At 40.1% G+C, this 57,810-nt stretch overlaps 3 protein-coding genes across 5 annotated transcripts; 2 read left to right on the top strand and 1 right to left on the bottom strand.

The window, feature by feature from the left end:
* Positions 1-2,898: 2,898 nt before the first annotated feature.
* Positions 2,899-16,568, top strand: LOC139727883 (uncharacterized). The gene is made up of 4 exons (XM_071638854.1): positions 2,899-3,117; positions 8,918-9,081; positions 13,898-14,027; positions 16,164-16,568. Exons 2-4 carry the CDS (start codon positions 8,932-8,934, stop codon positions 16,328-16,330), a joined length of 447 nt encoding a protein of 148 aa, XP_071494955.1. The 5' UTR covers positions 2,899-3,117; positions 8,918-8,931; the 3' UTR covers positions 16,331-16,568.
* A 4,353-nt stretch (positions 16,569-20,921) lies between these two features.
* On the bottom strand, positions 20,922-21,804 carry LOC139727882 (uncharacterized). The gene is made up of 2 exons (XM_071638853.1): positions 21,327-21,804; positions 20,922-21,256 (listed from the first exon to the last, which is right to left on the bottom strand). The coding sequence occupies exons 1-2, from the start codon at positions 21,802-21,804 to the stop codon at positions 20,922-20,924; spliced, it is 813 nt and encodes a 270-aa protein (XP_071494954.1).
* A 13,720-nt stretch (positions 21,805-35,524) lies between these two features.
* LOC139727884 (uncharacterized) lies at positions 35,525-44,020 on the top strand. Of its 3 annotated transcripts, none has more exons than XM_071638855.1 (5): positions 35,525-35,623; positions 35,794-35,865; positions 39,715-39,886; positions 40,724-40,892; positions 43,610-44,020. In XM_071638855.1, exons 3-5 carry the CDS (start codon positions 39,737-39,739, stop codon positions 43,834-43,836), a joined length of 546 nt encoding a protein of 181 aa, XP_071494956.1. In that variant the 5' UTR covers positions 35,525-35,623; positions 35,794-35,865; positions 39,715-39,736; the 3' UTR covers positions 43,837-44,020. The 3 variants fall into 3 exon arrangements, with proteins under 3 accessions (XP_071494956.1, XP_071494958.1, XP_071494957.1); XM_071638857.1 differs by having other exon boundaries at positions 43,613-44,020; XM_071638856.1 differs by lacking the exon at positions 35,525-35,623 and having other exon boundaries at positions 35,743-35,865.
* The last annotated feature ends 13,790 nt before the right edge of the window (positions 44,021-57,810 follow it).

Raw genomic sequence — 57,810 nt, forward strand, 5'->3', positions numbered from 1 at the left:
TTAAAGGTAGTGGATCTCTTTGCAGCCCAAATTCGAAAATGCCTAGAGACAGCTAGTAACCAAATATGCTACTATAATTTAATAAATAAGAAATAACCATTCCAGTATGTATCTTAGTGTGCACAGTAAGACAGATCAAATCAAATAGGAAAACTGAGCACTAAGCCTGAGGTCTGAATTTGCACTCAACTTCTTCCAATGGCTAACGGATGTTTAATTTTTGAATTTCACTGACCTCCAAATTTCACAAAGAAAACCTTCTTAGCATGATGGTTAATATGACATTTGACTGATATTGGAGATGAACTTGCGAATCGGATCTACTACCTTTAATATTATTAAATCTAAAATGATTATTTGAAAGTTCGGAAATGCTGGAAATATCCTACCACAAGGAGGCAAAATATAAATGGTTCACATTTACAATTCATTTTGTTTTAAAAATTTTCTTATTTATTTTCGTTTTTGACAAACTCGCATACCAGGCTTCAGGCCTGCTAACGCGGGTATACAATAGAAAAAATAAAAGTTAAAACAACACCAGGAAAATCACTATTCTCAATTTTGCGGCGCGCTACGCGCGCAGAGTCTCGAACACAATTAAACTTTGCAACTTCCTGGCAAAATGAGTTTTTACTATTTCCTAGATGAAATACCGTAACGCGATTGCATGCAACAGACAAAAATACAAATTTCCTCGAGACTTTAAAACGTCATTAAAACAGTCAAAATTCACAATTTGCGGCGCGCTTCGCGCGCAAATTCTTATACAACTTTTGTAGTTCGGTCGTCCAAAGAATATATAGATATATATATACATATATATATATATATATATATATATATAATTGTGTGTGTGTGTGTGTGTGTGTGTGTGTGTGTCATCATTGGTATTGGTACTGAAGGTCCGTTTTTTTAGTGACCGCACCCCCCCCCCCCCTTGAAAAATCCTGGCTACGGGCCTGTAGGGGTGACGATGGTAAGTGATGAGAAGGACTTTAGGGTTGGCAATGATAAAGTGAACATCAAAAAATTATTGATAGAGCAATTCAAATCGTGATACTAGAGCAATTTGCACATGTATGGACTAGGAAAATGAATTGATTTTGATGGAAATAGCACATCTTTTGATTTTTAAATGCCGATCCAAAATGCCTTTTTAAAGCTGATTAAATTAAAATATTTATAGAGAGATTTCATCGATCAAAATCGATGATTACTAGCTGCCCCCCCCCCCCTCCCGCAGTTTCTCTTCCCTCCCCCATCTTCATCATGGATGTTATTGCATGAGAATGTAATCATATACGTTGATATATAATGAACCTGAACTAAAAAGGAGCCTATACTACGCCTTTCTGAAGCATTGTGAAGTTGGAGGATAAACCCAAATTAAGTCAGGAGTTCATCCATGTTACCCAAGACCAAATGCCCTCTTCGAATCTGATTTTGTGGGGCTTAATAAACATGATCAATGTTAACAATAGCAATCGCTGCCGACCTAAATATTTGTGAATTTTGTGAATTCTATTGACTCTTTCAACCTCCTCTCAGGGTATGCGAGTAGCAAACAGAGAGTATAAATAACAATATAACAAACCAGTTAATACAATACTCAAAGATTACACATGACACAAAAGATATACAAGATTATAGTGTATATGGGAATACAAATAAAATGAAAAGATATATAGACGTTAATCTACATGTAAATAGCAGATTACAAATTTGACAAAGAAGGTTGCTTCACTAACCTATATACCGCTACGTGTCGCTATGATACGTATATATAATACTTTGATTATGATTTATTCCAAGCTTCAATTAGATTTCCAATTTACTTTTTGCAAGATATTGATGACGACGTCGAGTTTGCATGGATCCTAGCAGGGAGGTGTCCCTGATCCTAGTAACGCAAGTCTCGCGAGACACTAGCAGGAAAAGTGTCAGCAGGCGGCGAACAAAACTACAGAAATACCACCTAAGGGAAAGCCGAGCGCGATGGCGATGACATGTGAAGTGGAAACACACAGAAACACTCACACACGCGCATACACATACCCATACACACAAACCCGTTGTTATGTTTCTGCTTGAAGGACGGCGTCCCATTCTCACATTGTAATCTGATTCTGTGGTTAGCAGACGACCATGCCAACAGTACGAACCCAACGCCTAAATAACTGCGTTAGTCCACGCACATGCGTACAAAAACCGTTGTTGTTGTTGTTGTTGTTTTTGTATTTGAGGCGCGTCATTCAAATATGAATATTTACGCGTTTATCTTTATAATATAATTATTTTACATATAATAAATCAATAAAAATTATAACTTTTTACTATCATTTTTATGCGCGCTATGTGTCTGCTGTTATACGGTTGGGACAAATAAGTTCTGGTGCATGCTGATGGCAAACTCTGATCAGCCCGGCTCGTTACATTGAGCAGGCTTCTCGGTCGCGCACACAGACCTAGATCCCTCATTTGCCGCACTCAGGACCCTCTGCCCAACGCATATGGTGGACGAGCAAACTCCCGAATACGATATATAAACATCAAAATTATAATATTATTTCATCAACCAACCAACTTGTACACTGATAGTCTTTGCTCAAGTGACACTATTGGCAATTTCGACGCGTTAGGGTTACGGAAAAAAAAATCGCTTCCGGGTTTACATCAAGAAAACATGGTGCATGTTGAGGCGCAGGCAGCGCATGCACGACACGCACGTGTGTGTACAGTGTGCATAACGACGCGCGGAAATTAGTGCTCGTGTGTGTATGCATGCACGGTGTACGATGCGACGTATCGTGCGCTCCTCTCTCTCCATGCAATTAAACACGGCAACACCGGCCTAGCTATGAGCTAGCAGCAGTCCTAGCACTCTCTCTGCCGAAGCTGCCGAAGCTTCCGGCAGCGGTGTCAAGCTCAACTGAGCTCCGTGTGTGACGAGGGCAGCAGGGCCAGTAGGGGCGGCCGGGTACAGCTGTGTTCGACTTGGTTCACCTAATCTCACGGCTCAAGTGACCTTGGTCGCTGTTGCGTTGGTGGTGTCGTACTTGCGTGAATTGTGTTACTTCTTGAAATTTCAGTGTCCTGGGACCTGAGATGAGAAGGGTGAGCAGATATGTACATGTACTATACCTAGATAATGATCATGATCGTCGAGCAAAGGCTATTAGTCTAGATCTAAGTATAATTAAACTACAAAAGGAAGAATTCACATTTTGTCCTTTCTGTTTTATTGTCAATATTGTATTGTAGACATTGTTACTAAGAAAATAGAGGTCTAGATTCTATAGACGCTATCTAACGTTAGTAGTTGTTCTATTGGTATTGTAGTTTTGAATAAATTCAGGTGAACTAGTTTATAAAATACTAACTGCGACAGCCGCCACACGCAGTGTGGCGGCTGCGCCGTGCTCCCATAAAAGATCTTCATGTTGAACAAACGGGTGCCTTTGCGGCGCTATATTTCCTTAATTTTTCAACAGAAACTACTAGGAATACTTACATGGGTCGATGAAACCTAAATGACTATCATCGGCGACTGTTTGATGCATTTCATTGCTTGTGATGCACAAAATGATGTCTTATAAGCAGCTCACCGATGTTCACAGAATTCACAATCACTTGCACAAGCGCACAGAATACTTGAACTATAACATAAGCGAAACTGCGGGGAAGCCGCCAGGACCGCGCCTGGCGGCGCGGTCTCCGGGGCTAATAAAATACCAGCCTGGACTAGGTTTTCTGTATAACAGTGTAACCGGTAGCGGTACTGCACTGGTGTTTGTGTAGAACCTAGACCTAGACCTGCAAAATTGGAGACTACTGGAGAAATGGAGTTCTATTAAAGCCAAGGATTTAGCTCGAGAACGTTACACCTACTACATTGTAGTTCTGTATTACCCCCTTATTAAAGCAGGTGGATCGACAGAACACTTTCAAGATCCACCTCCATTATTGAGCTCATATGATTGGCAATGCACAACTCATTTTTCGTACAGGTGAGGTGTAGAACTCTACTTATAGCTCAGCATGTCTTGGACCCCGTTTACTGTGAGTTAAAGGGCCGGGCTCGGCTGCAGCCGAGCCCGGCCTTCTTGCAGCCGAGCCTGGCCCTCTTGTCACTGTAAACACGCAAAAGGCCAAATGCGGTACCAAAATCGGCTGCGCATTTGGCCAAGCTCTGGACTAGTCTCGGCCGCGGCCTTTTCTCACTGTAAACGCAAACTGGGCCAAATGCAGTACCAAATTGTGACCGACGCCCTCCCAATAATAGTGTTTGTTTACATGCAGAGCGCTGCGCCACTACGACAAACCTCATTTTGAAAGGTTTGAAGTAAAAGCCCGGCCGAGCCCGGCACTGTAAAAGGACAGAATTGCGGGGCCGAGTACCGCAATTGAGGCTGCACTGTAAACGGGGTCTTTGACTCATTTACAGCTCTCCTCTGTAAGACAAAGGAGGGGATTCCATGAAGCCAGATGGGACAGTGTAGTCTCCGCGGAACATCCCCATCGACAAGATACAGATCGTTCTTTCGGTCAAGCACTAAAGTGGCAATATCAAATGATCCAAATACCGGCATTGCATTTAACAGCACTGGTGACCCCATCACTTTCACTGGTTACAGCGCCCTCGGGTTGATTTACATCTTGAACAGAAAAGGATCATAGCTAATTTACTGTTATTTTTTGGGCCTCAAGGTCTAAATGAATGACAAGTAAATAGTTTGATATGTCAGCATTAGCCAATTACATGTACAAGTCCATAATAAAGATCCATAAAGAAGGGCAATATCTTGAAATATATGCTCATGACATTATCCCCCACCCCCTCTTATCTGGCAATGATATGATACTTTAACTAGTGGTAAGTTAGACTTTGTCTGACAACATACAAATTGTATATACAGTCAACCTCGCCTAAGTCGACCTCGCATAAGTCGAAAACTCGGCCAAGTCGAAGCTCCAGAAAAGTCCAGATTTTCTCTTTACTTATTTCTTTAAAATAATCTTGCACAAGTCGAAGTTTTACAAGTCGAATTTCGCCTATGTCGAAGATAATTTCGAGTCCAGATTTGTGTAAATACATGTAATTTTCATCGCACAAGTCGAAGTTTTTTTTTCCCCGTACGTCATTCAAACATTGAGTGAAGCATTCTTTCATTCTTCGATAAATAAGCGAAGGAAAAAAAACCCACTACTTTTGTAATAAAATACTCCCAAGGGTCGAAAACAAGTTAACCCTAATATCCCTTGTATTCTTGATGTCCAGCTGAGAAGAACATAAAAACCAAAATTTCAGAAATGAAGATTTTGGTGGCCCGCGAAAAAGGTCGGATGTTTGCCATTACTTTTGGAAATGAACAGCGGTAACAATCGGCTCCGTAAGAAGCTAAAATAAATGTCAGATGTTTGCTTTTAATTTTGGAAATGAATAACGGTAATATTCGACTCCGTATGATACTAAAATGAATGTCGGATCTTTGCTCATACTTTTGGAAATGAATAACGGTAAGATTAAGCTCCGTACGGTGCTGAAGTTAATGTCAGATATTTGAATTTGCGTTTGGAAATGAATAAGGATAACAATCGGCTCCGGAAGATGCTGAAATGAACGTCAAATGTTTGCTTTGACGATCGGAAATGAATAATAATAGTACGCTGTATTCAAGTCCGTACGATGATAAAATTACTGCCGGATGTTTGCTTTTACGTTCGAAAGTAAATAACAATAACATTCAGCCCGGGAAGATGCTAAAGTATAAATGTCGAATGGTCACTTTGACGTTCGGAGATGAATAACAGTAATATTCAACTCCGTATTTGTACCATGATTGAATAAATGTCGGATGCTTGTTTTTAATTTCGAAAGTAAATATAGCAATAACATTCGGCTCCGGAAGACGCTGAAATAAATGTCAGATGATTGCTTTTACGTTCGGAAATGAATAGCAGTAATATTCTGCTCCATACGATGCTAAAATAACTGTCAGATGTTTGCTGTCAAATTTTGAAATGAATAACAGTAACATTTAGATACGTTCGATGGTGAAATTAACGTTTGATGTTTGCTTTGACGTTCGGAAATGAATAACAATAGTATTCAACTCCGTACGATGATAAAATAAATGCCGGATGTTTGCTTTTATGTTCGAAAATATATAGCAATAACATTCAGCTCCGGAAGATGCTAAAATAAATGTCGAATGGTCACTTATACGTCCGGAGATGAATAACAATAATATTCAACACCGTATTTGTACCATGATTAAATAGAATAGATGTCGGATGCTTGTTTTTACTTTCGAAAGTAAATAGCAATTACATTCGGGTGCAGAAGATGCTGAAATAAATATCAGATGATTGATTTTACGTCCGGAAGTGAATAGCAGTAATATTCTGCTCCATACGATGCTAAAATAACTGTCGGAAGTTTGCTTTTAAATTTCGAAATGATGCGTTCGATGGTGCAGCGGAAATTAACGTTTGATGTTTGCTTTGACGTTCGGAAATGAATAACAATAGTATTCAACTCCGTGCGATGACAAAATAAATGCCGGATGTTTGCTTTTACGTTCGAAAATAAATAGCAATAACATTCAGCTAGGGAAGATGCTAAAATAAATGTCGAATGATCCCTTTGACGTACATGAAACGCATTTCGATTATTACAGTCCAATAACTTAAGTTTCTCGATTTTTTAAAACTCAAAACAAAACAAAAAACACTATACGTATTGCTATACCGTCTTCTGCATTTCAACTACCAATAAAGACATAAAGAGACACCGCATTATAAAAATTTATCGGAGAATATCGGGAAACATGCACGAGACATTCTCCGAAGAAGCTTCGGGGTCTGTTCGATGTTTCACGAAGATTTTGCGAACATCGCGCACGTCTAGCACTGGCGAAGGTCAAGCGCTTTGTCGAGACAGTAAAGACATTTTCAAAAGCAAATCACGACCTGATCATGACGCATTGTAAGGAAAAGTTCATTGGAAAAAAAAAAATAATAATAATTTAAATTCTTACCGAAGTAAAAACATCCCCGAACAAATAACGGCGCCCCGAACTCCCGCGTTCGTTTCGCGATCTTTTGCAGAAATTACGTGCAACGCATTTCGATTATCACAGTCCAATAATTGAGCTCCAGGATTCTTTTTTAAAACGTAAACAAAACAAAAATACTAATTACAACATAATACTACCGTCTACTGTAATTTCACGGCCACTAAAAACATGATAAGACACTGCATTATGAAAATTCGTCTGGAAATACAAGTCGAAGAAAAATTCGACTTCCGCGGAAGTCGAATTTCGCGTAAGTCGAAGTGTTTTCGCCGGTCCCAATAGATTCGACTTAGGCGAGGTTGACTGTACCTCATTCTATTTAGTGAGCTCTCTCTGTGATACAGTGTATCAGCTTCTTAGTGAAATAGACATTCATTTCTTTTAATGATATCATTGACTCATTGCACTTATTAACTAGAAATCGGTGCTCGGCGGGTCGCGCAGCCGAGCACATGTATCCCCCGAACCCACAGCATCATACAGTACATCATCGCAATAGAGCTCACACAGAAATTCCATAAATAAATATAGTTAGGTCCTATCATGGCAACAATGATCCTGTCCACATTTTGCCTCTGGGTACCAAATTTGATGACAATAATATGATGCAGTGGTGTAACTCTGCAGAACTCTGCCAAATTTGAAGATGATCATAGCAGAAATGCAGCCAGTAGAGTGCTCACAAGGAAATCTCTGCTATATCCACAAAAAAATTCTTATTACCATGGCAACAATGTCTCCGCCCACAACAAAAACAATAGGCGGCCTTGCTTTACCATAATGGACCTTTATGCCAAATTTGAAGATGATTGGAGAAGAAATGCAGCCGATAGAGCGCTCACAAGGAAATTTCTGCTATTTCCACAAAAATTCTTGTTACCATGGCAATGATGTCTCCGTCCACATCAAAAACAATAGGCGGCTTCGCTTTACCATAATGGACCTTCATGCCAAATTTGAAGATGATTGGAGAAGAAACACAGCCGGTAGAGCGCTCACAAGGAAATCTCTGCTTTTTCCTCAAAAATTCTTGTTACCATGGCAACGATGTCTCTGCCCACACCAAAGACAATATACACCTTCATGCCAAATTTGAAGATGATCGAAGAAGACCTGCAGCTTGTAGAGCGCTCACAAGCAGACCCTATTGGATTTACCTTTTCATGTATAAAGACGGAACAAGCAAGGGCGCCATCACCAAAAACCATAGGCAGCTTTGTCTTATCATAATACACCTTCATGCCTAATTTGAAGATGATCGAAGAAGAACTGCAGCCAGTAGAGTGCTCACAAGCAGACCCTATTGAATTTACCTTTTCATGTATAATGACGGAACAAGCGAGGGTGCCATCACCAAAAACAAAAGGCCTCTTCATCTTACCATAATACACCTTCATGCCAAATTTGAAGGTGATCAAAGAAGAACTGCAGCCAGTAGAGCACTCACAAGCAGACCCTATTGAATTTACCTTTTCATGTATAATGACAGAATAAGCGAGGGCGCCATCACCAAAAACAATAGGCGTCTTCGTCTAACCATAGTACACCTTCATGCCAAATCTGAAGATGATAGGAAGAGAAACGCAGCTGGTAGAGCGCTCACAAGGAAATCTCTGCGGCGGCGGACGCGGCGCGACGAGGCCAAATCCATAGTATCCTCCGAACTCTGTTTGGGGGATACAATAATAGGCATGCATTTCATTTCTTAGAGTGATAGTTGGTAAAATGAATGTCTTAAAGCAGGTGACACAAACACTGCTCTCTATGAAAGTGAATTCTGCGTGCACTCTGTAAAATAAATACTTCTGACAATAATTATCTTCTCTTCCATACAGACAGTTGTCCAGGCATGAATGACCGTGAGAAGATGTGCCTGTGCTCGATTCAGAGTGCCATCATGCGTGATGTTTGCGTCAGAGACGTACAGGATTACCTGTTTGAGGTGGAGGTCCTTACTCTGGATGATCTAATCTCCTTGGATGTTGAGAAGAATCCAAAGGTATTAGTAGGGCAGACATGTAACAAAAATTGGTCGAGATGCTCACATCCGGCGGAAAGTATGAAATTTTGCATGTAGGGGTATTTTGGGGCGCTGATTTCAAATATTGCCGGATCCAAGAGATCTGACCCCTGGGTCGGCCGCCATTTTGAATTCCAATATGGCCGCCATCACAAAACAAATTTAAAGATCCCTATCTTCAGTTCTGAATGACGTGTGGTACCAAAACTTGGTACACAAGAGCGTTTTGACATATTGAATTTGATGACAGATTAATTTGAAATGTCTGACAAACATCGAATAGCCGCCATTTTGAATTCCAATATGGCCGCCTCGATGAAATGTTCAAAATCATTATCTCGAGTTCTAAGTGGTGAGTGGCGCTGAAATTAGGTGCAAACAAGTATATCAACATACTGAGTTTAAGAATTGACTAATGTGATGTGTCTGACAAACGCAGTGCCCGCTATTTTGAATTCCAATATGGTTGCGAAGACAAACATCACGACTAACATTCACGGGCATGCCAAAAGGTGCAGCAAAAATGAAGCAGAATGCACCTTTCGCTGACGTCACAATGTAAATACAGCAGCACGCACTCAATCAGTTACAAACGCGTGCTCAATCAGGTAGCATAATTTACAAACCCAAGATAGAGATTTTCAACATTCCAACATGGTAACTATGTAGGAAAATTCAAATTAGCTGCCGTGCAGATTGTCAGACATGTCAAATAAGTCTGTTATTGAAGTTACCATATCACCATGCGTTTACGTATCAAATTCAAATGGCTTATGTCACTCAGAACTGAAGATAGGGATCTTTGACGGGGGCCATATTGGAATTCAAAATGGCGGCCGACCCCGAGGCCAGATCTCTTGGATCCGGTAATTTTTGAAATCAGCGCCCCAAAATACCCCTATGTGCAAAATTTCATACTTTCCGCCGGATGTGAGCATTTTTTTCACATATCTGCCCCACTATATGGTTTGCTTTCTATCATTGCTTTTACTGTGTCCTAATTTTGTATTTCATATTTTCAGGGAAAGGAAACTTGTTCAAAGTATGAATGCACAGGTAAAGACAAAAATATTTACAGTGTATATGTGCACTCCTCACAGAACTTTTCAGGTGGAGGTACCTCCATTGATTCTTCAGGCAGGGACTAAAATCTCTCCAGCTTGAATATGGTAGTGAGGGAAAGATGAGTTTAGCTGGTGTATAGTAGGTGTATACTCATTACATGCCATTTGTTTTTATTACCTCCGCCAAGGAAGAAAGAGGTTAAGTGATCATCGGCGTTGGTTTGTCTGTTTGCAAAATAACTCAAAAAGTTGTGAACGGATTTGAATAAAACTTGCAGGAAAAGTTGACAATGACACAAGGAACAGATGACTTGATTTTGGAAGTGATGTGGGAAGTTTTATGGATTTTGAAGTTCTTTTTAAATCTTTTTGCAGATAGGGTCAATGAACATGGGAGTTCAAGCTGCTTATAGGCCCTATTTTAGGTTAATGCTCTAAAGCGCATGCTCTGCTCGGGCGAGGCACTGCATAGCTGGAAGCAAATGTCTTAAGCAAAAGGCTTCCATATTGGGGAAATTGGGCGATTTTCAGCATGCATGTACAAATGTATAATAATGGGTGGAAATGAGCTGCTTGGCAGAGGTCTGCGCTCTACAGGTGCTCTTCTAGTTTGTGTGTTTGTTATTTGTAGAGTAGTACAGTGCACTCCCATTATAACGAAGTGCTCGGGACCGGCAGTTTTCTTTCGTTATAACGAAATTTCGTTATAACCGAACAAATACAATATATAACCAGGGAGGTGTTACAGAGATGGATTGGCAACTCTTCGTAATTCATGCAAACACATGTTTGGGTTCAAGGCGTTACAATGGGATGTCTAGCATTCCACTACGCTTTGAAGTCATGCTCGGCACCGCTCTAATTGCAAGACGAAGTTCGGAGACGAAGAACACATTTCACCTTTCGTTGAATTACAAGCTTTATTTTCACCGTAACATTTTAAATGAAATACTCAAATTGATTTAGAATAGTTTAGGAAAGAATTCAATGTTATAAACATGTATATTCTAGTTTCTTCGTAATGCGCAAATCAAAATGAAATGAAAATTAGGCCCTCTTAAAAACCTAATATTTTTCTATAATGCGCACATTTCCGCATGTTAGTTTTCTATATATACCCCCGCCAAACGAAGTTTGAAGGGGGTATATAGGAATCAGCGGACGGTCGGGCGGTCGGGCGGTCGGGCGGTCGGTCCGTTGCAAATCTTGCGTCGCGAACTACTTCCTCAGTTTTCAACCGATTCCCATAAAACTTGGCACAGATGTGTGTCTTGGGTTGTAGATGTGCAAGATGTATTTTTTGACAGTACCCAAAAGTACGTTGCCATGGTAACGGCATATTATGGGCAAAAATGGGTACAAATCTTGCGTCGCGAATTCCTCCCACAGTTTTAGATCAATTTTTATGAAATTAGGTACAGATGTTCATCTGAATATGTTAATGTGCAAGACACATATTTCCGCAGTGGCAAAAAGTGCGTTGTCATGGTAACGGCATGTTATTGGTAAAATATAGGGCAAAATGCTTCATGGCAAAACTGCTTCATCAGTGTTCTTCCAATTCTCATGGAATTCATATTGAATGTTTGTCTTAGGATATAGGTCAGCATGACACATTTCTTGACAGTGACAAAAAGTATGTTGCCATGGTAACAGCTCACATATTATGAGCCAAAATGATGGAAAATTTTGTGTTGCAAACTACTTCCTCAATTTTTGCCCAATTTCCATGAAACTTGGTACAGATGTGTGCCTTTGGTTGTAGATGTGCAAGACGCATTTTTCGACAGTACCCGAAAGTACGTTGCCATGGTAACGGCATATTAATGGCAGAAGATCAAGGAAAGATCTTGCGGATTTAACTACTTCCTCAGTTTTTTGACCAAAGCTTATGAAATGTTGTTTTGACCAAAGCTTATGAAATGTTGTTTGGTGGGGGTATAACCAGTCGCTGTAGCGACATTTCTAGTTTAATCTGGTATATTTTGATCTTTCAAATAAAGTACTCCGCTTAAGCGTGTTCCAGCGTGCTTTTAAACTATTTGTTGTTAAAATTGTAAGTTTTACACTGCATTTTGAATCGCTGCTCCAATTCAAGGTACACAAATTCATTGTTGCCGTCACATTGAAAGAGAGAGCGAATTGCAGATGGGGCAAGTATTTCTAGATGTGAGAGCGCTAGTCCCGATTATTGATGCTCTCTTTTGTCAAAGCACATGGGTAACACCTGTAGTTGAACTTGCCTGATATAACGAAAACAAGGAAGCCACGCATACATGATATTCTGTTTGTTGAATACTCGTCATACACTGGAAAGCTATGTGAACAATTAAACAAATAGTTCATTAATTTCAGATTATTGTATTACAATAACGCAAGTTTTCCTCGGAAACTGTGCGTGACACACCAAGCGAACACACAGTGATGTAACGCGTTCGCCCATGCAGAGACGCTGTAAATGCCTTGTTCCGCTGCATATTTTTGAAAGCGATTAGCATTTCGCTATTATATAACGGGGCACATCTCTTTTGCTTTTCTTTGTCAGTGGTGCTCGGAAAAGACTTTGTTATAACGAAAATTTCGCTGTAACCGTGTTCGTTATAACCAAATTTTGTACCATAGACTTTAATGGCGATAATTTTAGGACCAGAAGTTTTACTTTGTTGTAACGAAATTCTTTTATAACCGTGTTCGTTGTAACGGGAGTGCACTGTATTTAACTATACATGCTTAAAGGACAAGTTCACCTTCATAAACATAAGGATTGAGAGAATGTAGCAATATTAGTAGAACACATCATTGAAAGTTTGAGGAAAATCAGACAATCCGTTCAAAAGTTATGATTTTTTGAAGTTTTTGTGCAGTACCCGCTGGATGAGAAGACTACTGCAGTGTATGAATAACTTAGATGTCACATGCGTACAACAATATAAGGAAAATATAAAGAGAATTTCACAAAATTCCATCTTTTGAAAAAAAGTACACATTCCCCTGACTCGTTACCGATACATGTTATGGGTAATATTATTCCCCCTGCCCTTAGAAAGAGGCAAGTCAATTGCTCTTTTATTATGCGAAAAAAGTGAAAATATGTTGAATTTTCTTTTATATTTTCTTTATACTGTTGTACGCATATGACTCACAAGCTGTAGTAGTCTCCTCATCCAGCGGTTCCAACACAAAAATTTAAAAAATTCATAACTTTTGCATCGATTGTCCAATTTTCCTCAAACTTTCACTGATGTGTTCTACTAATATTGTTGCATTTTCTCAATCCTTATGTTTATGAAGGTGAACTTGTCCTTTAAGGTATCAAAATCAGACAGTGGACTGCACTTTTCAAGAAAGACAGGAAAGTGCATTGTCAAAGACATCATTCACCTAAACCATAAAGGAAACAGAGTTCTTTTAATTCACTACAGGCTGAAATTAATGTGAGAAATATATGAGATTCTGAAGCACCCATGGGCCTCATATTGCACCAGCTAGGTTCCTATTGACAAGGTATTAAGATAAGACAATGTACTGTACATGAGTACAGGGGCTAGGCTAGGAATAAATGGTGTTCAGTGAGTTGTATACGAAAACATGAAAACAACAACTAGAAAACCCCACTTTTTAAGTAATTTGTTGATTCATTGATAGATGAATATGGTAAGCCTCATGTACATGTACATATACAGTGAGGTGTCAATGTACACATGTTTGACTCGGACTGGTTTCCTTCGCAGAAACAGACAGAGATGTTGTTGTCATGGCTACGAGATAGACCTGCATCCTTCCATCATTTCCGTGACTCTCTGAGAACCAAACACCCATACATTGTTCAGGAAATGGACAATTTTCTGGCTGCCAATCATGGTAAGCATTTTCCTCATTGCATAACAATCCCAAAGTGCACATGCCATCAATCACAATCTTGTGATAATGTATGTGATATAGCATGGTCTTATTCATCCAGAGTACCCGGTAGTGTCTTCAGTACATGTTGCTATTGCTCTACCAGAAGGCGTTGTCATTCTTCTTACCGTGGAACATTGTTGGATACTCCTGTATACACCTGAGTCAAGAGGGACATTTTGGATGAAACATCTTCTCCTATGCTAATTTCATAAGGCAAAATTCAAACTCGGGACCATCCAAGATGTTACGAAGTATAAAATGAATAAGATGGAGTCAAAAGGGGCCTGAGCTTTCGATCCTAGCAAAATCTTCGTCAGAGGCAAAGTGACAAACAGGCAGGGAAAGCAATCACATATAAGGACTTCACACAACAAGAACAGTCAGGGGAGTGCTAGGGACACAGAACAAAGAAAACAAAAGGGGAGGGTTGGAGGTCATGGGCAATGAGCCCAATAGGTAAAGGGAGGGGGATTAAAGCAGCAGGGTGGACAGACAAAAGGCAGAGGAGGGTCGGTGATGATTCCAAGGACCATGGGGGCAAACTGTTAAGGATAAGGATGTAAGTAGGGAGGCAACATCAAACAAAATAAGGAACAACAGAGGGATAAAGGGGATAAAGAAAGGAAAAGAGTGAAAAAAGCAACCCCAAGAGTGGGGGGGGGGGGGGGGGGGGGGAGGGGCTGAGCAAGCAGCAAGCCCTAACCTGGTGTACAAAGAGGAGGCAACAAAATTGAAGTAAGAGTCAACCAACAAATGCAAGTTATCAAACATATCAAAGTGTATATAAAATAATAAATATAATAACTAATGATGACAATAAAGATGATATTCATAAAAGTAACAGTAAAGATAATGATAATTTAATAATTATAAAAAGGGAAAAAACCAGAGGGAAAGAGATGCATATATGTGACCCGCTTCAACAAAAGGATCCTAAAGTTGCTGATGGCTGAGCCGAAAAAAATTGAGTTTGAAGTCACATCATCAAAATTGGTCAAAACAATCAGATTTCTGTTTTTAGCATAATTTTGTAGTCTAATGTTTTGTCTATCATCTGCCAAAATTTCGAAGCTAAATGATCAAAGGAAAGGCAAGAAATCAGCATTTTTTTTGGCCATGATTTTCTGACTTTCAACGTAACAGAAACATGTCCGAAGATTTGGATTTAGTGCCACAGCTAAACTCTGCCCCTAGCAACGAGGGAGTGATCCTATTGGTCAGTGCGTGGCATCCTGATTACTGATTGGTCTTGCGTAAACCGCTGTTGCTAAGCTTAAATTAACATCGTGGAGGTCGCTAGGAGCATGCCTTCTATTGTCATGCCTCCCCTTGATCATGATAGTGTCGGAAGGAAAACTTTGAAGGCGTTTTTCTCGAAACTGTGATTTCCTCAACCATTTGACATGCGCTAATAGAATCATCAATATCTCCGCAACCGAGTACTTTTATGAGATGTGCTATGAAATTAAATAAGAGTAAGGGAATAATGTCATGCCATTTTCAGAAAATTGTCCTCCCCCGACTTTCGGATCCTTTCGTTGTAGCGGGTCGCATATGTAGTATGCATGCATGTGAAATAAATAGGATGATAAAAATGCCAATTGAGACCTATAGTGACAACTAATGATGACACCTGTAATCATAGTAATGGGAGCAGTGACAACAACAACAACAAATGTTTATATGATGATGATGGTGATGGTGATAATAATTCTGGTAATAGTAACAATGATAATGATAAAACACATAGAATCAATATTCTATTTCTGTTATTGACCTTATTGTTATCATATTATTACATTATCATAATAATACTACAACTGCTTATATTACTCTACTGTTACTATTGCTACTAATTGCGACTACGATATTTTCATTTTTACTTTATAATTACTTTATGCTAACTTTGAATTGCTCAGCAATCCCTGTTGTGCCCCTGTGCATAACTGTACTATTCAGTAACTATGTCTACCTGTTTCAAGTCTGTGTTACACGTGATTACACAAACAAAGAGACAAGTGAATGCTTGATTCCACTGTGGATTTTGCCTTATCTGGTTTCATTTTTTTTTTTGATTTGAACATTTGTTGACAGGAAATGATATTGATCTATCGAGCAGCAGTCATCAAACGAACGGTTTCACCAGGAGTTATGAAATCACCGGAGATGGGAACTTCTGTGTGGCAGACTCCGTCAACACCAGGGTCTACATGAAGAGGCCAAATGCATCACAACCAGGACCAAGTCCAGGATCTAGCTGATGATCTCTGTCATTTCTTTTTCTTCTGTACATTGTGTTAGTAAATAATAACAGCACCAATTAATATTTGAGTCAAGATCTCTGTACTCCCATACAAGGTGATGCTGCCAGCTGTGCTAAAGATTATTGTTCGTCATTATGGTTTATTTAAGGACTGTGATTATGTTTATTATGTATTTGAGAAGTGATTTAGCCTATACCATCCACACCTACAGCCAGCATACTAGATTCTTACAATATAACAGCAATAAATAATGTCAAGGGTAGACGTATATTTTGTTTTAAAAAATCAAGATTTAGTGAAGATATGTGTCAGCTGCAGACTTGTGGTGCTGTGATATCATCACCTCATCTTAATCATCTTAATTTGGAGAGGTAATATTTGGTTGCTTCTTCTATCACTGGTTTGTGACAACCAAAACAGAAAGGAAAACCTCTAGAATTCTTTGAATCTCCCCAGTGTGTATGAAATCTCTGCCATTCCATTTGTTTGATTTTATAGTCCTACCTGCTGGGTGTGTGTGTGTGTGTGGGGGGGGCGGGGGCGCATATTGTTATGGTCTCCCTGTTGAATTTTTGTTGGTGCTTCCAGTTCCTAATACTTTGATACTTCAAAACAAAGGGAATGGTGGGGAATGGTCATGATACGCCCATTCTCCTTCCTGTCACTCAAATGAGCAATTTCCACTTAGGTTGTATGGATGCAAGCCAATGTTTACCTGGCAATACTATTTACTATGTGCACTGTATACTGTAAAACATGATATATTCGCGGCACGAAATTTTCGCAAATTGGAGCCGACGGCCTTTATCGTGGCATAAAATTTTCGCGGATTGCCACTGGCATTCAATGCATATAGTGTATACAAGAAATTTCGCGTGCATTTTAATTTCGCAAATCTTGGCGCTCGCGAAATTAAAATGCATGCGAACATTCCTCGTTTTACAGTATTCTACAAAGTTGGTTTAGTACCAGTATAAATAAATGGTACCTGATGTACACCTCAACCTTTCCTTTGGCCCTGATGTTCTCACCTGTGAAACCTACAGACACTTTGTCAGTTCCCTTTTTCCAAGCCTATTGTGACAATTTCTCTGTGTAGAACATCATAGGAGCCATTGTTGCCCATGATGCTGTATATACCTCCATATCTGTCTTCAATTTTAACTGGAGCTACTGTCTGCAGGCTGTATATTTTTTCACTCTCACACTTTATTGTACTGTAAAATCAAACTTATCAATCACATCAGTGTTTTCATCAGAGTTGGTATCTGTATCAAATCTAACGTTTGATCCTGCATGCTTTCTTGAATCATCAACTTTACGGACATCCATACATGTCACTTGATTTACTAGTACTATATTTTTCCGTACTGTCTTTGCCTCTTTTTTTTTTTTAACCATTCTTATGTATTTATGAGTCTTTCACACTGCAACATGTATGCTCAATATATCCACTCTTGAAACAGTCTGCATTCACTCATTTTGTTTAGAAACACACATCTGGGCTATGATGATTCCCGCGGTGAAAAATGGTTGGCATTTGTTGCGGTGTCTGTTGCTACACTATTTTACCTTCTTGTGCTTGCCATACACGGAATGAATGGACATGTTCTTAGGTCCAGGCTCAGGTCCTGGTCCTCCCTATGTGTTTTTTGTTTTTTTTTTTCACTGCCTCTCATAGCTCTGGCTTCCCCTGCAGCCACTTCACGACATGTCTTATTGTGACGATAGCAGCTGCGGGGAAGGCTTGTCACAGAATGTAACAGTTGTCAATTCGTAAACCTGTGTAGGACGGTCTGGACTTTCCCGGAAGACATAGCAGTGGAATCTTGCATCCTCAGATCTGATCTTCACCGCCTGGAACATTTTCCTAATGTTCGCAATGATGCCCACTTCATTCTCCCTGAAGCGTAAAGCAACATTGAAGAGGTCGAACAGCTTGAAATGCCATCAGAGGTTCATCACTTCCCCTCTCCAGGAGTTTTGATGGTGTCAACCCATCTTTCAGTCTGCTGATAAACTGGTCTCTGAAATTTTTATCCAGTTCGTCCAATCTATGAATGATGCTTCAGCCCCAAAACAGTCAGAAATTGATCCACTGTTGCCGTGATCTTAGCGAATAAATTTTCTCCTTTCTGCCACCATCACTGTCCTTTTCTTGAAACACTTTCTAAGCACTGTTTTTAACTTGCCATACTTCTATCGCTGGATTTAGTCGATGACACTAAGGCCTTTACAATTCTGTAGGGTCTTCTTGCAGTTCTTTGCGAGGAACCGCGTAGCCTGTCTCAGTGGGCACACTCTCCTTTGGCAAGGTGCTGTGGTTGTCGCCTGGCAGAAACATACATGATGTTATGAGGTTTCAATGCACTGTCCTCTCCTTCTTTGTGTTCCGGCATTGCAAAGTTTATATTGTGAGTTCGGGATGCCTGGACATGATTACGTATGGCTTAGACTCCCATCTGTCAGAGTTATCCTGTAGTCTTGTTGAGAACTAAAACTCTGTCACCCGGAAGGAGGGGGAAGAGTTTCGTCCTTTTTGTCGAGCCCACCAGAGGTGCGGGGAGACTAAGGGATAGCCTGCGGCGTCTGTCCGTCTGTCCATCCGTCCGTCCGTCGTCCGTCTGTAACACTACAAAAGCTTGAATAACTCTCTACTGAGGACTTTAATTTCAATCAAACTTGGAGGGAAGACTTGTTATACAAAGTTACACATTTTACCAAACATGAAGGTCACCTCAAGTTCAAAGGTCACAGGCAGGGGTCAATGAACTTTAGGGCCCAATGTTAAGTTTTTACAGCGCATTTCGATTATGGCTCATAATTTTTTATGTATATCTCCGTTTGTTACCAAACTTGGATGGTAGATATCCCTTGGGGAGCTGATGGTCACCACATGGTCAAAGGTCACAGACAGGGGTTAACGAACTTTAAGGGCCCACTGTTATGTTTTTACGGCGTGCTTCGATTATGGCTCATAACTTTTGATGTATATGTCTGTTACCAAACTTGGAGGGTAGATGTCCCTTTGGGAGTTGAAGGTCACCACAAGGTCAAAGGTCACAGACAGAGTTCAAGGAACTTTTAGGGCCCAATGTTAAGTTTTTACGGCGCGTTTCGATTATGGCTCATAAATTTTGATCCCTATGTCCATTTGTGACCAAACTTGGATGGTAGATGACCCTTGGGGAGTTGAAGGTCATCAAAAGTTCAAAGGTCACAGATGGGTCAACAACCCTTTAGGGCCCAAGTTAAGTTTTTACGGTGCACTTCAATTATGGCTCATAACTTTTGATCCATATGTCCGTTTGTGACCAAACTTGGCTGGTAAATGTCCCTTGGGAAGTTGAAGGTCACCACAAGGTCAAAGGTCATAGGCAGGGTCAATGAACTTTTGGGATTTAGAAAAACATTAATATGTTCTACACGAATGGGCGAGACACATTTTGGCACTTGCTTTGTTTAATATTGCTGCTGCCAATTTACTTACCGCGATCTCGTAGGAGACCTGTAGTCCTTGAAATCTGTCACATATTGGTCGATGTCTTCATACCCTTCCCTTTTGTTGTTTGTACCAAAGATGACGTCGATTGGCAAGTTTGGATGTCTACCGAACATCAATAGAATGGGAGCAAACCCAGTTAATTTGTGTCATATAGCATTATGCGTATGCATGGGCTAGTCTGCCTAAGTTTTTGTGAGGGTTCCAGTGTACCAAGCATGTCTATGAGTGCTCGGTTGTTCCAATTCCGTGCGGATGGTTAGCAGTGGTCCGACTCTTCTGCATTCCGGCAGCTTTACATAGCTCCGCAATCAAATGACTCTTGTAGTTCCTTCCCTGGTCAGCATGGATCCAGCGGGGAAAACCATAATGGAGAAAGAGGTTGTGCCATTATGTCTTTGCCTCCTTGGATGCATGCTTGCTGCGTGTCAGGTATGCCTAGGCATATCGCATGAAATGGTCGGTCACAACAAGGACATTCTCATATCCCCCCTTCAACCTTTCTATTAACATTGTATTTTATCACCAGATGTTCTGATCATAACAAAAATCTCAGAGTTCAGAGTGTATGAAAGAACCTACATAAGACACAGAAACTGGTGAACAGAGAGTACCTCAACACCTTAGCTCTATTTAAAGAGCAATGTCACGTCTTTGAAACAATGTATAGATATCCTATATTGCCTGCAGATTAGATCTATTCAAGGAGATACACTTGACACATTTTGCCTGTGGATAATTGATTCGTCTCTATTTGAAGCTGGCTCCATAATCATTTGTTGTTGAGATTGCTACACCAAAACTCTGTGGCAAACGTTTGTTGGATTATCAGCTTCACATTTGACTGGACACTGTCATCGACACATTTGGATTCTACACATGCATCACAGTGGATTTTATGTTGTGGAGTACCAAAACCTGTGGACATTGGTATCACCTATAAAAATGAACCACATTAGCATTTACTCATAGTTTCATTTTTCTTTTTCTGTTTGCCTGTTTGTTAGTTTGGCTTTTGTTTTTGTTTTTTGATCGATGACAATCAGTACGACCTCGGTTGTAACAGATCATTCCAAGTACAAATAACTATCGATGGTGCACATACTTTCTGCTGTGCTCATCCTGGTCTTCTTTGCTACCATACACATAGCGGCAGGATCCCTCACTACATCGTCCAAGCTGCTTCACTGTGAATGCCTGCATGTGTTGACAGGGAAGACTTCTGGTACCCTCGTTCAGTGACTCGATGAATGTCTTGAAATGTCCTTCATGCGTCAAGCTGGGTGTCGGAGAAGGGAAATTTCGGAGATGGTCCATTTCCTCAGCTGAGATTGAAGATGGGCGGTCTCGACAATGTCTGCACAAGGGTTCTTTGCACTTAGTGAATATGGCCATTCCAATTCTCTTGTCCATATGGCCCACTACGGACAGACCCTGCAAGAGTATTCTTCACCTCCTGGTAATCTGCTCCATAGCGTCTATGTACAGCACCACTCTCCTCCATGACGACTGTCACTGGGTTGCCGGCAAATGTCAGATCCTTCCAGTACGAGTGTTGAATCCGTTCCATGGCCAGGTTGAAGACTCTGTGTTCTTTCTGCAGTCTGTCTTTTGGCTGAAGCCGCTGCTGAGAGGGAGGGAGCGTTTCATCAGGCAGAGATGATGGCAGGGCAACGCTGGTCAACCGCCTAGTGCAGGGAGCCCAAAGATGCTCGATCGGGTTCATTGCAGAATCTCCTGGACAAAATGACGTCACCACCAGGGCATCTAAGTTCATCTCCCGGAACAATCTTCCATAGTAGAACCAGTTTGTAGCATGATTTATGTTGAAATCAGGTCCGCCGTCTGCTACCAGAAACAGTGCATGTTTTCCCGTGGTCACTTGGCCTCCAACATCAAGGTGATCAGCCATGTCGTTGAGATGAGACGATATTTTGATTGTTGAATGGGGGGCACACAAGACAATCATTGAACTACATGTTCAATTGCCGGTATCTTCCACTCTCTGGGCACCCTGAAGCACTGCATTCACCACTGCTCCTGTTTGTAGCTAGCGCTCCCCCCAGTTTTTTGGTTTTTTGTCGTTGGAAGGGTTGGTTTTGGAGTTTCCGCCTTCGGCCGCCACCTTCCATGAACTGGAAGAGAGGGTGCGCTATCTTTGCATAGCCTTTGATGAACCACCTGTGGTATCCCATAAATCCTAGGACCCTTTGAACTTCTCAGCTGTTCCTAGGGTGTGGCCACTCTCCAATGGCACTAGTCTTTGCTGGATTGGTCTCAATTTCCCCAGCACTAGCCACATGCCCAAGATCTTGGTCTGGAAGAGAAGGCACTTCCGGGGTTTGAGGTCATACGACCAGAGTCCCTGGAAAACAACCTTGAGTTGGCGCAAGTGCTCTTTGAAGGGGGATGAGAAAACTGCAATGTCGTCAAGGTATATTACTAAGATCTGGAAGTTGTGTTCCTCGAGGCAAGCTGTCATAAGGCGCTGGAATGGGGCAGGTGCATTTTGTAGACTGAATAACATTCGCACACATTCATACAGGCCCATAGGGTTGGTGAAGGCTGTTTTAGGTTGGTCTTTCTCAGCGACCTTGACCTGCCAATACCTGCTAGTCAAGTCCGACGTGGAGAAGTACTTCACCTTCCCAAGAGCATCCAGGGCCTCCTAGATCCTTGGCGTGGGGTATGCGTCCCATCGTGTCTTGCTGTTTAGCTTCTGGTAGTCGACGCAGAGAGGGAGTGACCCGTCTTTCTTCTGAACTATGGGAGAGGTGTAGGGGCTACTACCGGTACTCTTTCTTATGACACCAGCTTTTTCCATCCCTTGAATGTGTTTCCTCAGCTTGGAACTTGGACGGGGGACTCCTTTGTTGTCAGCCATGGGGATTTCGAGGGGATTTCATGCACAACTCTAGATGCACACCCATAGTCGAATTCATCAAGTGAGAAGACATCCTTAAATTCTTGGAGATCTGCAAGCTGTACCTCCTTCTCTTGGTTTTAAACTAATGAGCAGGCATGTTGGGGGTTTCCACATGTATAGACGGCACACAGTTTGGCAAGTCTTGTCTTTGGGAAGTGACAGGTCTTTGGGAGATGTTCAAAATGCACACGGGGATGGATCTGTCACAGATGGCATCTACAAGGTATCTGCCGACAATCATCTTAGAGCTGTTGTTGATCTTGGAGAGGGGTTCGACATGAGCAGTGCCATGAGTTACGTTTTTCAGCAGCTTGCAGAACGCAACTATCTAGACTCTCTGGGTTGAATTGATTTGGGGGACTTGCCTTGGTATGTCAAAACTCCTTTATTCTCGTAATCTCTTGGTGATGTCGTGTCCATCGCAGACAACGCTGTGTACCATGCAGGGCTTTGTTCCCTCAGCTGAGATAAATACATCTTTATGCACGCACGTCACTCATTGCTAAGAGTAGCTCGAATCCCATTTGTACCTATAAGGGTGTCAACACCTGGTCCATAGCTGCCAGGGGGAACAACAAGTCCTGGTACATGTGCATATCAACATCTGTTGCAAGTGATGTCAATCGGGATAATGTGGTGTGGGAGTGGATGGCCACCTGCACCATTGATCACTACCTCGGACATTTCTGATCGGGTTTTGGATAAGGACGGGTAGCATGGTATTTCATTTATCACTACAGTGTCCAAATTGCCAGGGCCAATGAGAGAAAAATCATGTTCAGAGTGCTCATGTTGTTTATAGCCTGCGTTTTTGTCTACGCCCGCCCAGTTTAAATTCTGGGCATAATGGAGGATGTTCGTCCTGCTGCTTGCCACATCATTCAGGTCAGGAGTTCTGTTTTGTGGGCAACAGAAAAACGGTGTATCGGTGGCCACGTCTGGTCCCTCAGCCCAGTCTCCAGATCCTCTGCTCCTGTCCTCTAGGTCCTGAACCCAAATGGGGGCACCTAGATCAAAAGCACACCTTGTATAATGTTGGCCCCAGAAAAGTAAATCACATCATGATAAATCAATTGAACACAAAACAACTACGTACAAAGGATATTTTGTACCAGAATGGTACAAAGAGTACAACTAAAATTAAAACTGAAACTAAAGCTTTGCATGATGACAGATTAAGAGAGGATACATGGCAGAAGGAATAGATGAAACAAGTTAGGAGTGAAAAAAACGATACGGAGAGAGGAGATGATATCAAGCAGGAGGATTGATAATTTCAAGCAGAATATCTTTGTAAAGATTTATTCTCAAAGTATTTCTTGAAATTATTCAAAGTAGATATTTCTTTCAAACCTGTGTCCAATTAATTCCAGAGTTTAGGCCTGGGAATATGATTTTGTTTTTTGTAGCTGATATCGTTCTATTCAAAGGTAAATGCAGTGACTTAGTCTTATTGGTCGATCATTAATCACAAAAAAAAACAGCTTTAGTGCTTCAAAATCATTCTAAAATGTGAGTTAGGGATAGAAACAACCAATGTAAAAGTGTGAAATCAGTCTAATCAGTGTTGATATTGTTAGATGTACAAAATGTAAACAATAGTTATTATAAAATTGTTTCTGGAATAAAACCATCTACAGTTATGTTTTCTTGAGAAAATAGTGATATCTCTCTATATTTTAGGCTTTATTACGAAAAATTTTATATGATAGGATGTTTTGTGGTACATCTGACCTCATATCAGATGTGATAACTTGAACATTTTTTAAATCATTGCTCCCAGTGGTAAACAATACCTCTGACAGAACTACATGTATATTTAATAAACATTTCAGGCAATATTGGAAAATCACTATAATTGAATTTATGCATGAGCTCTCCTAATTGCAAATCATATAAATTTTGAAAATTTCATATTTGTGAACAAAAAAATTCATGTGTGAGTAAAAATAGGTGTTAGAAAAAAAAAACTTTCTTTTATAATTATAAATCAAATTCATATTCAAGGGTATGTAGTCATGCGTTGAGCAGCTAAGCAAATGCATATTACGTAACTGGGTTCTTTTACATCTACATACATTTTGTCCATTATGTCTCTGATTAATTGAATGTTAGGTTCTAACTGTCATATTATAATCAGTCACGCAGTTATGCTTGTGGAATAGACAAAATTTAGCAAGGGTAAATGAAATATTCAAGTTGTACAAACACTGATCACTCATATACATAAATAAATTTTGTCTCTTCAACAGGTGGAATTCTAGATTAGCACATTGTAGTGGATTCATGATACCAACCAGTTGGTGAATAGATGTGTAATGAAAGCTGGATCCTGTACCAAGAGCTATCCACAGCTTGTCAGGATTAATGCTGCTGAAAGAAGCTACAGACAGTAGCTCAACATCAGTATCCACAGTGTGTATGGCCACCTACGTGATCCTCTTCTGTAGACTACAGCATCTGCCACACGTAAAAACATGCGAGTGTCTGCCTCACGTGAATGTGGGGCGAGACTGGTCAAGTTGAACTAGACAGGAGAGCAGAGGATTTCAGTCAACGTGTTGTATACATTTCCTTGATATCGGCTATTGGAAGATATATCGTCTCTAGTGAGAATAAACTGTGAAGATGAAGAATTTGCTTTTGTTCTGGTTTACAAAGAAGAAGCCCTTCCAGTTCTTCAGCATGAGAGGGATGCATGCTCTTCTTGAAGCTCTTCCCCCTCTTCTATTTGGTTCTACCTTTCAGGCTGTCAGAAATGTGGACATCTCAGATGATGTCCAGCCTGTTGACCTCCAGTTTATTGGAAATGTACCACCAGAAATGTATGCTCCCAACACTATCTTTGCATACTCTCCAAAGGCCTTAAACAATGCAGGATTGCACATTTGAACAACAGCAGCTCCATCAATAGTTGTGGCATCATTCTCAGGTGCGCTTGTAGTTTGAGGTTGGTCTGATGTAAGGCAATGCAATATGTCTGCTTTGACTCCAAGGTGCAGTGTTCCTCTCGTCAGTAATGCAGGTGGGGCTGCCTGGGTCTCTTGTTGGAAGAACTGTATGGTACTCATACATGTGTAGTCATAACCTAAGTTGCTGAAAATATATAGAAAGAGGATAAAACAAAACAAACAGAAGTCAACTGAATGTTTGCTAGCTATGAGAATTATGCAGATTGGCACATGGTTTCATTGTAGCACTGAACTCTGCATAGGATAAAGATTAGCCATTAGATAAAAGTTTTTTTTTTTTTTAAGGTTTTGTTTTCACTGTCAAGGTCACAATCACATTGCATGCAGTATGTGTAGTGACAAAGTCATTGGAGGGGGGTGGGTATACATGTGCAGTTATTATGGAGGAGAGGAAAAGAATGATGGTAACTCAACATGTCACACACATCATCACTGAAACCAACAGATCACCACAATATCAGACTTTCTTAGTGTGACACAGGAAAAAGACCCATCGGAGACAGTGGCATGTTTGGTCTTTCATTTGTATTCATTGTATCATCAAATTGTACAAGTGGATGATGAAGCTTGAAAAGAACCTGAGCTGGGCTGTTTGAAAATGAAACTTTCTCCAAGGTCATGAAGATGTGGTCATTTCGTGGAGCATATCAGAATGAAGTGAAAGTGTCTACTTTCTTACAAAGCGACTCAGGGAGCAAGGCGTTGCCCTAAAAGTTGCCGTGGACTGCTCCATTTCATGGAGGCCATGGGGAGGGGCATTATCAAAAAGGCTTGAGAGACTGAGTAATAACTAAACTCTTTTCCTCAGGACTGTTACACACTTCCCTGCTTTAAAAAAAAAAAAATGTGTCCACACAATCATATTACTTAAACAGCAAAATTAATATGCTCACCTAATTTGAATGATTTGATACTTGCATAATAAATAAATTCAACTGGGCAACTTGGGCTAAAGTATCCTGATTCACCATTGCTGGATTGCGGGAATTAAAAGAAACTTCTTGACCAGCTGATCTAGGAAGTTTGTAAGGATTTGGGTTGCACCCAGCAGTCACTCTAGTTGACCTCCTCAACCCTTCTTTTCAAAATACAGCTTCCTGGTCTGATTGAACCAACTCTTCATTACCGTTCTTCCTGGTTGGGTTTTCATGCATTACTTCGGTTTGAGTTCCAGTTGGAGCATCACATGTATTGTTCATATTGCCTTCTTTGTTATTGTCAAAATCTTCTAGGCCTACATGTATGGGATGGTGAGAGAGGGCACCATCATCAATCTCCTGATGAAGGACCTCCTGTGACTCTGAAACTGCTGAATCTTCTTGCCTTTTCTTTAATTGCAGCATCTTCTAGGACCAGAGGGGATTTCCTTAGTCCTTCTGTTAGGCCAGGCCTGACATCACAAATGCCTTCCCACGACTCATTATCGCTGTCAGAGTTGCTCACAGGGATCTGCTTCTCTTGTTTCAGTGGGTCAAACAATCACCTTTGCTGGGCTCCATATCCTCTGCTAAAATCGTAGAATCCAGCAAGTCCATCCTGTTGAGAGTCTTACATGATGATTCATCACCAGCTAGGGGCTATACGGCATATGTATGGTCTCCAGTTTCCTATCATTGAATAACTATGTGCGGTTCAGGATTCCATACACCTTGAATTTTGTTGCGCCCAGTGGTGCTTCTATTTCTGATGAAAATGCGAACTCCGATGGGTAGCTCAACACCTGTTGCTTTCTCATCATTTATGGCCTTCCTTCTCAGTGCTTCCTTGGGGTGCTCTGTGGAAAACGTCATCAAGCCTAGACTGGTGTTCAGCAATCCATTCCTCCACTTATGGGCTACCAGTAAGGGGGGGGGGGGATGCTACAGGACCAAGTAAATGATCTACAAGTAGGACAGCTTCTCTCCCAAAGAACAAGTGGTGAGGTGAGTATCCGGTTGATGAATGTGGGGTACAATTGTATACATACACAGGTTCCAGAAGGTGTTCTGGCCACTTTCATTTTCTTTCTGCCATAAGAGTATGATGCCAGTCATGGAGGTTACGGTTAAATTGTTCACATTGGCCATTCCCTTCTGGGTGATAGGGAGTGGTGAGCCTTTTGGTAATCCCATACACCTTACAAAGTTCTTGTATCAGCTTGTCTTTGAAATTCCACCCCTGATCACTGTGGATTCTCTTGGTGACTTCGAATCGGACAAACCAATCGCATACAAGAACTCTGGACACAGTGGATGCCTTTTGATCTAGGGTTAGGATAGCTTGGATGAAATTTGTGAAAACGTCAGTAAGGACAAGAACATTTTCCTCGCCACTACTACTACGCTCAAGATCTGTGAAGTCAATTGCGAGGACCTTTAGTGGTCTGGAGGCTGTCAGGGACCCCATGGTTGCCACATGGATGGAGGCGCTTCCCTGCTTTGGCCATTGTATATCATTAACACCTGTAACAGTACTCAGCAACATCCTTTGCCATGCTAGGCCAAAAGCATTGTCTCCTGGCTAATGCAAGTGTCTCCTCGGTAGCTTGATGACATGGGCATGCATATGTACTCATACAATCCACCACTTCCTGTCTGGAAAGCAGTATTCTCCACATCCTTGTCTGCATCATGGAGTTGGTTGAATCCGTGGGCTAGGTCAAGGCTGCAAAAATGCTTTGCACCTTTCAGGGCTTGCAGGGCATCTTCAATCCGTGGAAGGGGATATGCATCCATATGGGTCTTGGCGTTGAGAGCTTGGTAGTCAACACAGACTCTTAGTTTACCATCCTTTTAATACGTTAGAGTGAACAAGAAAACTTTATTCCTCCCCTCGAGCACCATAGTCCCAAGCCTCAAATCTTCCTCTGCCCCACATGGACTAAACAGGTTATACTTACTTTACATAAATGCATATTCGTGACACATTGCTAGTGTAATGGTTTGAGTAAGAATGACACAGGTTCACAAGCATCTCTTCCGGTCAGATATGTGGTGTTCATTGTAGATGGCAGACACAGTCACCGCCTTCACTGCCAAACATTATAGGGAACATAATATGAACAATTTTGCAGTTCACAATTAACAGCATACAGTTGTCAGTAGATATCAACAGGTTCATTAACAGGCCAAATATTGAATTGGAGTACTCATAACACACTCTTTGCTACAGCCATTGGTCCCATTCTCCTTTAAGGTACAGTGCGTGGGAACAACCAAACTTCGATGACACAAATCAAGTTCTTATTTTCCAACTAACAATTAAAATGGAACAGCGGCAGGAACAAACTCCAGAATCTCTAAGCTTTCCTAAAAGCTGCCTCCTCTCTCACTGACTGCCTTCTGTCTTCTGCAACTCCCAAGAAGCTTCAAGAGGCAGGCTTCACATCAAAACCGGACACTGTATCCCTACGCTTCAACCTACTGTGGACGCTGTGGTATCACAAATATATACATATAGCTATGCTAATATATCCTAACATGTTTTCAATCAGGAACTATGTTTTGGTATGCAGAAATGTATACAACCAAGGAAGCAACAATGGGCACATACCAAGAGTGCCAAAACCTGTCGCTCCATTAAAGAGAATAAAAAATAAAAAATTTTAAAAATTAAAAAAAAAATCACACCACTACACTAATCTTTGTGTATAGTTTACAGTTTCATAAATGCATTGTTTGTACACCATAAACAGTTGGCCATTCAACCAAAAATACATGTACTACTTTTCTGGTTTCAGAGGTCATTGACCTTTTACAAAGACCTGTAATGCCAATGTTCTGTGGAATATTTCATTGTAACACAAATGCATTTTTAGAACATCATTACCTTGTTTACCATTAGTCCATGACACCAAACATTGATGATCTAATCCTTTTTAGGTCATTGACCCATTGAGGTCATCAGATGAATACAGGATAATTTAGTGCATCAAGCATTTCCCCGTCTGGTTCTAGCGCATACAGAACTGAGAGCCTCCTATAAGGGGACTCTACTTGGGCATGTGGTAGGTGCACTGAAGAATTTCACAGTTCTTGAAGATATCCACGTAGATTAGGGGAAAATGTTAAGTGTATGTGAGTGTCGTCAAAAAGCCGTGCTATTGTACTTTCAAAGTGACCACAAATCTCCTGGATACATTGTGTAGGTTCTCTTTGGTGGAAGATATCTCCATCAATATCCAGCATAATGATTGTCATGGCCTTGATGTAAGTTTCAAAACCTCTTTTTTTCCTCTCATAGTTTGCAGAATCACACAAAGCTGAACTCAAGTTGGACATGGGAATGTCCTCCATCTCCAGCTTTGTAGTGTCATTGCTTACAGTCCTACGTAGCATTCACAACAGTGAGGCTCAATGAAGTGTCATGTTGAATGACAGTAGTCTTCTTTCCTGTGAAAAATATGGCACCATAACACTTAAGGAGTAAACAACAACTTAAAAAGAAATTGGTCTGTATCTGGTGAATCTTATGAGCAACAGCAGCAAAGCCATGAACCATTTATGTGTTGTGGACATTCTTTCCATTTTTAGTCTATCCCATCACAAGCACCTTTTTATCCGTGACATTTCCTGTGCATAGGTTATGTGATGAGATCTGGCACATCATTGAGTTTGTAATTACATTGGGTATCGGTATTGCATGTTCGGCCACAAAGGCCGAAGTCCACGCCGAAGTCCACCCTTCAGCATTTGATATTCTGTCTCGGTAATGCATGACAGATGTTGAGGTCTCACTTTCACTTTAAATGAAAAGACAAATATTCAAGAAGTCACTGGTTAAGCACCAAATATTGTTATATATTTGTTACAAAGGTCATGATGTAATCAAATTTTACCAAAGATATGAATGTGTTGTTATTACGGAAGGGAGGGAAATTTTGGTGGCACAACAACATGTCACATGTTTTGACAACAGAACAAAATACCACCACGATGACATCAGACTTAGAGTAACAAGAAAACTATATTCTTCCCTCGTCTCAAGCACCCTCGTCTCAAGCACCATCGTCCCAGTCTCAATCCTTTTGTTGTTTTTTTCAATGTGGGCCAAACAGGCCACACCCACTTTGTACAAATGCATATTCATGACACTGTAAATGTAAAATTAGTCAATTTTTTTAACCATCAGCAAAATCGAATACAAGAATACTTGTGAAAATAGCAATACGCATTGGCACTGAAAGTGAATATGTAAACAAAATGAATTTCAAAGGAATAACCTCTCACGAATAAATGAAATGTGGGCTCATCAATTCTGAACACTCAATGAATGATAAACAAGAAAGTAGTAAACACAAATTAAAACCATGAACAACAAAAATATAACTTTGTGCTACCTCAAATCTCCAGTCAGTTCCTAATACAGTGTACATGTACAGTGTGTAATTTGATACATATAATTCTTGATTCAACTAAGGGTGTGTTCATGCTCAATTTGCGAAGGCAGAATCAGCATTTTGAAACGCTGATTCAAAACGCTGTTCACGGGAGCACTGTTTATGCTCACTTTCTGCGAGCCTTGGAAAGAGCATTTGCGATTGTTTCGCTGACCTCAGCAGAGGCAGGTCAAATTGGGGCGCGCGCTGCGATCGGTGGCCTGGCCTGAGAGAGCAGCTGGGAAAGACATGCGTTCACAGTACATGGGAAAACTGCACAGGCCAGGGTGGCTGGCTGGCCAAGCGCGCGCTTTTTCACGTGAACCGGATAGGCGTTTAGATGATGTCACTCTAAACGCATTTAGAAACGCTGTTGCTTTTATGCTTCCCCGTCAAGTGTGATTAGTCAGAAACGCGGATTGTAAACGCACCTTTTTTATGCATTTTGGATCAGCGTTTTGAATCAGCGTTTCTGTCGAAGTGAGCATGAACGCAACAGCGTTTTGCACTAATCACGTTCCAAAACGCTGATTCTGGCCCGAAAAAGGGAAACATAAACACGGCCTAATATGAAATTTTAGTAAATACTACTGTATAAGTGGTTTCTTTCGCGGTGGTTTTATTTTCGCGCTTTTCGCGCTTTGAGGTTGAACCACGAATTTAACGCCACGCGAAAATGTTTTGAACTCGTGGGTTGTTACAACGCTATCATTACCAACCGCGAATTTAAACACACGCGAAAAAGTCAGCACCGATGGAAACCGCGAAAGTTTCTGTACGCGAAAGAAACCACTTTTACAGTAGTAAACTAAAATTGCAATGTAATGTTATCAAAACAAGAAATATCGAACAATAATGCAATTGCAAGGTAGATGAGTCAAATTCATTCTTGTTCAGCTGAACAAAGAAAGAGAGAGAGAGAGAGAGAGAGAGAGGAACAAACAGAAGCACATGTTGGTTCACATGAGTCTCCCATCATTCGGAACATCAGGTAGCACTCCATAGTGTGCATTTACATGTATGACAACCCTGAACCACATGACTTGCTTGACACATTTGCTCCAATATTAGCAGTGTCCAGAGCATGATTCTTATTGTGCTGCAGCCTCTGTAAATGATATGATGACACCAAAGACCGTCATGTTTGTGAATAAATTTGTTTACATTGTGAATTAATGTTGTTGACTTGTTATTCTGTGTGGTGTGTTGTATGCATACATCTGGATGTATTATTTGCGCTTTCTTTTTTCTTTTTCTTTTTTTTTTGAGGGGGAGGAGGAGGGGCCAACTACTGTAAAACATGATATATTCGCGGCATGAAATTTTCGCGAATTGGAGCCGACAGCCTTTTTCGCGGCATGAAATTTTCGCGAATTACCACTGGCATTCAATGCATGTAGTGTAGACAAAAACTTTCGCGCACATTTTAATTTCGTGAATTTTGGCGCTCGCGAAATTCGCGAAATTAAAATGCACGTGAAAATTCCTTGTTTTACAGTATTTATAGAGATTAGTTTACCAAAAAGGGACGGTGAGAGAAGTTACAGGGTATTCTGCAAATGTGTGCCATGTGTGACCGTGCATCACAAAACATACAAACAGTCGCACGCCTTTATTTTATGTGAGGATTCAAAATTGGTGAACAGGGTTAACCAAGTCAATTTTGAGTTGTTCATATTTTCTGAAAAGTGGGTCTTCTTTTACATTACTGCTAAATTTGGTATCATAAAAAGGGCAGGAAAGTATTTTTTTCAGTAGTTTATCTCAACATTTTTGGTATGTAAATAGTGTGATCAGGTGTGTCTTTAGAACCCCTTTTTCATTTCTGAAAATCATTTGCACACTCTTCACTTTCAACTCTATAACTTTTGAAAGGATAGTGCTACTGCTTTGAAAGTTGGCATTAATCATGGTCAGAATGTGTTGATGAGAGCATGCTAATTTCAATTTTAATCTGATAATCCTTTCTTCATTGCTTGTTACTTTGGTTTTGGTTTACTTGTTTGTTTTTTGTCCCATTAATCGCACAGGCAAGCACGGTTTGGTAAAGATTAAGTACTTGAATAGACACTCCACTTCAGAGCCTCTTTTTTTCTTTTCATGAGTTTGTGCTCTCTTTCCAATATTTAGATAGGTTAGAAGAATCCATTTGATTTGAGTCATACATCATTTTAAAGCTTAAAGTCTGCTCTTTCAGAATATGGTATTAACTGAAAATCCATGTGTAGCAACTTTTTGTTGGTTTTGTGATGCAGGGTACCTTATGGACTTGAGCTTCATGTTTATGCACGAAAGAAGTAGAGTGTAGTTCTTCAACCAGCTGCTTACCAGAGGTGTATTTTGTTCTTCTTTGCGGCGATTCAAAAATTAAACAGTTCAAAAATGAAATAAGGTTCCAACTAACAAGTCTTACTTCTTTTTTTTTGGAGTAACAATCTTTCTGAATGACAAACATTATTTTGTTTTCGGACTAATGAAACCCTTTGAATTAATGAACCTTATTTGATCTGTGGATTACTGAACCTTCAAAATAACAAACTGTAACCATTTTGTCACAGGCCTCCCTGTTGGACTGAGGCACATTGTTACATATGAGTGACTCTGCTGACTTGACTAGAATTGGGTCAAGCTTTGAGGGATTGACGGAATGCGGCATAAAAAGCTTAAAGGTTTATATTGTACATGTATTATCAAATTGAATTAACCATTAGAGGCAGATAACTCAGTTTAATTGCCATGTTTGTTTGTTTTGTGTGTGTGTGTGTGTGTGTGTGTGTGTGTGTGTGTGTGTGTTTGTGTGTGTGTGTGCTTGCTTGGATGTGTTGTATGCTTTCTTCATTTGAGTCTATTTCTATTTTTCATGTATTGTTTGTTTTTTTTTTGTAGTGTACATTATACTTAATTGTTTGTATTTTAGCTCTGCATTATATGTATTTTCTGTATCGTACTGTTATGTGTGTATGTGGACACCTATGGAAGCTAGCTTTGCTGATAAGGGTGTTCCACCGGGGGAAAGAAATTCAATATAATTCGGGTTAACTTATTGCCTGGCCACATGAATTGTGAAAACACTGTATTTTAAAGATTATTTTTTAGCTTTTATATCTGCTTACTTTCCAGTGTAACACGGTTGTGGTTCAAATGTTTAAGCCAAACAATATTTCCTACTTGCCAGCATAAATATTAATTAATTACATGTAGCTGAAAGACAGTCTGCTAAGTTTACTTGTTCATGCTTTTGTAGTCATATGTCAGAACAAGCTCAAGATTATTCATGCTGAGGTGTGAATTTTCTTGAAGTAGAAAATTTCAACTTCAGAGCTACCAAGTCTACGCATTCTGCGTGAGACTCAAGCATTTAGGGGCCATCTCACGATCTCACGCATGACACCCATTTTTCTCACGCATCGGGCGAAGTCTGCAACTTGGGCCTATAATAATGAGCGTAGCGCAAAAGATTAAAGTGATAGTTGCAATTGAAGGTATATTTCCCTTTTGTCTTTCAAAATAAGTAGAAAATAGTCATGTAAGTATGCACCGGATCGCACCCAGCTAAAAATTGAAAAAGCTCCCTACCGTGGGAGGCCATGGGGGGGGGGGGGGGGACCCCTCCCACACCTTCGCTCGCGTGCACACTCGCATGCCGAGATGCCGAGTCATGAAAATCTCACTCATAAAATTTTTTTGAACTTGGCATCCCTGCAACTTTGATTGACAGAAATCCTTGCATATAGGAGCTAATTGTCAACAGATTTTTCTGCTGTGTAAACATATTGACAAAAACCTTTAAATGGTGTCATATCTGCTTTTTTTAAAATTTATTACTTTTGTTTTCCACTTTCATTGTTAGTATATATATATAGCTGCAGCAGTTGCAGAAGCATAGAGGCCTACTTAGAGTACTATTTGTAGTTCACGTAATACAATTTGTACCATTAAGCCGGAAAAGATGCCCGTTTACTGTATTAGGATGAAACACTCTACTAGTACATATCCAAGCCTAGAATCGTAAAAGACCAACCTTTAATGGAGTAAATCGAATTTTAATCTGCATTATCAGATACAGAAACGAGACAAACGATAAGAAATTGAAAACCAACTAATCTCTATCGAGCCAATTCAGTGAGCCCCTGGATTTCAGCTGGACAAGTCAAAACTTGTCTGTCACCGGCGGGAAGCACAAAGCTGCATGAGGAACAACTCGCGCCGTGTTTACGCTTTGTTCGGAGCACGTGTGAAGAATATACTCGGGACTTCCCCAAGCGCTAGCGAAGGTCACATGATCGAGTACAACCAATGAATCGGCGTCGGTTGGTGCGTGGCTGGTCGATAGCGCGCAGAGCTAGGTTACTGCACTCTTTTGAGATGCTTTTTTTTTTAGTTCCGCCTTTGTTTTGTAGGCACACGCTATTACATCAATCTGGAACATACACCACACCAACGGATCTTGCTTGTTTACAGTGTTTTTCGATGCGATTTGCGACAGGAAGCTACGGACCTACTCTCCCAACAGCAGTGCCACTCAACTGCACTGGTAATTTGTACACTCAACTGTTTATACACCTGTACTACCTGCTGCTGTACATCGTAGGACCTACCTGCCTGCTAAGTGCCAGTGCTGGGGCTAGTGGGGGCTAGCTAAAATAGCTCTAACGTTTACCGGTGGGCGGGCTCAATCCGGGCGCTCCTTCATATTTCGCGCAGTTTATTGCTTGCGGGCCGGTCGTAGCGCAGTTGGCTCTACGGTCACGACGGTAGCTCCGGTAGCCAGGCCAGGTAAGTTTAAATAGGTCTACGTATTTTTTTTTTTATATTTTATTTTTTTAACCTGAATGATTATTACCTGAATTAAATTACAGTGTGATGACGCCCTGTATCTCAGTTAGTAAATTTACAGTAAGTAATTCAAAGAATTAAATCCTGAGCTCACACAGTAAAAACTAAGTTAGAGCACAGCAGTATCCACACACATCGAGCGATATCGCAACAACCCTCCCTGACTGACCCTGCTCGCTAGCTGTACAAAGGAACGCCCCGGCCCAGGGTTTAGGTTAAGCCCGACCATGTATAGACCAGATGCTGTGCAGATGTCCCATCCTCTTCGGGCAACTGAAAATTCACAAGCCATCAGCCCCTCTTCACCCCATCATTTCCGCAGGAGGTTCCCCTCACTACAAATCAGCCAATCACTTGTCAGATATCCTACAACCACTTGTTGGCAACACAGAACACCACATTCACAATTCCAAATATTTCACTGTGATTCTCTCTAGCTCTAGCACCACCGTCATCATGGTCATAGCCTACCATAGTACAGACACCCTCATCAGCTTTGATGTAGAATCACTTTTCACCAGTGTTCCTGTCAACGAAGCATATGTGACGTCATCAAACATCTCACTGATGACATATCTCTCTGTCTTCCAGAACACAACTCACTCCACAACAGTATACATTACCACCTCCTCACATGTCTCAAATCTATCTCAATCCGATGGAGAGGAGCACACTTCAAATCATAACAAGGCGCCGCCATGGGATACCCCCTCTCGCCCATCATTGCCAACATTTGTATAGAACACTTCGAAACTCACGCACTAGCCACAACATACAATGTGAGCCCTAGATGCTCCTTCACACGATTGTACCCTGGGAGCCCAATATGCGAAGCGTTTGAGCTGGTTGCAGTTAGCCACAGCACAACACAAATTAAACCTTTTCTCTAGCTCCAGTATGTTGACAATATCTATAGCATCTGGCCATACAACTTACTAGACCAACTTGACGACTTCCTCACGCATTTCAATGAACAACATTCTAACATCTCATTCACAGTGGAAATGGAAAACAATCATTCTATACCCTTCCTCGACGTACTTGTCACCAAAACCAACTCCAGCAATTTCTCACCAAGTCTACCGCAAACCTACTCACACTAACAGATACATGTATCTTCACTACCACTCATCCCATCATCCAGCAGTCTGCCAGTCAGTACCCAAGGCTGTCGTCCGATATGATCATCAAATCAGTGACAAAACCACCTCCAACAAGATCTCAAGCACATCACAAACACACTTACTGCTATAAACCAATACCCAAAGCACAAAAGCAACACACAAGCACCCTGTCAACCTGACCATGCAGCCATGGAACAGCCTATCACAACTGTAACTCTTCCCTACCTCGGCACTACCTCGCAAAAACTACAACACATCTTAAAATACCGCCATCCAGGTCTGACACACATCTATCTTCTAACAAACTTCACAACACATTTGATACACTCACGCAAAGACACACACCCCAAACACAAACAACCTCGTGTCTACCGCATCCCATGAGAATGAGGGAATGTATACATCGGAGAAACGGGAGGATGGTCAACATTCGGAAAACATTTCATCTACTGGGAAAACAGCAAACTCGTCACATCCATCAAGAACTGGCACACACAACGCATCAGAGAAGCCATAGTAATTCACACACACAACACTGTTGAGCAAGACACCAGACTTCACATCAACAACATCTGGCTTCTTCTCATCATTAAACCATCTGACAACAACAACACACTCCCTCCACAGAACATTCCTCCCCCAGTAGCAGCTTCTCACATCCCTACTTCCATTTCCCCACAACGGCAATGTGCACAATCAATCATGCTGACCACTCGCTGCTACACCCATCGCCAGTTCCAGAAGACGCCCTCAGCGACACAAGTCGTCCACACCACCCCATCCAATCCCACTTCTACTCTCCAGGTCTGCAACCTACCAACATCCAAATTAGTCCTCCCGGATGTCTGTACTCCGCAATCACTACAACAAAAAAGAACACCTGGATCTCAACGACTGCAATGCAACACATCACATGCCAACAGTCGACACTCATCAGCCCGCTTCTGCCAACAATCACCACCTAGATCCACATCCTCCATATGATAACATAAATGGTATTCCGGGGTACCAAATAAAAATCAGCCATTATTTTTTTTTTTAAAGGTTGTACCCTGGGATGCCAAAAAGTGGAGATTGGGCCTATTTTGGTGCTGGAGCTAGCGCATGCTAGCCACTGCACTGCACTGCTCTGCACTCCACTTAAGCACACGCTATTGCTACTGTAGCTAGCACAGCATACCATGCATGCATAGTATACATATAAGTGGCATGGAAATGACTAGATGTACACGCACACACAGTGCATGCATTATTCTGCGGCTGTCCTCGAGTGGACTTGAGGTGGCGCTACACAACGTGGTACCCCGGGTACTACGGTACCACGGGGTAACGCAGCAGCATACATGTATAGCTTGCCTCCTCCCAGGTTATGCCACACTTCTGACGAAGGACAGTCAATCTGCCCGTAATGTCAACTTCTCTAAATGTCATAGCTATTCTTATTACTGGTACTTGCTCATTTATTTTCACAATCCACTTTCTTCTCTCTCTTTCACTATAGTCTGTTCTCCTCCACTTGTCTTTTCTTTCTTCTTTATTTCTTGCATCCTTACAACCCAACAGTCCTTTTCAGGTCCACCTGACTATTTTACAGTTCCTCCACATAGGTTAATACCTCATTCTTCTTCTCTTTCAGGACTTCACACTTAACTTCGATTCTCTCCCTTTTCCTTTCTCCGACAGAAACATTTTCGGGACATAACTTTAACTGTTTATCTTTGAGTTCTCTTCCACAGCATTCCAGTTCTAGGATCCACTCAACCATCTGCCCTTCACTCACTTAGCTTTCATTTCTCTCTCCGCCCCCCCTTTCTTTTACCCATAGTCTTTTCCCCAGTCAATTTACCCCTTTCCTTCTTGATTTATTTCTCTTTTCGTCATTGTGATTTCGCTTCATAGTCCATATCAGTTTCAGATACTGTTTCTCCTGATTGGTTTTATGAATCTCCACTTCTCTCTCTCCTGTCTGCATGATTTTCACACCTTCAGCCTCTCCCTCTCCCCCTCTCTTCTACTTCATCTTTCTCCCAGCGATGTCTGAACCTTTTACTTGATTTTCACAATGCAGTGGACTCCCGTTATAACAAAGTCCTCGGGACCAGCAGTTTTCTTTCGTTGTATTGAAATTTCGTTATAACCGAACAAATAAACAATAAAAAACATAGAGTGGATAAGGTCGCAGTCTGAATTTTTACTTTGTTGTTACTGGAATTTCATTATAACCGTGTTTGTTATAGCTTTAAACTATGTTTGTTATAATGGGAGTGCACTGTATTCTCCCTTATGACTCTCTCTGTCCCCTTTTCTCCCAGTTCCACCAGTACAACTTCAAATTCCAGCTCTTTGCTGCCCCTCACTTGTCACTATTTACCTTCCTTACATTCTCCCCTTCCCTCCTCAAGTCTCGTCTTTCTAGGCTCTTCTCTTGTCAAGCCACGATCCCTACAAGGACTATACATGTACACATATGGTGCTACTGCAAACCTTTCTCCCTTAAACCAGTTTGAGTGAAATATGAATAATTACTTTCTCTGCTGTCAGGGCAGTACTAGGGCTGCCATAGTGTTTTTAAGGTTGCTTTGTACGGAAAGGCCCAGAACAGGGCAAGGTCTAAAGATCTACATTAAACTCTGTCAAATTGTATGCTTTTTCTTTCTTTGTGCAGCCTTTGGTTCTACAGCTAAACCATGGATGTTGCTGATCGTCTCCGATTACAGAAGAATTGGACTTATCTGTTGGATTCCTTGAACTGTGAGGATGTCGTGCCCTACCTTATCCAGGACCTTGTCTTTGATATTGACACTGTAGAAGAAATTGAAGCAGCAGACACTCGCAAGGTAGCACATTTTCATTCGATGTCATTGGGTTTTGTTGTTGTTGTTGTTGTTTTTTTTTATTTGGGGTTATGTGTTTGTTGTTGTTGTTGTTGTTGTTTTCAAAATTCAATGGCCACGTCTCCACTTAACAAAGTCATTAAATAAAATGTCTTTTCAACATGGATAGCTTTGTATCTTTATAAGAGCAGTAACCCGCTCATGACCTAAATGCTACGACATGGCACACTGTGCATTAAAAGTTGACTATGGTACTGACAAAGCTAATGCTGTCAGTTAGAATGTCTCTTAGAATGACTACTGGTGCCTTATAATTTATTGTTTTTATTCTTCTACTCCTTCATCCATATCATTTGTGCTTAGAGTGCCAGTATGCCCTTTCTGGTAATTAATTGATCAGAGGTTGTAGAATGCATCAACATTGACAATAAGATATAAGTGTACACAAGTAATCTTGAAATATTTGTTTTCCTTCTTAATACACTTTCGCTGTTTGAAAATGTCACCATCAGATTGAATCACTGTCTTCATTTTCCAGTAAATGTACGATATGAATGTCTTATCATGTAAAACTCATGGTAAGTTGTACAAGTATCTAAGAATTTTGCAATTCGTATCACTGGCTCTTGTTTATTCACAAGACAGGACATGTAGAGTTTTAACCCGTTGAAGACGAGTAACAAGTATACCACTTGGGCAGGTGTCCATGGGAAATGTGTGCTGTAGCACTATCAGCCCATCCTCAACGGGTTAAGTCTGTATTACACTCCCTTTTCTAATGCATCTCTGTTGATTGTTATTCAGGCAATCCTTTTTCCCTTCTCTAATTCCACCATGCAGGCAAAAGCGAGGAGACTGCTGACCAAACTGATGCAGCGAGGACCAACTGCTTATGATGCGTTCCGGAAGGCATTGCGAGAAAATGAGGTCTACGAACACCTTTTAGATAGACTAGACGCTACAAATGTTGATCTCAGTACTATATCTTCACAGACCGACAACAACTGTGGTAAGCAGCTGATGTCAACTTTCTTTTGCATGTGAAATGTTTGCAAGGTAATTGTATCCCCTGAACAGAGTTTGGAGGATACTATGGATTTGGCCTCATTGCGCCACTGCCACTGCCCCCGCCACTACCACATCTGCCGCAGAGATTTCTTGTGAGCGCTCTACTGGTTGCAGGTTCTTCTTGGATCATCTTCAAATTTGACATAAAGGTGCATTATGGTACAACAAAGACACCCATTGTTTTAGGTTTTTGTGCCCTTCCTTGTTCTTTTTTTTTTTTTACACATAAAAGTATATTTTTCAGGATCTTCTTTTGTGCGCTATACTTGCCGTATTTCATGACCGATTTTTTTTTTCAACTTTGGTATATAAATATATCATAGTCAAGTCTAGACACCTACACCTATTGGTAACGCTGCCCCTCTGTTTCACCAGCTGTTACAGGGTCAAAGGTCATGGTCACCCAGATCAGGTCCAAATTTACAAATAATGCTTATTCATGCAATAACTTGATTGTTTCTCAATGTATTTTATTTAGACTTGCGAAGAAGGTGTAGGGTATTCTACATGCAGGACACAACAATGTGTGGTAACATCGCCCTCAGTGTTCTGACTTGGATGCCATGTCACATTTGTATCATACATGTCAACTTTGCATCAACCTGCATCACAAAACGAACAAAAAGTCGCTGGATATGGATTTTAAGTTAAGGGCAGATTCTTAAAGAGCAGACTCTAAGTTTTAAAATGATGTATAACTCAATTCAAATGGACTTCCCTAACCTATCTAAATATTGGAAAGAAAGGACACACTTTGGAAAAGTGGGAACTGAGAAAAGAGGCCCTGAAGTACAGGATCTATTCAAGCGCTCCACCGGAGCAACAACAATGAAGGGATCATCAGATTAAGCTGAAATTTAGTATGTTCTATCAAAACATTATCTTCATGATTAATGCCAACTTTCAAAGCAGTAGCTTTATCCTTTCACAAGTTGTTAGACTTGAAAGTAAAGAGTGTGCAAAGGATTTTAAGAAATGAAAAGGGGCCTCTAAGACATACTTGATCATTCTACTCTCCCAAAAAAAAAGGGTCATAGAAAAACTGCTGAAAACACACTTTCCCATTCATGTTATGATCCCAAACCTAAGAATAATGTAGAAGAAGGATACTGTAAATGTGGAAATTTTCGCGCATTTCGCGCAACCAGAAATTACCGCGAAAATGAAAGCCCGCAAATATTTTTGCTAGCCATGTTCCTGTGCCTTGATGTCTTGATTCTGTGGAATTAAAAACACGCGAAACTCTTCTTTCCCAGCCAAGCGCGAAAAATTAGTCGCGCGAAAATATCCACTTTTACAGTAGCTCTTTCAGAAAGTATGAAAAACTCAGGATTGATTTGGTTGACCTATTTCACCTTTTTTGAGTCCTCCCACAAAATTAAGGGGTGCGACTTTTGTTCATTTTGTGATGCATGGTCACATATGTTCTATATGAGCCACATTTCTTGTGGGACTTTATTCACACTTGCTATGGGGGGTGTATTGAAAGCGCCTTCATAGTTTGGACTTTGATATGATGCCATGTCATATTTCTTGTATGTGCTATACCGGCAATATTTCTTGACCATTTATTCGTCTTTCGCATTTGGCATGTAAATGTATCATAGTCAAATCCAGACACCTATAGTATACTCAGTACCTATTAGTAATGTTGCCCCACTGTTCAACCTTTCACAGGGTTATAGGTCTCCCTGATCAGGTAAAATATGCAGAAATATTTACTGTATTTATGCAATAACTTGATTGTTACTGAAATAGATTTTATTCAGACTTGCTGAGGAAGTGTATTGGCGGTCATTTTACATGTAGGACACAACAGTTTGTGGTGATGGCGCCCTCATTGTTTCGACTGGGATGCCGTGTCACATTTCCTGTATGTGCTCTATCAGCCACATTTCTTCTCAAATGTACTTCAAACTTGCTTTAGAGGTTAATGGGGTGTTATTCTAGGTAGCAAAAAATATGACAGCACCCTCATTGTTCTGACTTTTATAGGATGCCATGTCATATTTCATGTGTGTGCTATACCACCCTCATTTCTCATCGGATTTCATTGTATCCTGTGACAGATACCATATTATACAAAATTTTGGCCTATAAACTCTCATTTAAATGGGGAATGGGAGACAGGTCTGGGGATATGTGTGCTCAAATGGGTCCCACAGCTGAGTGCTCTAGATTTGATATCACTGGCATGAAGCACATGTTATGTGACACTGCTCCCTGTCTAGAATGAAATTTTCCCATTTTATGGCACTTTGTCTCCATCACAGTTGCAAAATTGACCTATTTTCTTTATTGGGAAATAGAATAGATGTTATGGTCTGTATACAGTTGTAGTAATCACCTCACCCTGTAGGTTTTTCCAGCAAAGTACATGTGGAATTGATAAGAATTTATTTTTCCCTTAGAAATGTTGACCCATTGAGGACAGGCTGATTTTGCTTCAACACGCATTTCCCATAGACTCCTGCCCGAGTATACTTGGGACTTGTCCTCAACGTGTTAATATGTATGCTGCTGAAAATATCCCCAAATTGTTGCTTTTATTTTACTCCAGATGTCCATTCAGCATTATTCTTTCTCAACCTATGGTGTGTATTTCCCACCGTGTTTTTTTTTTTCTCTCTCTGTAAAATCTCTCTATATCCATGGCAGCAGACAGGGCAGACATTGGCATCACACCTCTCGATGATGACAGTACCAGCAATCCGTCTGCTCTCCGGTCAGAGCCCATCATGACTAGCCATGGACAAGCAGCTTCTTCAGAACCTGCGATGCAACCGCCATCATCTACGCCTCCATCCAGCAGCAACTTCCGCATCGCTGGCAATCACAATTTTGTGATCGTGGGGAGTAGCAACACTCAGGTGTATTACCATTAGCAACCACAGTATACAACATGCAATTACAGCCTTGACTGCCAAGATTTTGAAATATGAACTGAACATCATTCCAGCACAGATGGTAAAGCATTTACACCACATGATAATGACCCCGGTGTAAGATTGTCATTGTTATAGTTCCCATTCTCGGACATGTTCATGATGACACTCAGTTGGCTGTTGGTTAAAGGACAAGCTCACCTTCATAAACATAAGGATTGAGAGAATGTAGCAATATTAGTAGAACACATCATTGAAAGTTTGAGGAAAATCAGACAATCCGTTCAAAAGTTATGAATTTTTGAAGTTTTTGTGCAGTACCCGCTGGATGAGAAGACTACTGCAGTGTATGAATAACTTAGATGTCACATGCGTACAACAATATAAGAAAATTATAAAGAGAATTTCACAAAATTCCATCTTTTGAAAAAAGTACACATTCCCCTGACTCGTTACCGACAAATGTTATGGGTAATATTATTCCCCCTGCCTTTAGAAAGAGGCAAGTCAAGTGCTCTTTTATTATGCGAAAAAAAGTGAAAATATGTTGAATTTTCTTTTACATTTTCTTTATACTGTTGTACGCATATGACTCACAAGCTGTAGTAGTCTCCTCATCCAGCGGTTCCAACACAAAAATTTAAAAAATTCATAACTTCTGCATCGATTGTCCAATTTTCCTCAAACTTTCACTGATGTGTTCCACTAATATTGTTGCATTTTCTCAATCCTTATGTTTATGAAGGTAAACTTGTCCTTTAAGGGGCAACAAAGTCCATCACCATACCGGTTTTTCTCTTATGCCACTTAATAGGGGTTGCTGAACACGAACTGTCATGATTGAAGAATCACCAAATCTCCCTGGTTGTACAGATGGTTCCCTGAAACTTTTTCTTGAAGTTTTTACAAAAGAAAAGCCCAGTTATATCTCTTTGCAATCTCCTGCTTGTGTTTGGAGACAGCCCTGTGAAAGTGCTATTACAGAGACTCCAACTCTCCCGTTTTCGACGGGAGATCTCTCGCCGAAAGCCCATTTTTGCAAAATCTCCCGTTTTCCCATTTGAGATTTGTTTTCTCCCGCCCTGGCTCTGTGTCTCCGGGTGGAAAGGATTTCTTACTTAATGCTATCGTATGTTGAAAAAAATAAGCCTTAGATAGCACCAGAGAACATCTAGAACCCTAGGAACATCGCGCTTCGCACACATCAACTTGGAGTCTCCAAAGTTTGCTAGGGGTTTCGGGCGGGAGAATCTCCAGATCAGAAGGTGCTTGGGGTTGGAGTCTCTGCTATTACAATTCATTAGAAGTGCTTATGCAGTGCCGGATCCGGGGGATTGGGGGGGTTGGTGGTGACACCAGGCAGCCCCCCCACCCTTTAGTTTTTTTCTTAAGATAAAAGACAGTTTAAAAAGCGTGAAAGGGGGCGTATTCACCCCCCTTTAACCCATTAAGGATGAGTCCCGAGTATGCTCGGGCAGGTGTCTATGGGAAATGGGTGTTGTAGCAAAATCAGACCGTCCTCAATGGGAGCTTCGATTTTTCTTGCACCAGGAAATCGCTCTCAAACACCCACCTTTATTTTTGCCTGTCAGCTGATTATACCTGGAAATGACACCAAAAATATTTTTTGCACACACCCCCTCCCCTTTTTTTAAAGGAATTCCTGGATCCACCACTGGCATCATCATTAGATGTGGAGATTTGTGTGGCATGTCACGTTATTCTTTATGCAGCATTTTGTACATATCTTTTCATCCTTTTTTTTTTTACAACAAAGAAATCTTGATATAACAATGGAAAACTGCTGGTCACAAGAACTTTGCTATAATGGGATTGTTTGGTATCCACTCATGTAATTATGAATAGAGTTGATATTTAGACTAATGTTGCACATAGTTCATGGTTTAGTTGTAGTACTAGCATCAATGTTTCATTTAGGGGATCCATTTCATTTTTGATAGTTTGCTTATCAAGCGCACTCAGATTAGTTATCAGGAGATACAATAGGAAGATTGGCATGTTGAATCACTACCGTAGCTTTTTTACAAGTAACGAAGATACAGTGTATCACAATCATTCAGGGTTGTATTTTGCATTGATACAATGATCATTGTATTTGATAATTTATTGAAATATGTGTATCCATCTGTTTGTATTTCAGGGTTTTTCTTTGCAAGCTTTTGTAACCTTATAATTATTGTGGACTTGTGTTCACTTTTGTGAAAAACTCTTCTATGTGCACATCGGCAATCCAAACAACCAATAGTACTCTGGAGTTCATGTGCAATTTTGTCTCATTACAAATAGTATACTAGTACACCGACTTCAGCGGTATCTTGAGGTGCCATTGAGTTTTGAAAAACATGCGTGGTAGTGGAATGGTTTTGAAAATTATTAGTCATAAAAACTCTCAGAGTTTATTACCATTTGTTTTATCGTAGGGATCAGAGTAGAGTCAAGGGGAAGAAAGATGTGCTATGCAAGTAGCCGCTGTTATTATTATTATTACATGTATTATTATCATAATTATTATATAGTATGGACCTATATGTGTGATGAGCTAATTTTTAACACCCTTTCCTAACATTTGGAGTTGAACATGCAGTCAAATCACTCTCCTGCTCAATGATTGTTCTGATAAACCATTATTGTTACTGTTGCTAGTAGTTTTCATAAACATGCAGAATAAGGATTGAGGGGATTTCCCCACATTCCTGTGTGACTTAAGGTTCCATGCAGCATTTACTGACTGGACATCCTACGTTAAGGATTGACAGGCCTATATGCCTTTAACCTGCTCACCACAAATGTTTGCAGTGTCCTAACAGGTATGATTGGATTTTTTTTTCATAGGCATAAGTCTGTTTTGCTGAGATCAACATTGCCAAACATTCTTGTCCTGTTTTCTGTTTTGATGAAAGCATCATTTCATGTTGACTTAATAGATGAGGCAATTTATACAGAATTTTTACTCAGTTGGGTCAATATCATGTTGACCTACATTTTTATACCATTTGTCCACTTTCAAATGTCAACTTTCACAAAAAGTGAATGTACTGTAATAATGAGGGAAATCATGCCTTCTTTATCTTATCAACTGGCATAATTTGTTGACATATGTGTGATCAATTGTGCAATGTTTACTGTGGAGATAAATTGGAGAAAACTACAATTTTGTGCTTCCATGTACAGGTCAATGAATACATTTTCAGTAGGCAAAGTACTCTATGAAGATATTAGCGTGCACAAAACTTTGTCTGCACAAGTCTACTTGTAAAATATATTTCCATGTTGTGACTTTGCAGACACACAGTGACCACAAACTGTACATGTGATAGACAGCTTTGATTGTCTTGAAGAGTAGCTTGAAAAGTATGTCACTGCATTATATTGTCAAATTATTCTACTTGTGGAAAAAGTCAGAATTATGGGCTAATAGTGATGATTAAAAGTGGTTTCATTTTCTTGATTTTAATAGTTAGTACAGTCTGCAGTCCTTTGACCACTCCAGGTCATTCCCTAATGTGTTATGGCATGCTGTGAATCGCAGCGCTTTACTAAAGGGCATTTTTTTGTTATTGATGTAAAAATACAAACTTGTACAGACTGTAAATTCATACCCCTTCCTGTATGTAAAATAAATCACTAAAAACATACTGCAGTATTATGATGCCATAAGATATTCTTTCACTCAAAAAAAAAAAACAAACTTGTACTAAAGTCAAAAGTGCCCTAAGTATTTTCAATCATGAGCTCAGTATGACTTCTGTTATTGTTTTTTCAGAGACTGTAACAACACAAAAACACTTATTTGCTACAAATTTGTTATTGCTTCACGTACATGATGTAACTTTGCCCATATCATGTAATGTTATGATCCAGAACAAAGTAAATTTGAACATTGCATGTATGCTGTACAATGTCTGTAGAGGTCAACAATGCAGTGCTCATCCCCACATCCATACACCAGGGATTGACATAGGAAACTTGGGTTTGGAAGCTGCAGTAAAGGATAACTTTTTTGATAAACAGGGCCCTAAAAATGCAAGAGACTCTGTCATTTGCATCTGTTCATGATCATGATCATGATATACATGTCCTTCATACTTAGTTGGCCCTACTGTATGTGTAAATTGCTCAATTGTGAACAAAGTTTATTATAATTTCTGCCTTTGTTTTCACTTTATATCGTCGCTTTGCATTTAAGATATTTTTTCTTGGGGATGTATTGCACAAGTTATCAGCCCTGGCGACATCTATGTAGAAACAGCACTCCTATGGTACTGTAGTACATGTATTAGTCATTGCATCACTGTATTTTGGTACACAAAAGGCTGTATGGTCATATTTTGTTTATTAATAGATGCTTTGTCACTGTAAACCACTCAAATTCAGTGTTAATCTATGCCTTAGTATCATGCTTGACTTATGTGGATTATGCAGAAAACTTGGGGAAAGAAATGGTATTTCACAAAAATAAAATGGAGTATATGTGCCATACAGCTTGTGGAATGAGTAGCATCAGTGAAAAGAATGGAGTTAATGATTCTTTGTGTGTTAAAAACATGTTTTTGTCAAATTTAAAGTGTGATGGACTTACTTACTGTTGATTTTTATTTATGAATCATGTGTAAGTGGATTACTGATGTACATGACAGCATCGGTAGTTTCCTTTGCATTTTTGTCGAGCCCACCAGATTTGCGGGGAGACCAAGGAATCGCCTGCGGTGTCTGTCCGCCTGTCTGTCGTTCGTCCGTAACGCTACAAAAACTTGAACAACTCTCTACTGAGGACTTCAATTTCAATCAAACTTGGAGGGAAGAGTGGATATACAAAGTTACACATTTTACTAAACATTAATGTCATCTCAAGGTCAAAGATCACAGGCAGGGGTCAATGAACTTCTTTAGGGTCCAATGTTAAGTTTTTATGGCGTGTTTTGAATATGGCTCATAACTTTTGATCCCTTTGTCCGTTTGTGACCAAACTTGGACGGTAGATGTCCCTTGGTGAGTTGAAGTTCATCACAAGGTCAAAGGCAGAGACTCCAACTCTCCCATTTTCGACGGTAGATCTCTCGCGGAAAGCCCATTTTTGCTAAATCCCCCATTCTCCCGCTTGAGATTTAATTTCTCCCGCCCTGGCTCCGTGTCTCCCGCTTGAAATGATTTCTAACTTAGTGTCAACGTATACAATGTACAATATAAAGCCTTAGATAGCTCGGAGAGAGCATCTAGAATCCTAGAACTTCGCGCTTCGCACACATCAAGTTAGAGTCTCCCGCTCACCAGGGATTTCAGGCGGGAGAATCTCCAGATCAGATGGTGTGGGGTTGGAGTCTCTGCAAAGGTCACAGACAGGGGTCAACAAACTTTTAGGGCCCAATGTTATGTTTTTATGGTGTGTTTCACGTATGGCTCATACATGTAACTTTTGATCCATATGTCCGTTTGTGACCATCTCGAAACTTGGCTGGTAAATGTCCCTTGGGGAGTTGAAGGTCACCACAAGGTCAACAGTCATAGGCGGGGTCAATGAACTTCCGGGAGTTAGAAAAATATTAATTTCTTCTACACGAATGAGCGAGGCACATTTTGGCACTTGCCTTGTTTTAGGATGCAGTCATACATAGTTGTGCTCTATCATAAAATCAACACATTATCAATGGGTAAAAGTGTATGTGTATAATCCGTGTTCTCACATACCACTGCTGCAGAGGTCCATAAAGGCATACGGGTAGATTCAATTAGTCTGTTTAGCTCATGTTAAAGAGAATAGGCCCAAGGCATACCCCAAATTGCAAAGTTTTCAAGAGTTAGACAAATACAAGATACCATTTTTATCTTTAGCAAGTGATGTCAGTGGAGGGAGGGGATCATAATGTAAATAATGGAGACAAGGGGATAAATTTTGAATCTGCAGAACCCGTTTTAATATAGATATAGATAGGCCTAGATAAACAATCGTACTTCATGAAGGTAGATCACATTAAACTGTTTAGACAGTAAGGACGTCAATACGGAGCTAAAAGAGCGCAATTCCCCGATTCATGATGACCTGAACCACCGAGTGATAATAACCACAGAAGCAGCAAACCTACCGTATTCATTAGTGACACCGTTTTTTAGTGCTATTCTATGCATCCGGATTTCGTCGAGAAAAGGAACTCGGAAACTTACATCGCACAAGACCTAAGACCCTTACCGAAGCGAGGAAAAGGAAAAACGCTCTTTGACGTAAAGCCTATGCCAAGAACGCCACTGACAAGGACAGAAGATACTTCAGAGATGCAGTCAAGGCGGTTTCGTATTTGAAGAAAAGGCAAGAAAAAAAGAACTTTGAAAAGGATTGTACATGTATATATCAAGGGCAGCAATAGCATAATGATTTTTGGAATCTGTTTGTCACAGAAACTTAGACAAAAAGTTGCCGAAACATTCATTCACTGAAGAAGTATCAGATAGATATTATTGTGAAAAATACTCCCAAAGAGTAGTGCTAGATTTTAACAGATTGCAATGGTTTCCTTTCCGAGGTCGGAATTCGATTTATCCCCAGTCACTCCAAAACTTATCAAATCAGTTCTGCAGCCGAAAAAGGCATTTTCTGCCCTGGGACCTGACTGTCTAATGTATGAACTATTACACAATGTACCTTGCGCCCACCACTTTTTGGCAACTTTGTTTTCGCGCATTCTCAGTGAAACGAGAGACCCTCTGGAAAGCTGGTCGATCTCTTGTGTTTCACTCATTCACAAATGGGACACCTCCCTCCCTCAAAACTTTAGAATGATCTCACTTACATTGTGCATAAGCAAAGTGTTTCACCAAATTGTAGTAAGTCGGATGGTAGCATATTTAGTGGATAATGAGTTCATTGATAGATCAATTCAGAAAGCCTTTGTTACTGTATAACCGAGATGTCTAAGAAATCATAGCTGACAGCAGATCAAGCGAACGAACTGTGCATTTAAACGTTCTTTGATTTAACCGATGCTTTCTGCAGTTAAGTCACGCTTTTATCACCCATTCTCTGAAACGATGTGATGTTCCAAACAACGTTGTATCGTATATTGAGAACGTGTACACTCACAGTAGACTTCAGGTTGCGGTTACTGAGTGTAAATGGTCGTCAGAGAAGTTTGATTTTAAGAGTTTTTTTCCAGGAGGACCTTCTTTCGGCGGTAATATTTTTAGCATGCTCCAACCCTCTGATCGAATACTATACTGTATTTGTCTAAGTTGAAAGAACAACTTGGTACATGGATGTAGTTTAAAAGGTACGACAGTGATCACTACCCCCTATGCAGATGATTTTAACCTCATCACAATTAGCAACAAAGTACAACACCAAAAGATAATCGATGAGCTACAACAGCATTGTTCTACTATGGGCCTCGCTCTTAAACCATCAAAATACTGTAGCTTATCAATATGCAGTGATTCACGGAAAGAGGTCATTTTTTACCTTGGTTCTGATAAAATCCGATCACTGAAAGATAAACCCCATCGGTTTCTAGGGGCCCAGATTTGTTTCTCCGGAAAAACAAAAGATATTCTAAAACATGTCGAAAGCGAAACCGAGTCTAAACTTACAATTGTCGAAAGGGCAGCACCCGATACTTCAAGCCCTCCATCCGGTTTCTGTTGCCGGTTCACTCACTGAACAAATGTCATTTAGAAGATCTCAACCTTCTATCGAGGAAATTTCTCAAAAAATGGATGGGTATCCCCTCCCAAGGAGCTAACGTAGGTCTGTTACATACACCTAACGGAATGAAATTACCACAATATCAATTATCAGACATCTTCCATAAATGCCATACCCTAGCTCGCATACGCACAGTCAAGAATAAAAGGTGACAACTTTGTGAACCACGCACTTGATTGTACTCTCAAAGTAGAACTGCAATGGTCTAATAAGCAGTCAATGATGGCCCACTGTCACAAAATTTGAAAAGCTCCTTACCCTTTCTTACAAAAATCTCACCTGAAAATCAGTTATGTACAACTTGCCAAAAAGGGTACTCAGTTTTCTAACAAATGCATGTATTGACTCCCTACCATCGTATGCAGATCTTTATAGATGGGGGAAATGTTGATAAAGAAATGCGTAATTTGTGCTAATACAACCAGCACTCTCAACCATATTTTGTCAAATTGCCCAGCATTTATTAATCACTTATAAAGTGTGAAAGACACAAATGTAATGATTTACTGGAATGACATTTGGCACTTATCAAAAAAAAGTGTATAAATTAGAAATGCATATCCTGCGGCGGACAAATGATTTGGTCAAATTTCATTTGATTAGTTAGAAAATATGATGGAGCATCATGGACAAAATAATGAAATGAGTCATTGGTTAATGACACTTGAACACTCAAAATTATGTAATACGTATCCAGGAAAATATAAAATTAGTACAATTTGTACAGTTGATTAAGACTTGAGCAATCAGAAATATAATACAGTGTATGTACAGTGTTTAATCAATTTTGTGTGATTGTTGTCAACCTCACAAATCTTTTGTAAGTATAACTATATTGTTATTTGTACTCTGTAAATATTTGTAAGTGTGTCATTACCTGTCATGTGTCCAGAATAGGACCATGGACCTGATAAATTTATATACATGTATATGTCAATATGTCCTTTGTTTTTATATCAATAAAGATATGATTACAACAGGATAAAGCATTTTAATGCCATTTTAGGTTTTATCATACACACACACACAGATATATATACATATATATATAATATCGTCGATTGAGAATGATAAGGGCGTTAAGTTGTCACTAAACCCATAGTGTTCAAGACAACTTAACCTCCTCATTCTCAACAGACGATATATATATATATATTGTAATTGCTCCGCATATTGGCAGTACTAGAAATAGCAATAATAATGTCACAATAGAGGAATGCATTAAATGCCAATTGCCTTGATTTTAATTCAAGATCCGAATTTTCGGGGGCCTCCCCCTTCGTCAGGGATGACATACAACACAAAATACATCAAAAAACTAACTTAACTCATGCTAGGAACAATGCATTCCTCTATTGTGACCTTATTATTGCTATACATATATACATATAAATATATTGTATTTTATATATATATGTGTGTGTGTGTGTGTGTGTGTGTGTGTGTGTGTGTGTGTGTGTGTGTGTGTGTGACAGAAGAAAAACTTGCAGTATAGATGTTGCAGTGATGTTCACTCTTGCCTTTATTCCCCAGCTTTCGGCTGTTTCACCAGCCTTTTTCAAGGGCTTGATGAGACATAAACATAAAAGCAAAATAGCAACCAATTTGCATGCATTTGAACAGAAATTGAAATAGTAATAACAAGAAGCCAATCAAACGGAATATAGACAGTAACACCAATTTGCATACATTTCAACAGAATAAGGCAAACAACAAAAACAAAACCAAAAACAAGGCAAAAGAAAATCGAACAAATATGGACAGCAATATTACATTCGCTCCAACGGAAAGGCAGTATTATCACATACACTTGCAGTGAAAAAAATGAAATTGTAGTAGTAGTTTAGTATAGGTAATACAACACTGTAGCAGCGGTAATGCAAAAACCAACATAAATTAAAGCATGTTAGTTACCTTTTAAGGCGTGGGGATTTGCTTGTTGTGTGTGGTGTGGTGACAGGAGGATGAGTGTGAGGGGTTCGTACATGTAATGCAGGGGTAGTGAAGTGTGAGGGGTTATGTGGCTTGGGGTATTTGGGACGATGACACAGTAAAAATATAGACATAATGCAGTATACCAAGGCGAGGGACAATATGGGTACCTGCCTTTGAAAGTCATTCGGGCCGTAAAACACTTTTATGAGATATAGATACAAGGTCTGTATAGTGAATAAAGTGCACCTATATATATTCTTGACACTGTAAGTGGGTACTCGATAAACTTCAAAACTTCTCATAGATTAAAACAGTGCCTATGAAAAATTAAGGATCGGCATTAATTCCATGTGGACGTAAGGTGCGTAATTTAGATATCCAGTACGATTCTATAATATATACAAAGATTGTATGTATATATATATATTTTTTTTTTAATATATATAATATATATGTATATACATATATATATATATATATATATATATATATATATATATATATATATATATGTATATATATATATACATATGTATATATGTATATATATATATATATATATATATATATATATATATATATATATGTAGCCCAGATGGCTACTAGCACATAATAAAGAATAGAATAGAAGAAGATAGAAAGTTAAAGAAAACAGAAGCATTACAGTTGTTTTCCAAGTCACCCTGTGACGTCAGTATGAATCAGTCTTTTCCCCTTTTTGGAGTTTATGAAACCCTTTATTTTGCTTCCAGCTAGACTTCCTGTTATTTCGACGATTCTCCTCTCCCGAGAAAAGTTATTGGTCCTAGGAATTTATGAGTTTGGTATTGGCTATACAATGTACTTTCTCCAGCTAGTGGTCAGTTCTCCGCACTCTCCATCCCCAAAGCCCCAACCCAAATTACGGGAATGACGTGTTTTTGCCCTCTGATCCCTAAACATGAATGACCCTCTGCGCTGGAAGGTCGTTCTCCAGCCAGAATTTCTCACTTTTATTTTAATGTACTTTAGTGCAGTAGGTCAGACAGGAATTCCAGAGACAAATTCAGGGACAACAACCCAGAAAAATGATGACGATGACGTTGGACCTCATAAGGACACTAGCATTCATTTGTTTTATGATTTTATTATCCAAGAAACAATAAGTCTTGACCAGTAGTTACAGAGAAGAAGGAAATAAAGAAACTAAAAGACAGTGGGCGAGTTAATCAGAAATTGAGATAAATCCGAGAAAACAGAGTTTTACAGAAACGAATGGGAGGAGCTAATGGAAGATCTGACCAATAAGAAATTAATTTCCAGTGAAGATCACACCCCAAAATAAGATTTAGCCAATGAAATACTTTTAGGGAAAGAATACCAATAGTAAATTTGTTATAAAAGACCAAGTTTGAGCAAGTAGGAGGAGTGAGGAGAGGAAGCATGGAGAGCATCATGGGAGCGGCTTCACACTATAGTGAAGCAAAGGGCTGCAGAATACTTTGGAACTTTGAGGTACTTTGAATAGTTGGAGACGACAGAGATAGAGTCAGGAGACCCCCCTTCCTTGTATATCATGCTCCCCTCCATATTAATCCATGAAACTCTATCGATGCTGTGATTGTGACGAATGTGACGAGGATCTTGGTTGAACTGCCCAAGAGTTAACGAGTTACGCGAGTAACTGGTTGACAACGACAAGTTGAGAAACTTTACACCACGACAAGACAGAACTTTGGTTTACACCAATCTGGGGTGTAATGAACTCCAAATAGTCGACTGGTACGTGTCATCAGAGATGTTAAAGCGTCCTGTCAGGTTGCCACAACGTGGACGGCAATGGTGACGAATCGTTTAAGGAAGCAGTGAAGGCAGACCGGTCAACAGACGCCCCAGCCCGTGGACGAGCTCGATCGACATGCAGACGAGAACCTCATCCCGCGACCATGCCGACGTCGAGATAAGTGGCCACACCCACTAACATCATTTATCCCTATAACTAAATCCCTCCCTTTCCCATAGATTAAGATGGTAGAATATGAAACGGTCTCCAAAGGTGTAGAAGAGTAAAGTGATAACTAATGTGTTCAATTGTGTTGTAAGGAAAGTAATTAGTGTTTGTAATCAAGTATCTATATTTCAGACCTACGAGAAGGCAGGTCGGTGAATAAATATGCTGTGAGCAGCATTAACCTTATCCATGCAAATTTTATCCTTCTCCCGCATTTTATATTCACTGTTGTTGTGAAGCAATATTTAGTCTCTTTCTGACGTTGGAAATTTGTTGATGATTGGTGTCTATGTGTTTAGCTAACCCCCGACCAGTACAGAGAGAAGCTAACAGACCAGACCAAAATTTATCCGCCTCTGTACAACATTGGTCGCCCCCTTGAGACGATTAGGGGTGTGGGGGTTGCATATATATATATATATAATATATATCTTGGAATTTTTCCACGTGTTGGGACTTCGAATGTTGTATTTATAAGAAGAAAGAGTCTCAAGTACGCCATGGATCCAATAACGAGAAGTTTTTTATTACAAAATTTTCGGTCTGCCTCGGACCTTCGTCAGTGTAAAGACAATGATGACATTGTCTTTACACTGACGAAGGTCTGAGGCAGACCGAAAGTTTTGTAATCAAAAACTTCTCCTTAGATCCATGGCGTACTTGAGACTCTTTCTTCTTATATTATATATATATATATATATATATATATATATATATATATATATATATATATATATATATATATACATATACATACAATAGGGACTCATGAAGTTGTTAGCACTGGGGTGGAGTTTTTTTTTAATCCAAGCCAGCCTCGTCTAAACTAAATCTGCTGACCACACTTCCGTTCTTGTTACGTAAGGTAGCAGTTGCACACCACCATTTGCATGGTGTTGAGTTCTTGACACGGAGCTTGACCAATCATTTAACATTGTAGGGCCTACTAGTATTCTGCGTGCTCGAAGAAGGAACTTTCCTCCAACTTTTCCAATCTCTCGTCTTTGCCCATGTTTCTGGACCAGCTTTTGATGTAAAAGCCCGGAAAACATCAAGTAGCCAACTCGCTCTATACGTCGTCTCACTCTCCAAATGTTAGACTCGCAAATTCTTCTCTATCTCTGTCTGTTTCTAAATTTCATCTATAATATTGCCTTCTTGTGGAATACCACTCAGTGGAGGATTATTGTGCCATCCGTATCTCACCCACCGGGATTATTACTTGTGTGTCGCTTTATACATATTACTAGTAGATGTTCATTTTTCATTGGGACTCTTGAAACTGCAATAACTGAACCTGAAAGTCAGAGGACCACTTCCTTCAACCTCTCCTCAGTGCCACACACAGTCCCTTGGCGGGAGATAATTGTGTGTAATAAAACAACAAATGGTGAGTAGCTGGATGATTTATCTACAACTTATCCATGCCAAATCTACATCCTGGTAAAAAAAAAAGCTCCTTCACAGTATACAAGTCCCCAATCATCTCAAGACTTAAGAAATAGGTTTGCCTCGGTTCGAGTACCATGAAGGCAAAGTGTGCTACTCAGGTGAGTGGTAGACCTATATGTGTCTCTTGCTTGATTGTTTTTGTTTATATTTGTTTTTTTTTTCTACCAAGTACCAACTTATACCTCGCAGAAGTTGAATACACAAGGATTGGTGAAAATTCTTCGATTTACATGAATTTTGGCCTACACAGTAGAATTAACACACAAATTTTTACTTTCACTTTATATCACTTGTTCCATGCACTTGCTTCCACCCCACAGTCCCTGCATGCAAATACAATTGTCATTTCTAATCTTTTAGTTCCAGTGTGGCCTGTGTGGAATTAGCTGTTGAACAAAATCAGGGGATTGCTGCCTTTTTTAGCACGAGTAGCCTATGACACAGAATTGATGGCTTTTCCAGTGTGTAGCCTCTATAGGTCTACAACATTAATTTTCTGATGCTGATTAATGATTCCTTATGGACACACTACTGTAAACTACTAGCGACTTGGCCATGGGGGACTGCCTGCCTGCCAGTGATATGGCCAGTGTGAAAAATCGGATTGTGCTTGAGGCACACCAACATTTTGCTAAGTTGCCGTAAAATTATGTTACAACTTAACATAATCAACCAAGGAGAACTGAGGGAAGAAAATCTTTCTCCAAAAGTGGCTGACAAGCAAATAAAAAAAAAGGGGGGGGGGAAAGTCCTCACATAATTATTTTGCTCCCAATTTGTCACCAAATCAATTTATAAGCAAAGAAAAAGAAGAAGTATAGCAGTAAGAGGCATCACAAGCCAACAAAATGCATACTGGTTTCCTTTCTGTGACAGTTATATCAAA

This window comes from Diadema antillarum, unplaced genomic scaffold, assembly GCF_040938485.1.
Source record: "Diadema antillarum isolate AM-2024a unplaced genomic scaffold, OU_Dant_1.0 seq00000158_RagTag, whole genome shotgun sequence".
Lineage (NCBI taxonomy): Eukaryota > Metazoa > Echinodermata > Echinoidea > Diadematoida > Diadematidae > Diadema > Diadema antillarum.

Bases quoted from the DNA above. Each gene is read 5' to 3' on its own strand.
- LOC139727883 (XM_071638854.1), top strand. From the start codon at position 8,932: ATGAATGACCGTGAGAAGATGTGCCTGTGCTCGATTCAGAGTGCCATC. The intron at 9,082-13,897 runs GTATTAGTAGGG...TTTCCTTCGCAG, and splicing joins ATGTTGAGAAGAATCCAAAG to AAACAGACAGAGATGTTGTT. The intron at 14,028-16,163 runs GTAAGCATTTTC...ATTTGTTGACAG, and splicing joins TTTTCTGGCTGCCAATCATG to GAAATGATATTGATCTATCG.
- LOC139727882 (XM_071638853.1), bottom strand. From the start codon at position 21,804: ATGATTGTCTTGTGTGCCCCCCATTCAACAATCAAAATATCGTCTCAT. The intron at 21,257-21,326 runs GTGCTGTACATA...GTCTGTCCGTAG, and splicing joins AGTCGTCATGGAGGAGAGTG to TGGGCCATATGGACAAGAGA.
- LOC139727884 (XM_071638855.1), top strand. From the start codon at position 39,737: ATGGATGTTGCTGATCGTCTCCGATTACAGAAGAATTGGACTTATCTG. The intron at 39,887-40,723 runs GTAGCACATTTT...TCCACCATGCAG, and splicing joins AAGCAGCAGACACTCGCAAG to GCAAAAGCGAGGAGACTGCT. The intron at 40,893-43,609 runs GTAAGCAGCTGA...TATCCATGGCAG, and splicing joins ACAGACCGACAACAACTGTG to CAGACAGGGCAGACATTGGC.